This window comes from Phaseolus vulgaris, chromosome 4 (genome assembly GCF_051622355.1).
Source record: "Phaseolus vulgaris cultivar YP4 chromosome 4, ASM5162235v1, whole genome shotgun sequence".
Taxonomy (NCBI): Eukaryota; Viridiplantae; Streptophyta; class Magnoliopsida; order Fabales; family Fabaceae; genus Phaseolus; species Phaseolus vulgaris.
In genome coordinates, this window is record NC_143501.1 from 24,732,190 (window position 1) to 24,804,278 (window position 72,089).

The 72,089-nt window shown below is 39.7% G+C and overlaps 4 protein-coding genes and 1 long non-coding RNA gene across 14 annotated transcripts; 4 read left to right on the top strand and 1 right to left on the bottom strand.

Annotated features, from left to right (window-relative positions):
- The first annotated feature begins 10,104 nt into the window (after positions 1 to 10,104).
- On the top strand, positions 10,105 to 18,222 carry LOC137837447 (protein PIGMENT DEFECTIVE 338, chloroplastic). Of its 10 annotated transcripts, none has more exons than XR_011085460.1 (8): positions 10,105 to 11,117; positions 11,727 to 11,801; positions 11,882 to 11,953; positions 12,722 to 12,802; positions 12,926 to 13,023; positions 15,396 to 15,501; positions 16,619 to 16,667; positions 17,706 to 18,222. XR_011085460.1 is itself a non-coding variant. In XM_068646432.1 (8 exons), the coding sequence occupies exons 1-8, from the start codon at positions 10,266 to 10,268 to the stop codon at positions 17,862 to 17,864; spliced, it is 1,512 nt and encodes a 503-aa protein (XP_068502533.1). In that variant the 5' UTR covers positions 10,105 to 10,265; the 3' UTR covers positions 17,865 to 18,222. The 10 variants fall into 10 exon arrangements, 7 of the variants coding, with proteins under 7 accessions (XP_068502533.1, XP_090157794.1, XP_068502534.1 ...); XM_068646432.1 differs by having other exon boundaries at positions 15,376 to 15,501; XM_068646435.1 differs by lacking the exon at positions 12,722 to 12,802 and having other exon boundaries at positions 10,114 to 11,117; positions 15,376 to 15,501.
- A 21,971-nt stretch (positions 18,223 to 40,193) lies between these two features.
- LOC150027979 (uncharacterized) lies at positions 40,194 to 41,596 on the bottom strand. The gene is made up of 2 exons (XM_090300981.1): positions 41,522 to 41,596; positions 40,194 to 40,805 (listed from the first exon to the last, which is right to left on the bottom strand). The coding sequence occupies exons 1-2, from the start codon at positions 41,594 to 41,596 to the stop codon at positions 40,194 to 40,196; spliced, it is 687 nt and encodes a 228-aa protein (XP_090157107.1).
- Positions 41,597 to 42,213: 617 nt separating this feature from the next.
- LOC137837452 (uncharacterized) lies at positions 42,214 to 43,692 on the top strand. The gene is made up of 2 exons (XR_011085461.2): positions 42,214 to 42,432; positions 43,485 to 43,692. It is a non-coding gene; the product is annotated as an uncharacterized LOC137837452 (long non-coding RNA).
- A 699-nt stretch (positions 43,693 to 44,391) lies between these two features.
- LOC137838491 (uncharacterized) lies at positions 44,392 to 47,208 on the top strand. The gene is made up of 3 exons (XM_090300982.1): positions 44,392 to 46,637; positions 46,713 to 47,021; positions 47,115 to 47,208. The coding sequence occupies exons 1-3, from the start codon at positions 44,392 to 44,394 to the stop codon at positions 47,206 to 47,208; spliced, it is 2,649 nt and encodes an 882-aa protein (XP_090157108.1).
- Positions 47,209 to 47,942: 734 nt separating this feature from the next.
- LOC137837451 (uncharacterized) lies at positions 47,943 to 50,931 on the top strand. The gene is made up of 7 exons (XM_068646437.2): positions 47,943 to 48,043; positions 48,127 to 48,525; positions 48,603 to 48,844; positions 48,918 to 49,130; positions 49,212 to 49,304; positions 49,393 to 49,494; positions 50,503 to 50,931. Exons 1-7 carry the CDS (start codon positions 48,019 to 48,021, stop codon positions 50,929 to 50,931), a joined length of 1,503 nt encoding a protein of 500 aa, XP_068502538.2. The 5' UTR covers positions 47,943 to 48,018.
- Positions 50,932 to 72,089: the final 21,158 nt, after the last annotated feature.

Here is a 72,089-nt window from a genome sequence, read left to right on the forward strand (position 1 = left end):
TTGATCCTCTTGAGCTCTTCGTTCCTTGCTTGCGAGGCCACCAGCGCCTCGTGCATCCTTTCCTATTCAGAACGCGATGCAGCCATGTTCTCCCGCAGCGTCCTCATCATATCCATCACTTGCGTCATAGACACAGCATCTTCGTCTGTTGATGGCGCAACTGAACTGGAGCGTGTTGTCCTCATCCTTCCTCAGTAAACTCAACAACTCAAAGAACTCCAAACAAACGGTGAAAACTCCAGGAATCGACTGCGATAACGAGCAGTCGAACAGAAAACACCAAAAACACCACAAACACGAACTATGGTTGGGAATCACCTTTTATACGGCCCCACGGTGGGCGCCAGATGATCCTGCCGGTTGACTTAGCGCAAGAGCGTTGCCTCGTCACGGTCTTCCTCACTAGCTTGACACCACGTGTCCTCCAAGTCCACACCACAGATAGCCTCTCTGAGAACCTGAAAAAAAACACACGGTGGCGCCTCTACGGCTGGTGGCGCTCCGACGCTCAAGTCAGTGACAAGAACACCCAAAACTGAGAGAAAATATACTCTGAAGGACCGTACTGAAGAGCACACAACCCTAGCAAAATGAGCCGTCATGAAAAATGTACCTCTGCAAATTCTGTTAAGGTTACCTTTATAGCTAGGTTTTTTCTCTCTCCAAGCCGTTATGCTTTTGGACGCGTGGCTCGCATTCAGCCCTGCACGTGTCGCCATTTGGGCTGGGATGGCAGGTAGCACTCAGCCCTACACGTGTCATCATCTGAGCTAGGATAGCTCGAGCGTCACTTCTTTATTTCTCTCAGCCCTACACGTGTCATCACCTGGGTTGGAGTAACTGAGAGAATCAAACCCTACACGTGTCGTCATCTGGGCTGGGGCAACTTGAACGTCACTTCTGCGTAGTAGCCAGTCGCGCGGCTAAGTCCTCAACTCAAGGGGTAAACTAACACGCAACATGCTCTAGAGCACCACCCGACAAGGTGAGTATCGAGTGCAGCAAAGTGCACCATCTCTGTGATATCGCTTGTCTCTAATGGCACCCTCCTTACCGCTGCGCCATGCGTGTTCTGGCTAAGGAAACCTTGCCATCAACGCATGTCCACTCTGGGAATCCCGTCACTGATAGGCGAGCTATCCCCTCAACCCAAACACCCTTCACGCGCCATGCTGGCGCAACAATCGCCTCACTGGAGTTGTACACTCGAACTTACACCTCTGGGCCTTCACCAGCTTCGATCTGAGCTCGTCGGAAGATCTGGCGACGTGCTTCCTGCGGCGAGTCGAGCCGCATGATCGCCAATCGCCAAATACGTTGATGACGAGCCAACCCGGCGACAACCGGGCATGTTCATCGTAGAACGCCAGTTCCATGAACCGGCGACCACGCTCACCACTGAACCATCCTTCTTTTCTAGCCTACGTGTTCCACCGAGCACGCCCCACCCGGGCACACGCAAGACACGTCATCACACCCGATGACCTGGTCGGTACAATACATAATCATATCTAATATATTATTAAATAATAAATAAAAACAATAACCTCAAAAAGTGAAGTGGAGCACAAGTGACGACACAATGGAAGAACGATGGTAGTGGTTCAATGGAGGGGAGGGGCAACACTTAGGGTGCGGGTGCAGTTAAGGCGCAACCTATTGCGGAAAATGCTTGTCAAAAAGCATTTGTAACTAATTGTGTACGATATTTTGGATTATTATTGGTAATTTTATGTATTTATTGGATAATGGGTAGTTTGGAATTTCAGCATTTGTTTCAAATTATAAATAATTTGATTTCTAAAAATGAAATGAATCTTTTCTTTGTTAGTTTGTTTGCCCTCTTGCAACTTTGTGGCTTGGTTGCCAAATCGGCCCAATTTCCTCTTCATGTATGGCTACCTAATGCTGTGGAGGGGCTTACTCCAATTTTTGCCCTTATACATGCTGCTACTATGGTAGCCACGAGAATTTTTCTCGTGGTTCGACTTCTTCCTCTTTTCGTAGTTTTAACCAAAATAATGAACATAGTAGCTTTTACAGGTCTAATAACAGTAATATTAGGAGCTACTTTAGCTATTTCTCAAAAAGATATTAAGAAAATTTTGGCCTATTCTACAATGTCTCAATTGGGTTATATGATGTTAGCTCTGGGTATGGGATCTTATCAAATGGTAGTTTGGTGGGTTTCTTTCCTTGTAGTAGAGGTGTCAGACAAGGTGATCCATCATCTCCTTTACTTTTCTGTCTTGCAGAGGAAGTTCTAAGTAAAGGTATTTTTAAGCTTGTGAATGATAAGAAGATTCTACATATGACTAGTTTGCAAGGTTATATCACTCCCTCCCATATTTTATATGTTGATGACATATTTGTTTTCTATAGGGCGGATAATAAGTCTCTTAAAAATTTGAGTATTTTTCTTAAAACATATGGTGATTTTTAGGGGTGCCTATCTTTATTGGTGCTCCAAAGTGTCGATTCCTTCCACCTTTGGCTAATAAAGTCAAATTGAAGGTAACATCTTGGAAAGGTAAATCTCTTAGCATGATGAACCAGATTCAGCTGATTAATATGATGATTACTGGATTTTTAGCTTATAGCTTTAATATGTATAAATGACATGTTTCACTTCTTAAGCAGGAGTTGAGCAGTGGTGTAGAAATTTTATTTGGACTGACAATATTTTGAAAAAAGGCATAAGTTAATTGGGCTAAGGTTTGTCCTTTCATTAAATTGATTAAGCTTGTTGTGGTAACCTTTTCTATTTGGATGATATGGCGTATAAGGAATTATGATAGATTTCAGGATAAGATTGATGTTTCCAGAGCCATTTCGGTAATCAAAGATTTAACTTGTCTAGTGGGAAATTCGTCTAAAGCTTCAATGAAAAATGATATGTTGGATTTCAACGTGAATAAGTTTTTTGGTATTAATACTCGTACTAGTAAAGTTCTTTGTCCTCTTCCTATTAGATGGGAGTTTCCTTCACTAGTCTGGTTTAAAATTAACATTGATGGGGCTGCTAGGGGATATCCTGGTCTTGCTACTGGTGGATGTATTTTTCGTGGGAGTATGGGGGAGTTTATTGGTGCTTTCTCTGCGTTTCTTGAAGTTCAGACTGCTATGGTTGCTGAGTTTTATGGAGTTAGACATGCTATAGAGGAAGCTCAAAATATGAGGCTTACTAATGTATGGCTTGAATGTGATTCTACTTTGGTTTGTGTTGCGTTTACAGCTAGGACTAATGTTCGGTGGATGCTTCATAATTGATGGAGTACTTGTGTTAATTACTATGGGAAGATCAAGTTTAGGGTTACTCATATTTTTCGTGAAGGGAATGTGTGTGCTGATAAGTTGGCTAATTTAGGATTTATTCATAGAGAATCATTTCATTGGTATAATAGGCTCCCATCTAGTTTGTTCTTAGAGTTCTTTATTAATAGGTATACTCTACCTATGTATTGTTTATTAATATGTAACATATGGGTTTTGCTTTAGTCCCCCCATATTTTTTTTTGTATTTTCTTTCTTTTTTTCTTTTTTTAATAATACCTTTTCATGTGATGACAAATGATTGTTGTTACTTGAGGTGTCAGCCTAACTGAGATGTCAAGTTGTATAGTGATGCCTAACATGAAAACTTTTATAAAAAACATGGTAGATAATAGATATACCTATTGATAATTGATAATAGATAATAGATATTAAGATATTAACTTAAATATTAAGATATTATTATTATTGAAATTTGAAAATTAAAAAAAAAAGAAATATGATTTCTTAAGTTCATAACAAAGAGCATGCGGATTGACAAAAATAAAGATGTCAAAGACTTTTCTTAGACAATGCAAACAGTTAAGTGAAAGCATGGAAATGACAAATACAATAAATATTCAGTAGATATTGTATGGTAATAAATAATAGTACGAACACAGTTTAACATCATCGAAATTAGAATTTAACATCATCAAAATAAATAACATCTCACACTATTCATGGAGTATTCAAAAGACGCAGTCAGAAAGCGTGGAAAAATTGAAATGTCATTACAAATTACAAAAAAGGAAAAATCTAAGCAAACAATATTTGAAGTTAAAATTTTAATTAATGCAACAACTAGTAACAACTCTGATATGATAAAAATAATTAATTAATTATTTTGATTAAAGTAAATAACATAAAATAGATGGAAACAAAAAAAAAACTTTGAAAGTTGATCAAAAGACAAATGAGATGAAAGAAAAATATATCACAATGAACACGATACAAGTGTATTTCAGAACTAAACAGAAATGATAAAAAGAATTGGGAAAATGAAATGATACAGATAGAAACAAATATACACTTTCATTGGCGGATTAAATGAACAAATGAGATGAAGTTCAAATCAGAGTTCAACTATTGGTTCCGGTGCAAAAAAGAGGAAAAACACTTGACTTGAAGAGAAAAATGTAAAAATCATACAACTTATCATTTAAATGTCAATGAAAAACCCTAATAGAATAGAATAGAAATTTATAAAATAATTTTACTTTGAAATACAAATGTCGAAAAGACAATAACACTATTGAGAGATGAAGAGATAAAAATAAGAGTACAACGATTGCTTCTGGTGCAAAACACTTGACTTGAAGATTAAATGAAGAAATCATACATCTTTTTGTTAAATGTCAGTAACAAACCGTAATAGAATAGAAAAAAAAATTGACCATGAAAATGAAATATCACAAAGGCAATAAAAAATAACAAATATTAATCGATCAAGAGAAAAAATAATAGTACAACGATCCACAAATCGTGCAAAAAGATGAAGTATAAAAGAAAAAAAAAGGTTACAAAATAGAACCTGTTTCATTGCATGACATTGATTCTGAACGTAGACACGATTTGTGGAGGTGGTTTGCCATAAAATAAGAATGCAATAAAAGAACATAGGTAAAGATTAGAATGCAAAAGTGGGAAAGCAAAAAGTGTTTCAGATGCAAGAGTAATAATAATAATGAAAATGGGATACTTAAAATGAAAATGGGACACTTATCAATTTTTGTTGAAGTTTATTAAGCCTTCTCAAGTGGTAATGATCGAGTGCAATACAAATACCTAATTTAAAGTATGAAAAACTATAATTTTGTATAATTTGTGTTAATATTCAGATATAATTACAATTAATTAATTTCTCATTTTATTCTATTTTATTCATTAATTCTTAGGTCTTATAATTTATTCAATGTTCATAAAATGATATGGAATGAAAATCAATGTCATTATGTTTGTTATCATTTAAATCTAATGTTATTCCCATTTAATATGTAATATGTATTTTTTGTTTGATTTTATTAACAAAAAGTTAGTATGAATATACCTTTCAAAAAATTTATGGAAAAAACGAATTAAAATTATAAATAAATTCACAACAGTTTTAAAATTAAAATAAGAAATAACAAAATACAAATTAGATATTAAAAGGAAATTACATTAGTTTTAATTTAAATTTTCATTCTACAACATTTGAAATGTACATTTGAATAAATAAAGTCCTAAAAGAAACGAAGTTAATCCTAGTCCTATTAGCAATCGAAAGTGTATTTTTCATCAAACCAATACATTAACATGGGCTTTTGATTCTGCTTACCTACAATTTGAAATAATAATGTGCACTTCTGTATGCAAACAAACATATGGAGTTGGGCACAACAAATTATGGAAACTACTGGATAAAATAACAAATCAATAAATACATACAAAAATATGTAAAATTATTGAAAACATGATTTTCAGTGTTGGAAGTTTTTCAAGTAGTTTGAGTTAAGTTGTATAAAAATCATGCCAAGTAATCAATAAATAAAACATAAAACAACATTACAAATGGTACAAAAAATAGGTGAACTGTAAATATTTTATAAATTTTCTAATTATCAATATCAACATCAACATAATACACATTACATCTCAAATTGGACAATGAACACAACAAAAAAAGGGTATACAACATTTTTTTTTTTCAAAATTACTGTACTGGCACATATTTGTGTTATACATATGAAACTATGACAATACATTTACAAAAACGTATAAAACTATGTCAACACATTCAAGAATCAATAATAATAATAATCAATATGTATAATGCAAAGAAAAACCCAAATGTGGTAAAACCATAATTATATAAAACATTGTTTAACTAACAACGAAATATAACCGGAAAATCTTCCCATGTTCGGTTCACATTTACCCGAATGCTTCTTTCCTAACCAAAATGACCCGAATGTGGTTAGAAGGCTTCTCACTATCACATTCAAAAAAATAGTTTGTTACCTTGTCGAAGAACGTGTAATTAACAAAATTTCCTCCAACCACTACCAAATTGTACACATCCTATTTCCCATTCATCAATTGAAACATTACACGTGAACTCGTTTAAAAGACCATGGAGAACAACAGTAGTGAACATCCGTGAGCGAACAAATGTGCCAAACGGAGGAGGAAGTTCCTATACAGATTGTCAATTAAAAAAATTCAAAACTTATAAACAAATTGGAAATAAAAAATATCAAAAAAATTGAAAGCAAGAGAAATATCAACAAGTGATGTGAGTTGATTTTAGATTGACCAATTTTAGAGGTTCCTTTTTTGTTTATGATTTTTGAGACTAACAATTTAATGTGAGAACCCAAAGAAAATTCTCACTGCACACGAACTTAACCAAGTGGTTAAGGAAGTGTGAAAGTTCACTTCTAGAGGGCACAAAGAAAAACACAATATGATGATGAAAGTAAATTACAGAAATGGAAGGAACATAAGATGAAGAAAGACAAGTGATAACCAAAATTAAAAGACAAACATGATATCATAAAGAGGAATGGAATGGATGGTGCAAAAATAAAGATAAAAAGAGGAAGGGATTAAGAAATCTTATGGAAGAAGAAGGGTTGTCACGCCACTTGGAGAAAGGAGGCACTCTAAGATGAGTGGTGAAAGAGCCGCCACTTGAAGTGCTCACACACTCAAGATAAGACCCACTATGAGAACTTTCAAGTCTCACAAAAACACTCTTGTAGAGTTTCTTTACTATCCAAATTCAAGGTGTGAAATACATGAGGCAAAACACTCTATTTATAGGAGAGAGTGTCTTGTAAAACAAGAAAAAAGGGTATGGGTGTCATTTTTTTTTATCAGCAATGAATTAATGAAAATTAAATTGGGATACTTAAGGGGTACCCCAACCCTTATACAAACTCAGAATACAGATACAACTATCAGATTTACACAAACTCAACCATCTAGGCTCACACAAATACTGATATAACCTGATTAAAAATTGCTCCTGCAGAGCCATAATGCACCTAAAGCACTAAAGGTCAACCGTGCATAAGACCAACTACCACACCTCCAACCCATTCTGTTAGCTCATGTAACCACAGCTGCAACCCCTAGGTCACAGATGCATCTGCTCACCTTTAATATAATTGAGTCTGAATCTGTTGCTCCAGGTCCAATTCCTTTGGTAGTGAAGTTGATGGAAGCTCATCCCAATTAAACAGTTGGTCTAAAAGTCCCCTAAAACCAGTATAAACCAGTTAAATTGTCTGTTATAAGACTCCCTTTGACCGCGCCAAATCATGCCTACCAAGCAAACCATGTTCTTAGCACCATACCGCACTAAACTTTAAACCATTTGTTTCCTTGCACTTAACCGTGGTACCTTGGGATATAACTTACACCTCCTTAACTCCTTCCACATAACAGTCTTTCAGTTGCTCCAATGTCAGAACCTTTACCTTCCACTACTTTCACCAAAGACAAAACCTCACCCCTCCATAGAAAAAACTGGGATACTCCTTTGCTCAGGTTCGCCCACTGTAAGCCAACTATGAAAAGCAGAGCATCCACTTGCACATTCAGTAGAACCTCCACACTAGCCAATTCTCCTCCTCCCAATTGGCTTGGACACCTCACCTGCATTGCATCCTGCCATAAGTGAATTAAAAGCACCATCCAACAAGTATGGCTGTGACAACAGCTTCCAAATCCAATAAGCATGATAGGGGCAATTCACCACAGATCTGTCTGAGGAACTAAGCTGGCCAGTTTAGCCGGTACCTACAGAACAGAACAAAGCCGATAGAAAACTAAGAAACCCTTAATCAGCAACCTCAGAACCCTACAACCAGCACATTACCATTGCCTTATTCCCTCACTAGCAACATCTCCTTCCTTTTCCTCCACTGAGTATGTCTTCAAGATCTGGTTATTTGTAGCTTTTTATGCAGCACATTGGGTTCAGGACCCAATCCACTAAGGAGTAATTAAAGGAATCTGACTTATGTTTCAACCATTGCCAAGATTTAATTTGTGCTTGCTGAAATATTTCTTCTGCATCTACAACGCCTTGTTGGAACACTACCAAGTTCCTCTGATCCCAAATACACCTGACTACCGCTGCCCAAACCCCTTTCCAAACCAGGTTTTGATTATGATTAACCTGAAACAGGTTGAAGCTCTCGAAGTGCGTCATTATATCATTATGTTGAACACACAACATTCCAATCCACTTAAAGCACATGGACCAATCTTGAGAAGCATATTTACAATCCAAAAAGAGATGTTGACACGATTCATCCTTTGTCTGGCATAGTGCACATAAGGTTGTTTCCATCAACACCCCTCTCCTTCTCAGACATACTCTAGTAGGTAGTCTGTCCATCATAATCCTCCACGCTACAGTCACCGCACTTGGGAATGCCTTAGCCTTCCACAGCGACTTAAAGACATCATGTTGAGGGCCTCTTCCTTGTTTTGACAGACACTCGTAAGCATTATTGACTGAGAAGCACCCTTCCTCCTCGTTCCCCATACCTGGACGTCCTTCTCTTCTTTAAGTATGGTTGTCGTGGTTATGAGCACATCAAGTTCTTGTACTAGAGCGAATTCCCACTCAAATATTTCCCGTCTCCACCTTAACCGCCAGCACCAACCCGAATCTTCCCACACACCTACCTCTCCCACCTTGTGCCCCTGGTTTAAAGACAACGAGTATAATCTGGGGAACAAAGTTTTAAGATTACAATTACCAATCCACACATCCTCCCATAACCTAATTTTATCTCCACATCCTAATTTCCATCCAATTTCTTTATGAAACCACCCTTCACCTTCACCCTCCCTACATACTTTGAGTAAGTCTCTCCACCACCATGATTGAAGTTTGACCGGAATCTGCACTTCCGGGCCATACTTCGAGTCTAGCAGTTCCTTCCATCTCCCCTTCTCCTCCGAGATGTATCTCCACCTCCATTTGGCTAGGAGAGCTGCATTGAACTTTCGAATCTCTCTCACACCCAGACCACCCTCCTCAGGGCAGGGGTGTTATTTGCGAGAAACCTTTTAGAAGGTAGGTCAAATAAATCGTAAACCTAGAAGCACTTGTCATGAAAGGTGGGCTTGACACAAGCCCAATTTATTCTAAGTACACCCCAATTTATGCTAAGTGAACCCTACTTTAGCTTATTCTTCTATTTGGACCCTAAATTGAGCCCAATTTATTTACATAAACTTGTCTTTTGAAAAGACCAGAAGAGAGAACATTTGATGCTCTAACCTATATCCCCTTCTTCTTTTGCTGAGTTACTTCTGAAGTTTAGTGGGACCTTGTCTCTGGTGTTGAGATGATTGACTTAATTGTGAAGTGTCTGTTGTGTCATTGGTTATCTCATTGTCTAATTGGGTTGTATCACTAGGTAAGGTCAATAACATTGGTAGAAAGTAGTTCTTAATGTAAATGAAATAGGAGCGATAGTTAGAAGAAAATGTTACCTATGACAAAGAGAAATAATGAATCTTCAAAATTTAAAATTCAAAACTACTCTCTTTTAATTCAAAATCACCCCATGAATACCAAATGTTTTAGAAAAAATAGGAAATGACGCAATATTCATAATACTGAAATAAAACCAAATATTGATATAAGGATAAAATAAAAAAATAATTGAGAATATATATATATATATATATATATAAAGTATTATTATTACATTTTTCAAATAATTAAAGAAATAAAAAATATTACACCAAGAAATAAGAAATACGAGAACTGGTTGTCATTTTACTCTTATCCCATATCAATAATCTATGTGATAGGCATGTTGGTGACATTCTCGAACAAATTATGAACTGAAGGAAGAGAGACTGAAGGAAATGGTTGAAGTGGATACTTCAAAGTGGCACGAAACTTAGAACTGAACCAAATTTCAAATTGTGTCTCGAATATGACACTGGTTCTTTGTTCTTGTAAGCCCCTTTTACTTCCAAACTCTTCATTACCTCTTAATCATGTCAGAAACCCTTTGAGGAACAAGCAATATGCCAACCCCGTGAAACCCCAATCTCCTAAATTTTGCCCTTTTGCAAATAAATTTACAATTTTGGGTGCTACCCATGTTCCACTTTGTTCCAAGAACGAGGAATTTGTGATTGATGGTAGAATCCAAAAGTTTGAAACGCTAGAGTTGCTGGACAAGCCTTCACTGGTATCCATTAGAAATGGGTCATCTTCTGAAATTGATGTGCACAGAGAGAAGGTTCCTACTGAAGAGGAGGCTTTGGCATTGACATCCTTTGAGAAGTTTCTAAAGGGAGGTGATGATTCTGTGGTGCAGGAGAAGGAAGATGGTGGGGTGTTGGAAGGTTCTAAGGGAAGGGATGACGTGGGTGATGAGAGTGGAGAAAATAAGAAGGGTTGTGCTGAGTACTATGAGCCCAAACCTGGGGATTTTGTGGTTGGTGTTGTGGTTTCAGGTAATGAGAACAAGCTAAATGTGAATGTGGGGTCAGATTTACTGGGGACAATGTTGACAAAGGAGGTGCTTCCTTTGTATAGCAAAGAGATGGAGCAGTTGCTATGTGATGTGAACAAGGCTGAAGAGAATTTTATGGTTGAGGGGAGGATGGGGATTGTGAAGAATGATGATGCAATGAATGGGGGGCCACTGCCTAGGGGAACTGTTTTAGAGATTGGGACCATTTTGTTTGCTGAGGTTCTGGGTAGGACCCTTGCTGGTAGGCCACTGCTTTCTAGCAGAAGGCTCTTCCGCCGGATTGCCTGGCATCGGCTGAGGCAGGTTTTTGTCCTCCTTTCATTCTTTTTTTCCCTTACATATGGTTAGAATTTTAGGTATTGTAACTTTTTTGTGTGCTTTGTGAGTGAAATGCAAAATGCTAGGTTCTTAAGACTACCAAGTTGGACACTAGGAAGCACAAATACAACTAAAAATTGTAAGATTAAGCACAAATAAATGGTATCAAGACATCTATGTTTCAAAAACAAAAATCTTACATTAAAATAAAGACATCAGTGTTTCAAAATTTGACATTTTTCATTGTGAACACAAAAATATTATTATTTATCTAGATATGATGCCTCATCCATGTCAGGGAACAGATTCAATAAATAGGGTAAAAAAGTTGAAGGTTATAAACTAGATGTATCTGACATTGGTATGGAAAACATTTGAAGATGTCTTTGCTTCCTTGGTTTGAAAGTATTATCATATATTGATGAGTGAATGTTACATCACAATTAACTATAGTTATATGCGATGATAACAAACTTGAAAGCAATGATCTTATGCCAAATTGTTGCTTTAATCCAATTTTGAAACCTATAAAGTCCAATAATCTCTTCTCGTGTTGATGAGATTTAAATCCTCTACTTTTAATGTTTTGGACAGATAAAACAGCTTGGTGAACCTGTACAAGTTAGAATCACTGAGTGGAATACTAAGGGCCTACTGACAAGGATTGAGGTCTGTGCCATTGAACTGAATACTTATGTTCATGTATCATACCAGTACACAATTGTCTCTTCTTGAAATTGGATATGCAGGGTTTACGAGCTTTCCTTCCCAAAGCTGAGCTTATGAAAAGAGTAAATAGGTTTACTGAGTTGAAAGAAAATGTGAGTTCATGCCCTACAATTTTCCTCCCTGGAAAAAAATACAATACACTCTTATTTATTTTGAGACAGCTAATTTACATGCGAGCTTCTTTTTAATTCTTATACTCTATTATTGTATTATCTAGTATTGAGTGGATAGACATAATATTTTATAGCTTCACTGATGTGGATAGTGCTATTAGGCTCAATTAAAATCTTCTGTAACTTGCGTCTCCTTGAGTGTGATTGGTGGAAGCCTCTATATGCTACCCTGTTAATTTGTTATTGTTTCTTAACTGAGAAGCAATTATCTTTTCAAGCTTTAGGCATGTATCTGCCTTAAAAATGTAGCCAGCAATTCTAATAACTACTTACTAAATAATAGGAATATTCAACATTTTCAGACAATTTTGTTCTGACATGTATTCCAAATGATATAGTCCATAATTACTTTAGTAAGATCTCTATGCTTCTTCACAGGTTTATATTGGTTTATTTTATTTTGTATTGTTTAAACATACGTCAGTCTATTAAATTTTTATGTATCATGATATATTATGGAGTTCAAGTCATGATATCAAGTTGACTTTCAAAGTACTTTATGACCTCATCTAGGTAAATGAATTTAGTTTGTTTTTCAATTCTTGCGTGGGCATTTTTTCTCCTTATAACTGAAACCCCCCACCTGTTTGAACACATTAGATGTTTCTCCCATCATGCGTTGTTAATCTTTCAGTGTTTTCTTCTGTACTTCTTAGTTCTTACAACTATTTGATAATAATGACGTAGATTGGACGCTGTATGCATGTACAAATTATTCAAGTAGATGAAGCTAATAACAGTTTGATAATTAGTGAGAGGGAAGCTTGGGTCAGTATGCAAATCTGTCTATTTTCTTTCTTGTTTCCTAGTTTCAATAGTCAGTGGAGTTTTTGGTTCTGGTTGCTCTCTTTTGTCTTTTGAAATCCCTGCTGTGTAATTGATACGTTGCAGGAAAAGCTATATCTCCGAGAAGGAACAGTTCTTGAAGGGACTGTAAGAAAGATCCTTCCTTACGGAGCCCAAATAAGGATAGGAGAAACAAATAGAAGGTGAGTGATATCTTGGATATAGATTGTTAGCTCCTCCGCGCTTTCTTTTTGTCTGTTTGCTAAGTCAGCATTATTCAACAGATTCGCATAGATGCAGTCCTTATTTTCAAGGGAACAATTCCATCTTAGAGCATTGTTTAGATGCTTTCATGTTTCCGATTTCCCGCTTTGATCAACAATGTAAAGATAAGAAAAGATAATGCAAGTTTATTCTGCATAGGTGCCTTTGTGCATAGCGAGAACACTGGCTTAAAATCATCTCATGCTTTGGATTTATCTTTCTTTTTATCACATTTTACAATTTATACACCACTTGTGCTTAGATTTTCTTATACAATACAGAGATTAGAAGTCTATTCTGCTGCCAAATTCTAATCACGGTCATCCTTAATTATGAATTTGGTGGAATCTTGTAATCTTATCAATGAAAAACACAGGGGATAGCAGAAGAGTTGCAAGTAAGGAACCGGTAAAATGACAAAATTAATTGTTTTTTTAATGTGCAGTAATGTCTTTTGCACTAGCCTTTAGGAAAACATTGTTATGACAGGTTTGGCAACCAGATATTATATTTCACACTGATACAAAAAAAAATAAATTATCTTTAAGATTCAGTGATATCAATAATTATGTTACTGGAGACTGGAGTGTCTCATGAACCTTACCTTTTAACATAATCCCTTGGATGAGATCTTTAAAATGAGAATGAATGTAAAGGAAGTAATGAATGCCTTTTCCATTGAATTATGGGTTAAAAAAGGTTCCCCTCCCCATCAAATAATAAAATTGCACTCAATACAACGGGATTTGAACCTAGGTATCACTACACAGTATTAAATGCTAAGCCCCAGGGCATTTTTTTAGAGTAGTAAATAAGTTCTTTATTGTCTACTTTGATTTGGCATTTTATCTAGATTAATTCTTGCATTTGTTTCTAAACTTTAACCTAGAAGTTCACAAAACTTAACTCATTTATATACATCGGTGCATTTTACATTGAATTTTGTATTATCTTAGTGAGCACATGAATTTAACAAATATAAGGTGCGTCAATCTGTTTTAGATCACAATTTTTATTCTCATATGCACATACCTACCCCTTTTCTTTTTGTGGACAGAGTTGGACCATCTGAGATTCTAGTTTGACTGTTTTGTTGTTAAGATGATGTAGTTAATTCTAGGAGCTTAAGGTCACTCGAAGAATTTAGGAAACGAAGGGAATTTCAATGGAAGAATGGATTCCGATTTGTATTGATTTAAGAGGAAGAATTCAGGAATTACAATTTAAGTTTTTTCTTTGTTTTTTTCTTCTCATAACAGCCTTATATAGCTATTTATATTCTTCGGATAGGTGTAATCTAGAAACCACGGATTCAATTTTTTCTTCATATTCAGCAACCAATCCCGTCTGTTGCAGGCGTATTAGATCTGCCATTAGGTCATCGTAAATACCTTCGAATCGTTCTGTCAACACTGCCTTAAATTCTGTCCAAACAGGGAGGTTGTCCAGGGAAAAAGGTTTCACCATAGATGTGTGCCATTGTAAAGCTTTGCCTTCAAGATTAACAATGACAAGCTTTGTTTTGACCTCCTCAGGCGTACGGTCAATGGAAAAGTATGTTTCGCAACGGTAAATCCATTGCTTCACATCATCAGCGTTAAAGCAGGGAAATTCGCAGGCCAATCTTGTTCCACACGAATAAGTGGAAGAAATGCAATGTGGTTGCGCCGGTTGGAAATCTGGGCCAGCAAGATGAGTCTTGAAACATTCTTGAATGCGTTCTGCCACAGCGGAGTCCAGTGTCTGTCTCATGGAGGTCATTATCTCCATGAATCTTGCTTCGAGACAGTCTTCTTGTTCATGTAACGCGGCTTAACTACGTATTGCTTCTGCCATACTCTTGATAGGAAGGTGCCCAGCTGATACCACTGATGTAGTTAATTCTAGGAGATTAAGGTCACTCGAAGAATTTGGGAAACGAAGGGAATTCCAATGGAAGAATGGATTCTGATTTGTATTGAGTTAAGAGGAAGAATTCAGGAATTACAATTGAAGTTTTTTCTATGTTTTTTTCTTCTCATAACAGCCTTATATAGCTATCTATACATCCTACCAATCAGGAAAACAGAAAAAAAAAAAAAACAGAACAATGTAACTGCCAAACTAACTTTGTCCTGTAACATAAGAACATAATTCAGTCATCCTATTCTTTTTATTAACATCTTTAAGATCTGCATATCTTTGAATATATATAACCTGACATTTAATTTCTTATGAGTTAAAGTTGTTTGGATCACTAAATTGTATGTGCATAACCTGACATTTAAAATTAATCTGTTGGGTACTTTCAGTGGATTGCTACATGTTTCAGATATCACTCGAGCTCGAATTCCTTCCATCACAGACATGCTTTCTGTTGATGAGAAGGTTAAAGTTCTGGTCGTGAAGTCACGCTCTCCTGATAAAATTTCTTTAAGGTAATGGACTGCTGACTTTATGACTGATATCTCTTATTGTTGGGTACACCTAGTTTGTTACTGTTTATTTGGGGTTATTTAATGGATCAGAAGAAACCTTCTATGCTAATTAAAATTCCAATTCCTTCCCTTACTACTTACAACACATGAACTCCTTACAAAATTAGGCATTACCAGGCTGAGAAAAAGGTAATAATAGGGCAACCAATCAAAATAAATTAGAAAGATATCCACCAAAATAATAGTAATAATAATAATAAAAATAATAATGACTGCATTATAAGAATATCATCTCTTCAGAATTCAAATATATCATCTGGATTGAAATTTGAAACTCCATCATCATGTGACCTCTTTGGGTGCCCTTTGGTTCTAAAAGGCTCTTTCTTTTGAGTGTTTCTGTTCTTTTCTGTTTAAGCCATTGCTTATTTTTCCAATGAATTTGGTATTTTAGCAAGTTTTGTAAAGATTTGCTTTTAGGTCATTAGAGTAGGTGTAATATACGTTAATTGTGTATTATTTCATGCAAATTGATCACTCACCAAAAAGTATAGAAGCAAAAAAATCAATATTATTTCTAAGAATAGAGTGAAAGTAAGGATGGCTGGAGAATAAGATATATCCATGCTGAAATTTTGTGCAAAATAGTTAGATCCATTTTTAAAATGTAGCTTTCCAAATTTTAGATGTGGTTGTGCTGTCACTCTTTGGAGATTTTGTCTTTAAATGAATCCAATGACACTCTGGTCTAAGTAACCAACCTCACCACCAAGTGGGATTAAGATTTTGTTGTTGTGCACCATCACAAGAAAAGGACCAAAATATGTGAGCACTATTCCAGTACTTCATGAGTTTGAGTGAGAGAATCTAGCCCTATTACCTAATGAGTAATGATACGACCAGGAGAAAAGGATTATATTAGTCCTTTCATCCATTTCTTTAACAATGGTTTCTTGCAATTTGAGATTAATTAACTTTGCTTTGAGTTGAGTGTACGTGAACTCAATATACTCAAATTTACTTGTTACTTTCCATTACACATGTTTTGTTCAACCCTTTCTTTGTCACAAAGTCGTGTTGAAGAACATTAAGTTGTAATTCTCTTCATGGCATGCAGCATTGCAGACCTTGAAAGTGAACCTGGCCAATTTCTATCTAATAAAGAGGTATTTATTTTAGTGTTTAATTCCTACGCACCAGTATTATAAAACTTTTTACATTGTCAACTAATCTGATACCATGTTAGTATGACTTTTTGGCTATGAAGCCTCAATACTTAATAGAGAAGTATCGGCATGTCGAATACCAATACTCCTTAAATACTCCCATATACGCTTCTGAAAAGTATTCAATATTTTTTTTATTTAGATTTTTATAAGATACTTCGGTGGTACTTATTGGATACTTTGAGTGCTTGTGGACATGCATTTGAAAAGTATCCAATCCTATTTTTTAGGACATGACTCGGATACTTCCAAATAGTATCCAAAGAGCTTGCCTTGAAACTTTCTGAGCAGTCATATTCTTCCTCATGCTATGAAAGGATTTGGAGTCATACTCCATTCATTCTTTGAAGAGAAACAAAATGGATCTATAAAGGGGTGGATATGGTTTATGTGCATTACCTTCAACTTTTGACCAGAAAAGTTGAAAGTTATTATTATATTAAAAATGAGAGACAAAGTTGTGGGACATTAGTTAAGGATATATCCCTATGATGATGTTGAGCTTCTTGAATTGATAGAGGTTTCTCTTAATGAAAACCAAACTTGGAAATTATGTTTATTTTTGCATGATGGTAACGGAGGAGAGGAGAATGATACAGTTAGCATTTGTCAGTAATTTAACAATGATGCATGATACTTGTGAATACTATTATATATAGTTAATACTTGTTTGGAGTTGTACCAAAGGTGTTTTTATTGGTACAGTTACCCAGGAGTGGTTATGATATTGCAGTATCTATATTAGATTTTAAGCTAATTAAGTCCAAGTTTCAAAAGGTTAGTACTATGTATCTGGGCTTAATAGATTTTAAGCTAATTATTATAGAAGTCTAAGCTTACCATATATAATTTTTGATTGGATAACAACGTAGAAACCTTTTACATTGTTAGTGTATATACTAGTTTTATTTATTGTTTAAGTTCTTTGGTTTGAGTAAGATTGATCTTGAGATATGCTTGTTTCATTGGTGCCAAAAGAGAGTATTTCTGGAGGCTGATATGATGGCAAAGAAATACAGGGAAAAGCTACCTCCTGCTTTTATCTCTCAACAACCAGAAAGCCTCCGAAACAGTGTCCTTCCGTTTGAAAATGAAGCACTTTATGCTAACTGGAAGTGGTTCAAGTTTGAGAGATAATGATGACACAATTAACCTTGAAAGCATAACATTATTCATGGAAAAGCTTGATTTATAGAACCTGACATTGAATAGCACAGAATGTTCTATAACGGGGGCTTTCATTCTTTGAAGAAAACATTACGAGCTTATAGCATACGAGGTCTTGATTCAGTCAATTTATAAGTTGATTGCATCCATTGCAGAGCACACAAGGTATGAATGTGGTTTCAATAGATCATCCAAGTATTATATGCTTTAATTTGTTTTCCAATTCATTTTTAACCTGTTGATTAATAGGTAAATTCATGCAGCTTCTAAATTTTGATGTTAGTTATATTTACATCTATTCACTTCAATTTTGATGTCTTCCTTTTCATCTTGTTTCTTTCCTTAACTTTTCACCTCTTTTTTCTTCTCCTTTTTCAAAGGTTTATATCACATGTATATGTATTGCTAATTTGGAGATAACAATTGATGTTCCAAGATATTAAATCTTTTGATGTTCGAAAATGTTTGCAAGATATTAAATTTCATTACATTTTAAAAATCATCTGGACCAAAATTATCATTTTAAAATAACATTCCTGGGTTATTTAACCAAAATTTTATTTTTTTAGACATGTTTAATGATATATTTACTTGACTTTAGATATTCTTTATACTTCATAGATTTTAAGATAATGAAAATAAAAGTTAGAATTGAATTAAAAAGTGACATTTTATGGGAATATATTTTTTCTACATCCTAGCATGAGGATAAAAACTATGTAAATAAGAGAATATAACTTTTTTGAAAATAAAATATAACTATTTTCAGAAATATAAAAGGATTCAGTGAAAAAAGAAATCAATTTCATCGAACGTTAGAGGGGCTAAAAACATTTTACTCTTTGAAGATTTTCTATATTATTTTCTTCCAGCCTCACGAAATGAAAACAGAACAGTGTCTAATTGTGAATATTGGCTACACTTATATATTTTATTCTATCCCCGACCCTCCCAACACCAACCTCAAATGAATCAACCCTGACTGAACTTTTGCTCGTTGAAAAAGATCAAACACAGAAACTCTGCTCGATAGCATTGCTATGGCACAATGTGAAGACAATCAACTACCAAATATTGTCACGTTCCCTATTAGGAAATATTAAATAAATTATGATTATGTTGAAGTACCATGCTCTTCGACATTCAAATTTTTAAGGCGACGAGAGGTAGCAGAGGCATCCTTGTTCCCTTTGTCCTGCTCCAAATTGTTTTGATTTTCCTCATGGTTCTTCTTCTCTCCATTGTTTTGGTTATCCTCATGGTTCTGGTTTTCCTCATGATTATTGTTATCCCATTGTTTTGGTTTTCGTCATGGCTCTGTTTCTTCCCATTGTTGTTTTTTTCACCCTCCTGGTTCTCCCAACTGTTCTTGTTTTTTTCATTCTCCTGGTTCTCCCCATCATTCGAGTTTCCCTCTTGATTCTGGGATTTAACAATCTCTTGGAATGAATCCAAGAACATGCTGCAATCTAACATGAAATACAAACCAATAGTACACACTATAAAAATGTGCTCCACAGCAAGCAATTACAACAATAAGTTTAAATGTGTTCCAAACAATGATCTACTCGATGGGAACTTAATCTAATTGTCATATCAATGAAATTCAATTTCCATGATTACAGATAGCAAGTTAATTTCCATTCAAATCAAGTTTTTTATCTCTCCTGCATCACTTCTTTCCCACTGTTCCAATCCTGAAAAAAAAAAGTTTTTATCTCTAATGAGAAGTGTTGGTAATAAACTCTACCCATTCCTGTTTAAAACTGTTAATGAACCCATTACGTTTTACGTAACTCGCTTTGCCTCAGTCTAGAGCACTTTGGCTTTTCATTCTATAAATACACCAATGTATCCATTCTATAAATACACCAATGTATCCATGCACTCATTAATAAGAAATATATTGTTCTACATTTTATCTCTACACCTTATCTCTTTCTCTCCCATCTCTCATCACCTTTACATGGTATCAAGAACTGGTGAATTTTTTTTTTCATCATGGCAACGTCCCCTTCCTCTGCCTCAACCACGTCTTCCTCTTCTTCTTCTTCTTTTTCGTCATCTTCCCTTTCCTCCCCATTGCTTCATACCTTCTCTACTCCTCTCACACTAAAATTTAATGATGAAAACTTTCTTGTTTGGCGCCAACAGATTCTTGCGCAGGTTGAAGGGCTTGATCTTCTCCATTTCTTGACTTCTTCTTCTACACCGCCCAAACATCTCACCCCTGGTTCAGGTTTTGTTAATCCTGCCTATCTTATGCACAAACAGCAAGACCATCTCCTCGTTGCCCGGTTGCTTGCGTCTATGTCCATCTCCATGTTAACTCAGATGGTTGGTCTCTGCATTGCACATCTTATCTGGGATAAACTCACTGTCTATTATGCTTCGCATACACGTGCCAAGGTTTGTAAACTGAAACTTCAACTTAAAACTTAGAAACAACGTATTGTTTCCACGTATCTCCTTGCCCTTAAGCGTGTGGTTGATTCTCTTGCTGCTATTGGCTCTTCAATCTCTGCCGAAGACCATATAGATGCAATTCTTGATGGTCTCCTTGAAGAATATGATAGTTTCGTCATGTCTGTCACCTCATAGATAGATCCTTACATAGTTCAAGATATTGAATCTTTGCTTATGGCTCAAGAAGATCGCTTTGATAAACCCAAATTTCTTGATTCATCTCCTGCTAAAGTGCATTTCTCTTCCATCGGTTGGGTACCCTCGTCGTCTTCTAAGTCTTCTTCGCGAGGAGGCCGTTCTTCCTCTCGTGCGTCATTTCACCAAAAGCGTCAGAATTACTCTCGTCCAGAGATCTGCTGCTCCTTTTTTATCTTCTCAACCAAGGGTGCAGTGTCAGCTATGTTTCAAGTTTGGCCACACAACTTTAACATGCTGGACCTGATCTGACGCTGTTTCTTCTTCACCCATAATTTCCAATACATCTTCTTTTCAACAACCTCTTCATGATCCCGAACCATCTATTCTGGGTACTCCTTCGATAGTGAGTGATCTTCTCTGGTACCCAGATATAGGAGCTACTTATCATATCACCAATGATCCTGCTATTTTTAACAAGAAACAAATGTATAATGGTTCTGAGAATGTTCAACTTGGTAATGGTTCAGGTTTGTCTATTCATAGTATTGGCTCTGCTTCTCTACGTAATTCTTCTTCTAATAATCTCTTTACTCTTCATAATCTTCTACATGTACCAACTATTAACAAGAACCTTCTCGACGTTTCTCAATTTGCACGTGATAATGGTGTCTTTTTCGAATTTTTTCCTAACCATTGTTGTGTTAAAAATCAGGTTACCAAGCAGATTATTCTTCAAGGAAGGATTCATGAGAGTCTTTACGTGTTTCCCACTTTACACTAACCTATACGTTCCTCTATTAATGCTACTTCCTATAATTCTACTGTGCATAGTTATGATCTTTGGCATAAACGCCTTGCCCAGGCTTCATCTAAAATAGTGAAACTTGTTATGCGTTCCAACAATATTTCATGTAATACTGATGCTTCTTTTTGTGACTCTTGTGCTCGAGCCAAAGCTCATCAACTTCCTTTTCTTTCGTCTCATACTACTTATACTACTCCTTTACAACTTGCGTTTGTTGATATTTGGGGCCCCTCTTATGTTGCCTCCACTAATGGTTCCTTGAACTATGTCGCATTTGTTGATGCTTTTTCTAAATACACATGGCTTTATCTTATTTCACACAAATCTCAAGCTACTTTTGTTTTTCTACAATTTAAAGCTCTTGTTGAAAACCAAACTGATTTTTCTTTAAATACTCTTCAAACTGACAATGCTAAGGAATTTTTATTGCTAACCAAACTTTTAAACACATATGGCATCACTCATAGACTCACATGTCCTTACACCCATCAACAGAACGGTTTGGTTGAACGTAAACATCGTCACATAGTTGATACCGGCTTAGCTCTTTTTGCTGCTGCCTCTCTACCTCTACATTTCTGGGTGAAGCTTTTTCTTCTGCTGTTTTCACTATTAATATCTTACCCACTTCTGTTATACATAATCTTAGTCAATATGAAATGCTCTTTTCTCGCAAACCTGATTATACCATTCTGAAAGTTTTTGGATGTGCCTGTTATCCTTTGCTTCACCCATATAATCAACACAAGTTTGATTTTTGTTCGTCTTTACGCTTGTTTCTTGGGTATGCTTCTAACCGTAAAGGTTATATATGCTTCACACCATATGGTAAATTTATTTATTCTCGCAATGTGCTTTTTAATGAACTTATTTTTCCTTATTTTATGCCTAGTAGTTTGTTCATAGGTTCTGCCAATATCAACACTGATTCTCCTACCTTTTCACCTGTTATTACGGTTATTTCTACTCCTCCTACAACATCACCTTCCTCTCTCTCTCCTGAGTTTCCATCTTCGCTGTCTTCTACATCTTCACCTCCGATCTCCACTGCTTCATCATTGGTAGCTCCAAACCTCTGGTGCAGGATTTCATCCACAACCTCAACACTACTTTTGGGTTAAAGGACCTTGGTCCACTCCATTACTTTCTCGGGATTGAAGTTACATGGCTCCCTGATAACACTCTTCATCTTTCGCAGCAGAAGTATATTCACAATCTTTTTCGATGCGTCCACTTGACTCCAAACCTCAACCTACACCCATGCTCTCCTCCCTTCGTCTCTCGTTGCTGATGCTTCTGTCACGGTTGCAGATCCTACTCTCTACCGCTCGGTTGTTGGCGCTCTTCAATATATTACACTCACTTGCCCTGAACTCTCCTTCTCTGTCAACAGAGTTTACCAATTCATGGACAACCCACAACTCCCACACTGGACTGCGGTTAAACGTATTCTTCGGTATCTTGCAGGCTCTACAACTCAAGGTCTACGTCTGTATCCTTCTCCAAACTACTTGGATGTTTCCTTCAGTGACTCGGATTGAGCCATTGATCTTGATGATCGCAAATCTGTCTTAGGGTATTGCATCTATGTTGGTCGCAACCTTATTTCCAGGTCCTCGAAGAAACAAAAGGTTGTCTCCCACAGTAGCACTGAGGCTGAATACAAAAGTGTTGTTGCTGCTCTTGCAGATATTTTCTGGATCAACTTCGTCTTCCCACTTCTACACCGCGCCTTTATTCTGACAATATGGGAGTTGTTCAACTTGCTGCAAACCCTGTGATGCATTCTCGGTCTAAACACTTTGATTTGGATTTGCATTTTGTTAGGGACTATGTCCAAGACAAACGTCTCATCCTTCTTCACCTTCCAGTCCAGTTTCAAGTCGCGAATATCCTCACCAAACTAGTCTCTGGTGCTTCGTTTCACAACTTCAAACGTAAACTTAGGGTGCTTGATCTACCCACCCTAAGTTTAAGGGGGGGATGTTAATGAACCCATTACATAACTAACTACGTAACTCTCTTTGCCTCAGTCTAGAGCACTCTGGCTTTTCATTCTATAAATACACCAATGTATCCATGCACTCATTAATAAGAAATATATTGTTCTACATTTTATCTTTGCACCTTACCTTTTTCTCTCCCATCTCTCATCACCTTACATTATTGAAAACTATAAAATAAAGAGAAAGTATTTTCAAATAAGAAGACATGACATCCATACATTTTTTGATTTTCGATATATTATAACCATGCAGAGAATGTCATATTGCTAACCACACTAATATCATGCTTCTTTAAAAAAATTAAGACATCAAATGTATCCTACATTGTTTCCTTCAACTTTTTATTCGTTTCAAATTTCAAAATGTACTCTTACCCTCACTATCTCTCCGGTGTTTCCAACACACCATTTCGAAGAAGTTTTTCTAAACAGAGAAAAAGAAATAAATAAACAATCTTTTTTTTTTCTGACACAAGAAGGCATATTATTATTATTATGCACTTACTTTCAATCGACGTAAACCGAATGTAGAAAAGCCCGTCCTTCAACTCATTGCCAACGAAGTCCGTCGTTGTTATATCCTAAAGTTTTGGGATTTCATTAATATTATTGTTGGGTTGTTAAGATTTAATTAGTAGATATTGGGATTTAATTAGTTAGGATTTAATTAGCAGTTTCTATCATTTATCATTTATCTTTAGTTGAGATGTAATTAGCAGTTTCTATCACTTATCTCTATCATTTGTAATCTTTAGTACTCTATAAGTAGAGTATTGAATTATTATTTGAGATATGAATAAATATATGCACCTTGTTTCCTTCCTTAATTCTCTATCATTGTTTCTTGTTCTTGGTATAATCGGAAGCCCACCTAGGGGTTCCCTTTCCCAAAGCCTAATCGTTCTTTGAAATCTCTTACGAGAGGACCTAAATTCTTTTGTGCACAATCATTCATATCAATTGGTATTAGCTTGGACCTTCCAGTACTTTCAATGGCAGATTCAACACTCTTCGCTCAAGCTACTAAGGAGATGGAAGATCAAATCTCACGACTACATTGCAGGAAACCACGACTTTCTATGGAAGACACCATGCAGAAATTACTTACTCAATCTTGAGGAGAAGGCTCCCTTGGCCTCTCAAATGTCAACATGTTGCGTGGACTTCAAACAGGGTCTTCTTATGTTTGTGGCACAAGGTTAGCAAGCATTGACTTCCCCAATTCAATGTAGAAAATGTTAACCAATGGATTCATCAATGCAAAAATTATTTTCTCATTGACAACACCCCAGACGAATTCAAGGTGAAGTTGGAAATTGTGCATTTAGAAGGGAAGGCCTTGCAATGGCATACTGCACTTATGAAATCAGGTTTCGATATGGGTGCACCTTCGTGGACAACATTCACGAAAAGTCTAATAGATCAGTTTGGTGCAATTAGCGATAATCCCATGACTGAGTTGATGCGTCTACGACAAAAGACTTTAATGGATGCCTATCATGAAGAGTTTGATTCAATCATTACAAGATTGAAGTTATTTGATGATCATATTCTAAGCTACATCCTTGGTGGATTAAAGAAAGAAATCCAGATGATGGTAAGAATGTTCCAACCTACGTATCTACAACATATGTTTACTTTGGCCAGGACGTATGAAGCAACCAATTCAAGCAATTCGATGGCCAAATTCCACAGGGGAGTCTTGGGTCCAACACCACTGCCTATATCATCGTCTGCTCCAATCAATGTGGGCCCCAAACCAACACGCCACTTAACGTTGGAATTCATAGCAAAATGCAGAGCCAAAGGCCTTTATTCTTTTTGTGATGAACCCTACTCAATGGAGCACAATAGGGTACACAAGAAATTACAGCTTCACGTCATGGAGATGGAGGAGCCACAGATCTCAGTCAACGCATTAATCGAAGTGGCTGGGTTCAGAACTATGAGAATAACTGGATATCATAAAAATGACCTTTACATATTCTCATAGATAGTGGCAACACTCATAATTTCTTAGATACCCAAATGGCTAAAAAATATGGGTGCATAATTGATATGATTGCTCCTTTGAATGTCGTGGTAGTAGATGGGTCAAAGATAAAGGTATCTTCAGTGGTCAAAAATTTTAGTTGGACAATTCAGCACACAACTTTTATTGTTGATATGCTCCTCCATCCTTTGGGGTCTTGCGATTTAGTGTTGGGAATTGAGTGACTCATAACATTGGGAGATATTTTATGAAATTTTGACAAACTCACTATGGAGTTCAATGTACAAGGAAGGCGACGTGTTCTACGTGGCTTTATGGCCCCCAAGATCAAACCTGCACACAAGCAACAATTGAGTAAAGCTTTTATTGAAGGTGTGCATTTATCTTTGTTGTACATTCGTGTAGAGGAGGAGATGTTGTTGCATTCCTTGACTACACATGTCGCACAAAAGGAGATTCCAACTGAGATCACGAATTTATTACAAGAATTTTGTAGATGTTTTTCAAAAACCACAACAATTACCACCTTTTCCACCATGCCATGATCATCATATTCCATTGATTCAGGGAGTTAATCCCCTCAACAAAAGGCCTTACGGGTATGCAAAAAACCAAAAAGATATCATTGACCAACTTTACATGAATATTTGCAATCAGGAATTATTCAGGAAAGCTATAGCCCTTACGCCAGCCCCGTGGTTCTAGTGGGAAAAAAAGATGGCTCATGGCGACATTGTGTTGATTATAGAGATTTGAATAAGGCCTCAGTCAAGAACAAATGATCCATTCCCTTAGTCGATGATTTATTAGAAGAATTAGCAGGATCTATTGCTTTTTCAAAAATTGATTTACGTGCAGAATATAATCAAGCTCGGATGAATCTCGAAGATGTGTGGAAGACAAATTTTAGAACACACTCAGGACATTATGAATACCTTGTAATACCATTTGGACTCACCAACGCCCCAACTACATTCCAAGGATTAATGAACTCCAGTTTTCAAAAAATTTTAAGGAAATTTTTGCTGGTGTTTTTGGATGATATTCTAGTCTACAACAAACACATAATAGAGCACATACAACATCTAAGAGAAGTCTTGCAGACTCTACGTAGCCATTCTCTTTTTGTCAAGAGATATAAATGCTATTTTGTTGTTCCATTCTTGAGGGCAAGAATGTTGTTGTGGGGAGGGCATTGTTATATCCTATAAAGTTTTGGGATTAGATTAATATTATTGTTGGGTTGTTAAGATTTAATTAGTACATATTGAGATTTAACTAGTTAGGATTTAATTAGTTGGTATTTAACTAGTTAGGATTTAATTAGTAGTTTTTATCATTTATCATTTATCTTTAGTTGAGATTTAATTAGCAGTTTCTATCACTGATCTCTATCATTTGTAATCTTTAGTACTCTATAAATAGAGTATTGAACTATTATATGAGATATGAATAAATATATGTACCTTGTTTCCTTTCCTTAATTCTCTATCATTGTTTCTTATTCTTGGTATAATCAGAAGCTCACCTAGGAATTTCCTTTTCCAAAATCTAACCGTTTTTCGAAATATCTTACGAAAGAACCTAGATGCTTGTGCACACTATCATTCATATCAGTCGCATTTCAAATGCACGAGTTCTTGTTCTTGACATGCTGTCGAACACACATCCCACGCATTGCAAAATCCAAAAAGAAAATGAAAAAAATATAAAACAAAAAAATAAAAGGAAAAATAAAACTAATTTATGATTTTTTTCTTAAAATAAACCAAAATAACAAAAATTATTTAATCTGCAAACATAGAAATCGTATTTAATTTCCAAACTACAAAATGTGTACATTCAGACAATTTTTGGGTTGGAAATCCGCTTCTTGTGAGCATATTTCCATATAGAGGTTTTGGTTGTTTTTATATTTAATTAATCAATCAATAAAATAGTATAAATACAAATTATCAATTACCTATATTTAATTAATAAATTATTTATAATATAATGATATGTAAATTCTAATAAAATGATATATTTTTCGTAATTTAAAAGAACATGTAAATATTGTAAAACTGATAAAATTACTTTTAATATTCAATTTTTTTAAAATTTATAATAATATTAAAAGTATATATAAAAATTTAATTAATAATAATATTTTAAAAGTATGTTAAAACAAAATGAGTAAAAATATTTAAGTTATTAAAAGGTATAATAAATAATTATTAATATTTTTATAATTTTTTTAATGTATAATTAATAATTATATATTGCCGATAAAAAAAATAAAAAATAATAATTATAATAATTAAAATTTACTTAATTTTTTTAATATTAATATTAATAATAATATTTTATATTATTTATTAAAAATTATTATTTTAATAATTTATATAGACTATTAAATTTATTAGTAATAAATGCAATGTTAAAATTCATAATTAAATTTAGTTTTAATTCATATTCTCATATATTTGAATTACTAAAATTAATTATTAATATTAAAAATGTAAGTATAACTAAGTATGTGACCCATGCAATGCACGTGACTTGTTTTTATAGAAATACACTATGTTGACCATGAAAATATAGAGTCAACACCTTCTTAACATGACAACAACACTCACCATTGTAAAAGACTATAAACATATATGAAAAGTTGTAGCTATTACATTTCAACACACTACTCTTAAATAAATAGGTTTTGAAATAAGGCCTCAAAATATCACTTAAATATATAGAACAAAAGATTAAATATTTCACAAATAATTAACAGAAACTATTGGAACAATTACAATTTCTTAGTATGAAATATACACTTTGAAGTATATTATACTCATTATCGTTTTGCATTTCATGTCGTATTTGTTTTGAAAATGTTCCAATTACTCACAAAATAAAACATAATAAAAAAACTAAAATAATTAAATTCTAAGTTGTCACAATTTCAATGTTGACCACTACGAAATCCAATGTCACACAAATTTAAGTCTAAATAACATCAATGAGATGTGAAGTAGGAAAGAATGATTTGTACCTTTCATACATTTTTTATAATTACTTTAACCGATTTGTATAATTATTTTAACCGAGTTCTCGGTACTTCTATTTAGTCGGAAAAAAAATCATGTTTATACACAATCATACTAAATAGAACATGTTTGAAAAATATTATATTAATAACAATTTTCAAATGTAGTAACACTTGTACCATACCCCGCAAGTAATATAGTATTAAAATAAAAAATAGTAGAGTAAGAAAATCAAAATATATGTTAATGAATTTGTGACAATAACAGTAATAATATAACATTATTATACCAAATACAATAAAAAAATAGAACTGGAGTTAAGTGTTGCAAAAAAGCATAAATAAATAATTTATAATGAATGAATATATAAAAGGGAAGATGGCATATTTGTACCTCTGAAAATGCCCTCATGTATTCTTCATATATTATTTCAATACACATGCAATAAGCTAAGAATTTATCAGAAAAAACAACCGAGAATAAGAATTACTTTTGTTGCCAAAAAGCATCACTGTCATAGAAACAACATTGAACATGATTATTATATTCTTGTATGTAAGAATTTATAAATTATAGATTGGATGAACAGAAATATAAAAATGTCCAACATTAGTATCTCAGTCTATTATTAGTTTTTTTTATTTTAAAATCCTAAACCCTAAACCCTAAACTCCCCACAACAACAGTATTTTAAGATATTTTTACCTTCTTATATGTAATCATTCAAATATTATAAATTAAATAAATACAATTCAAATATGGTAATCTCCTTATCTCATATCTTTGATTTGATGTTATAAGGATGATTGAATAACATGTATATTGGGGTGTATATTTTTACTATAAACAAGGAAAATACAATGAAAATAGAATCACAGTATGAAGTATAGGTAGACATCTTACAGGTCACTGGAGTTGAAAATAGTATAGTTTGTAATTTGACTTCAGTAAGTTTTACAGTTATAGTTGTGTTTGTCTTTTTTAATTGTTTAACAATTAAGTTTGACCCCATTAAATCTAATTAAATAAAATAATATTAGTGGTTATTTCTTTCATTTTTAGTAGTAAGAAATGCTCCACCATTAATATATGTTAGTATTTTGACCAATCTCTCTAGCAACTACAACTAAGGATGCTATATGATCGTCAATCAGAACCTCATGCTTCTTTTTCGGACTTGGTTTTCGAAGAGGTTTCTACAAAATAAATAAAATTTGTATTAAATTAGATGTAATGTATAAATATAAATTCATATAATGAAAGGAAATTATTACCAAAGGTTCTGGTATAATTTGAATGAAGTGTTTGGGCCAGGCTATGAATGTTTGAAATGCATCGGCCACAGTTGTTACCTCATTTGAAGGTAGTCGAACACGAGCATCAACTACTTGTACTCTTTCAACCGTTACCTTCGCCACAGCATGAGAGAGAGGAACGTTATGTAAGGTGGTCGCCTCTTGATAGACTTTTCCAATGGCCAGCACCTGAAGAAACATGTCGCCCTCTACCAGTAGCTCACATTGCCTCTGTCCAATGATATCTTCCCCTGATGTTATAGGAGCCACACAACTCCCCTTTGTGCTCTTAGGAGCGGGACTAACAAGCGCCTTAGTTGGCTCAACATAAACTTGTTGCGATAGAAACTCCTGTCGCAACTCTAGCCGCATCTGATCAGCCTCCTTTCTCATCTCCTCCATTAATTCTTGACGTATCTTACTCGTCATTTCAGCTTTGGTCTTTGTGGTGGGGGATGAGGATGAGTGTCGTGGTGCAACTCCAAATTATAGTTTAATTTCAACCCATTTTCCAGCTGCACAAACACGACCACAATGCTCAGGTCGTCCAATTGCTTCAACCAGGATATTGCGATGACCTTCTGGTACAAAATTACCTGGGAGCTTTCCTCAACCAAGGAATCCTGCAAGAGACCAAAATCATATAAGTTTTTAATATAATTAATGCTTTAAAATAAATGCAAAAAGAGGACAAAAATAACTTACAATTTTTTCTTAGACTATCTTTGATTACTCAGAACTAAATGCACTCGACTTTTTAATTCAGACCATCTTCCATTTTACATGGCGCAAAGGTGGTGATGGAGGAGAAGTGGCCCCAATATCAATCTCAGACCCACTCCCTTGTTTGGATTGCTTTTTTTTTCAATCATTAGTGATTGCTCAAACTTTCGATACCCCGAATGAGACAATACGAGTGGGGTAACAATATTTAAAGCTATCTCTTGAGCTTTATTCCGACGATCCTGCCATAAATGAAATAAACAAAGTGAATTAAATAATATAGTTCAAAGTTATTAATGTTATATAAATAAAAATAGTTAAGTAACTTCACTTACCTTCCAAGCTTCACATTCACGGCTTTGAATAAAAAGACGCCATGTCTCTTCATCAATATGTTTGTACTTTAAACAAGGATTTTCGTCTTTAAACTTGCCAAAAATATATTTCGTCGTTAATGTTAACTTAAATTGATGAAATTTAAGTCCGATATTGGATATGATCTTTGATCGAAGCGGTTCCACATTAGGGATTTCAAAATTTTCCTGCAAAATAATATCATCATATTAAAATTGGTTAATGAATATTAAAAAGCATTATATGATAATGATAATAATGTAAAGTTTACCCAAACATCCTCCCAGAGCATGTTCCAATTGACCTCTGACACATCATCCCATGAATTAATCAAAATGGAGAGCCTCTCACGAGAAACAACTCCAATATAGCTATTAAACGTGATGTGAGTTGATTTCAGATTTGTCCATTTTAAGGGTGACACTTTGTTTATGATTTGAGTTTTAGCAAATATAGGGTAAGACTTATGAAAGATCCCCCACTAGACACGAACTTAACCAAGTGGTTAAGTAAGTGTAAAGGTTCACTTCCAAAGGCAAAAAGGAAAACACAAAATATGGTGAATGTGATGATGCTTTGTGGAAATGAAAGAGCATAAAAGGAAGCAATTAACATTTAGATGACCGAATAGAAAATGGAAGAAAGACAAGAACATAAACACAAAGAACATAGTGTATTGGAAATGAAATGAAAAGATGAAGGATAGAAACACTGAGGACTTTTCACTGGTGCCTCTACATTGCCCCAGGGGTTACATCTTCTCGCCCCCAGAAACACTGAGGACTTTAACTTTAACTTGTGCCTCCGATCGCCGAAAGACGATGAGGACTTAAAACTTTAACTGATGCCTCCGATCGCCGAAAAACGATGAGGACTTAAAACTTTTTAGAAAGCATGCAATATATCTTTAACTTGCCTTAAGTCACATATAAGTGACAAGGTCTTTCTTCAAAACTTTCTGAAAACAACAGGCACGCAATCTAAAACAACTTGTACTTTGAAAACTTCTCTTTATTGGGTGACCTCATTAAAAACCCTCCTTAGGGAAAAAAGAGTGCCCCCTTCAAACTGTTTTAACAGAGACATTGTAATGTAACTTCGTGTTTATCTTTACTTACAAAGTTCTCAACTGTAATATAACTTGAGGTGCGTAGCGTTCCAAGTGCGAGGAATCGCCCCTCCTTCCAATGTCTCTAAGCGGTAGGCGCCGTTCCCGAGCGCCTCAGTTATTCTGAACGGTCCAGTCCACTTGGGCGACAGTTTATTCTCCATCTCGTACTGGTGGGCTTTCCTCATCACCAGGTCGCCTTCTCTAAACTGTCTCGGCATCACCTTCGAGTTATATCTTCGTTCAATCCTTCTCTTCACCGCTTCAGCCTTCAATCTCGCCTCTTCCAGTAGATCCAGGTTCAGCCTTCTCTCTTCATTCGAGTCTTCCTCTACGAAGTTCTGGAATCTCGGCGAGCTCTCCTGGATCTCTACTGGAATCATTGCATCACACCCATAGACCAAGCTGAACGGGGTCTCATGGGTTCCTAACTGCTCGGTGGTGTGGTACGCCCAGACTATACGGGGTACCTCCTCAACCCAGCTTCCTTTGGCTTTCTCTAGCCTTCTCTTCAAACCTCTTAGCAACACCCGATTAACTGACTCCACCTGGCCATTTGTCTGAGGGTGCTCGACGGATGCAAACACTTGTTGAATTCCCACCCCTTCGCAAAGCTTCTTCAACAGGTGGCTTGCAAACTGAGTCCCATTGTCCGACACCAGGCGCTTAGGCACACCAAACCGGCACACAATGTTCTTCCACACGAAACCTTCGATCTTGTGTGCGGTGATCTGGGCCACTGGTTCTGCTTCGATCCACTTGGTGAAATACTCAATCGCACCACCAAGTACTTCATCTGCCTGATCGCCAGCGGGAATGGTCCCAGGATGTCGATTCCCCAAGTATGAAACGGCCAAGGGCTGTAGATCGACTTCAACTCCTCGGGAGGCGCCTTGTGCCAATCGGCGTGCTGTTGGCATTGTTTGCAACACTGCGCATACTTCTTGCAGTCTTCTCTCATCGACGGCCAGTAGTAACCTGCACGGAGAGTCCTCGCGGCCAGAGCTCGACCCCCGACGTGGTTTCCGCATATCCCTTCGTGGAGCTCTGCCATTGTACCGTCCCGTATCCGGGCGTTGACTAAGTCAAGGTCAAAGTCAACGACTGGAAAGTCAAAGTCAACGCAAGGCGTCGCCTAGGGGGAGAGATGCCAAATGCCAGCATCGCCAAGAGGAAGCGTCGCCAAGGCAAGGCGTCGCCTAGGTGAAGGCGTCGCCCAGGTGAGGGCGTCGCCAGATCAAACAGTGTAAAAACAAGGCAATCACGGTGTGGTTCCCCGATACCCATGGGTAGGAAAGACCATGGAAGGAGCGACGTCGTGGGAAAGCCTCAGGTCCCGATATCTCGGGAAAGTGATAAAGAGAAGGAAAAGGTGGCTTCAAGGCCATAGTGATAGTACCAGTGAAGGGCAGCCTGACTCGTGAAGTACCCCTGCCGCCCCAGAGACGCCTTCGGGACAGATACGACCCAAGAGGAAGGTCACGCCCAGGGCAACCGGGTGCAGGGTGCGAGAGGAAGGCAGATACGCTCTCAAAGTAAGTGGCTAGACACTTGGGGGCATGAGTTGGCACCCAAAAAGCCACCCCTAGCGCAGTAGCACTCCCAAGCAGGAGGACTCACACGTAGAAACGTCCCCAGATGGGCAGAAACGCCCCCAGATGGGGTCACGGCGTCGTGAGGCTCTCCACGTGTGCAACAGCCATGCCAGAATGGAAACACCCTTCAGTCAGGTGTCAAGTAATTAAGAGTCATTCAATACAGTTTCCCTTTCGAGCATTCAGGTACTATAATGGCTCCCAAGCGTTTCAACGTCTTAAATGCGCTACATTTTCTAATTAAATGCTTTAATGAACGCGTTACGTTTGTGATTAAAAGCACTTTAAGGCGCTTTAAATGCTTGGGTAGTTTAAATAGCGCAGGGAATGTTGGAAAAAGGGTTGGAACTTTCGGCAAATTTATCAGAGAACTTTCTAGTTGCTTGCTCGTGCTTCAAGGTTACGTACAAGTGACTAGGGAATATTTTTGCCTGAAAGAGACAACACACACACATATACACAGTACTTTTACCACCTTCAGAGTGCCATACGCGGTGCTCAGACACGCAGGTGGACAGTTTTTGGTGTTTCTTGCAGGCTGACTTGAGCGTCGGAGTGCACACGGCCGCTAGGGCGCCTCTTTGTTGCAGGAATCCACGGGCAACCAGTGGGAAGGAGTCCCTAGCTGACGGCTGAGGTCGAGCACGAAGACGTCCCGGTCAACCGGACGGAACAGCCATGATTCTCGTGCACTTCTCGCCATGTACGCATTCCAGGAGTGGGTGAGTGAACCAAAACCTGTACAGATCGCCATCAATCAATGTGTACTTGCTAGAATTTTTCTTTACCTTCCTAGCCTCTGTCGGATCCAGTGGGAGAAGGCCATCTGCCAGGCACCGCTTGTACTGTGTTATCCAGGTGTCTGGCTCATGGATAGCGCAGACCTGCGTCATGTTCACCTTCTCTCCTCGACATGCTCTAATTCTCGGCGATCTCAAAGTTTCTTGCGTCAGGGACTTATGACTTCTCGCTGCTTTCTCCGTCGACTTGCTTATCTGAAGAACCAGGTGATCTGCCACAAATGCTCTCGGCGTCTTCAGAGTTTCTTGAATCACCGTCCTCTGTCTACCCCCCTTGCCTGAACTGGCGAGCTTAGCTAGCAAGTCAGCTCGGACATTCTGTTCTCTGGGCACATGCACCACTTCAAAGGAGGCAAAGGAACTCTTCAATTCCTGCACATACTCCAGGTAAGCCGCCATTTGTGGATCTTTAGCCTGGAACTCGCCTGTTACTTGCCCTGTGACTAGCAGCGAGTCACTCTTAGCCATTAGCACCCTGGCTCCCATCTCTTTGGCCAGCAAAATCCCGGCGATCAGCGCCTCATACTCTGCTTGATTGTTACTGGCTTTGAAGGCAAATCTCAAAGATTGTTCGATCAGCACGCCGTTGGGTCCTTCCAAAATGACTCCAGCACCGCTACCCTGCTGGTTCGACGATCCATCCACCGAGAGTACCCAACGGAAGTCGTCCCCTTCAACTCGTGTCGCCTCAAATGAGAGCTCGACCACGAAATCCGCAAAGATTTGCCCCTTGATCGGGCCTCGGGGCTCATATTTAATATCAAACTCTAACAATTCTACTGCCCACTTCACCATCCTTCCCGCAACGTCAGGCTTCTTCAAGACCTTCTGGATGGGCAGGTCAGTCATCACCAGTATGGTGAAGTTATGGAAATAGTGGCGCAACCTCCTCGCCGAAAATACCACAGCCAGCGCAGCCTTTTCCAGGGCCTGATATCTCGTTTCGGGGCCCTGCAACACCTTACTAACAAAATAAATAGGCTTCTGAGCCTGATCTTGATCCTGGGCGAGCACCGCACTCACCGTCCTCTCAGTTACAGCAAAATACAACCTGAGAGGGGTTCCCACCAGCGGTTTGCACAAAACCGGCGGGCTCGCCAGATACTCCTTCAGCTTGACGAAGGCTTCCTCGCACTCCTTCGTCCAAGCAAACTTGTTATTGCGCCTCAAGCACTGAAAATAGGGATGGCCTTTTTCTCCGCTAGCTGACACGAAGCGAGACAGGGCTGCCATCCGACCTGTTAGCTGTTGAACTTCCTTCACCGTAGCTGGGCTCCTCATCGCCAAGATGGCGGCACACTTATCAGGGTTGGCCTCTATGCCTCTTTCAGTCAAGAGGAAACCCAAAAACTTTCCAGCCTCCACGCCGAAAATGCATTTCTCTGGATTCAGCTTCAACTTGAACTTGGCGATCGTCGTGAACAATTCCTCCAAGTCTGCAACGTGCTTGCTTTTTTCTGGCGAGGTCACGACCATGTCATCAACGTACGCTTGCACGTTCCTTCCTAGCATCGGTGCAAGTACCCGATCCATCAACCTCTGGTACGTGGCCCCCGCGTTCTTCAACCCAAACGGCATCACCTTGTAGCAGTAACACGATCTCTCCGTCTTGAAGGCTGTCTTCTCTTCATCCATGGGATGCATCTTGATCTGATTATACCCCGAGAAGGCATCCAGGAAGCTCAACAACTTACACCCTGCAGCACTATCTACCAGGGCGTCTATGCTTGGTAAAGGATATGAATCCTTTGGGCAAGCCTTGTTCAGGTCAGTGAAATCGACGCACATGCGCCATTTCCCATTACTCTTCTTCACCAGCACGACATTTGCCAGCCATTCAGGGTACTGGACCTCCCTGATGTGGCCTGCAGCGAGGAGTTTTTGTGTTTCGTCCCTGATCGCCTGCCTCCTCTCCTCGTTGAACTTCCTTCTTCTTTGTCGCACTGGTCTCACCAAGTTGTCCATCGCCAGATGATGGCACAAGAAGTCGGGATCGATCCCGGGCATGTCCGAAGCGGACCATGCAAACGCATCCAGATGCCGCTCTATCACCTTGGCGATCTGGTCCTGGAGCTCAACCTCCAGGGATCTTCCCAGCTTGAAGATCTTTCCCCCGATTTCTCTCTCGAGCCACTGCTCGACGGGTTTTGGTCTGGTTTCTCTGGCGATCACCGCCCTGGCGATTCCCAGTTCTCTTGCTTCCTCAGGGCGATTCCTTGCCTCTTCCTCCTCCAGACCGGCGTTCCCCTCCCCCAGCTCGGCGTCCACCATCTCCACGTCCCTTCCGGCGGTCTCTTCTGTTACCGTCGATCTGGGCTTCACACCAGGAGGCGGGGTGGTTGTTACGTAACTCACCGATCTCTTGTTTTTCAGGCTATTCTCATAGCACTTCTTCGCTTCCTTCTGATCGGATTTGATGGTGATAACCACCCCCTCCATAGACGGCAGCTTCACCTTCATGTGCCGGGTCGACGGTATGGCACCTATCCTGTTGAGCGTGGGTCTTCCCAACAGGATGTTGTATGCTGAAGGAGCGTTTACAACAAGGTACTTGATTTTCTCCGTTCTTGAACCCGCCACATCTGTAAACGTTGTCCTCAATTCTATGTACCCCCTGACCTCCACCTGGTCACCAGCGAAACCATACAAACACCCTCCATAGGGCCTCAGCTGGTCAAGGGGCAGCTCCAACTGCGTGAAAGTCGGCCAAAACATCACGTCTGCCGAGCTTCCTTGGTCCACCAGCACCCTGTGGACCTTTCTTCCTGCTGTTATCAGCGAAATTACTATGGGATCGTTGTCATGAGGCACAACATCCCGGAGATCTTGCTTGGTGAATGTAATATCCACTTCCGGCGAGTGGTCTTCAAACATATCCACCGTCATCACAGACCTCGCGTACCTCTTCCTCTGTGATGCGGTGCATCCACCTCCTGAGAAACCCCCTGCAATGGTGTGGATTTCTCCGTGCGTAGGCATCTCGTGCTGCTGAGCCTCAGCACCTGCTGGTTGGGAGCTCGACGCGCCCCCCGTCCTTCTATCCAGCAAATAGTCATTTAGGAACCCGCTCTTAACCAGATCGTCGAGCTGGTATCCTAATGCTAAGCACGAGTCCACTGTATGGCCAAAGCCCTGGTGAAACTCACACCAGGCGTCTGGCTTTGGTCCCAGCACCTTGTCGCCCACCTTTTCTGGCGCCTTCAACCTAGCGGATATATTGGGAATGGCGATCAGATCCGCCAATCCCATGACAAACTTGTGCTTAGGCGGGCGATTGTATTCCCGGCGTGCTGGTTGCTGGCGTCCTTGGCCCTTGCCCTTGTTCTTCCTTGGATCATAAGGATGGCGAGTCCTCTGATCCCTTCTGGCCGCCGCTGTCTCCAGCACCCTCTATGGCTGGATCCTGGTCTGGGCGCGTGGCCTAGTGGGGGCCACGCTTCCTCTCTTCTCGGCGACTTCGCTTTCGTCGGCGATGTGGGCCACCGCAAGTCGCCTAACCTCAGCAAACGTGGCGGGGTGTGCCCTGATCAATGCCTCGCAGAATGGTCTCGGCAGCACGCCCTTCTTAAATGCATAGACTAGCATTTCTTCATCTTTGGCCGGCGATCTGACCATCTGCGCCCCAAAGCGATTTAGGTAGTCCCTGAGGGACTCTCCCTGATACTGCCTTATATCAAACAAATCGTAAGACACCCTGGGCGGTGCCTTATTCACGATGTACTGCTCGACGAAAATCTTCGAGAACTGTTGAAAACTGGTTATGTGACCGTTAGGCAGGCTCACAAACCATTCCAGCGCCGTTCCCTGGAGCGTGCTCACGAACATCTTGCAATACACGGCGTCTGATCCCCCTGACAGCATCATTTGCGTATGGAACGTGGTGAGATGAGCTTCAGGATCCTCCACGCCGGTGAAAACAGCCTTAACAGGAACCACACTCGCAAGAATAGGCGTGTCAGTAATCGCCTGATCGAAAGGCATAGGAAAAACACGAGGTGGCGACGACGGCGCAACCTCTTCAGCAATAGCACTACAAAAAAATGTGTAAAAAGTGGCGGTTTTAATATGGCGGTTATTAATAACCGCCACAAATTTCAGTATAATACGTCATTTCATTAACCGCCACAATTATCTTTCAAATTATGTCATTTTTAACTGTCATAATTTTCCTTCAGAATTGAAATTGCTTTATTCCTTTATTCCTATATTCACATTTTTTATTTAAAAATCCTTCAGTTTTTCAATTGAAAATATTTTTTTTTTTGAAAACTTAAGAAAATAATTTTTTTTTGAATTTCAGGAAACCAGAGTGAACCTAACTCCTAACTCTTCACTCTCGTCTCTCTCTGCCTCACGAACCCTAACTCTTCACTCTCGTCTCTCTCTGCCTCACGAACCCTAACTCTTCACTCTCGTCTCTCTTTGCCTCACGAACCCTAACTCTTCACTCTCGCCTCTCTCTGCCTCACGAACCCTAGCGCTCTCTGCCTACTCACGAACCCTACCGCTCTCGGCCCCCACACGAACCCTAGCGCTTTCGGCCTCCACACGAACCCTAGCGCTTTCTACATGGAACCGATTTGAAGGTAATTAAATGCTCGCACGTTCTCTTATCAATGTCGACCATCAACTTCATTCAACTTTATCCTTTACATTTTAGGTTTTATGCAATGAACCCGCGCTCTCTGCCTCCACACGAATCCGCGCATCATTCTTCTTGTTGAGATGTTGCAGGTAACATGAATGTCAGCTCGTCCTGTGGTTTCTATGGTCATATAATTTTTAGTCTGTCTGTGTCTGATTGTGATTGTAATTCAAGTTAGGTTCCAATGAATGCAGTAGTCTAACAAACAGAGGAGCTACTGTTGGGTAGGTTTGGGTGAGTAGCTGCCAAATTTAGAGACAATGCAATTAAAGTTCTCACTTTCTGTTTGTAAAATATTATGTCATTAGATTCTAAAACCCACACAATTTGTTCTGACCACCTTTTGGTCTCATGTCCGACAGCAAACTCTGTCACCGACCATTTATGAATCTTCTAGTTGTATATTACATAATGGTAAACTAAGTGCTATTTCTTGGTTTGCTAACTGGACAAACTCTTCTAACAGAGAGGTATGGCTAATTACAAAATGAAAATAAACCAAATTATCAAGGGAAAATAGAACAGAAAGAAATCAAACTGTCTGAATAGTTTGCACTTAATTGGTGTTCACTAGCGCTTTAAAAAGAATGCTCACGATTCAGTGTGAATTGAATGGGCTCATTTCTCCAGAAATTTCCCAGATCTATTTGCCACACACTCACCCCGTACCTTTTTTAAAAAATATTTTGCTCCTTTTTGATTTTGGATTTGGCCCACATCATGTGGCTTTGCTAGATTTCCTTATCTTGTTACATACTATATGAAATGAAAAGAATAGTAGGTCAAAAATGATACATGAATGGTTATGTTTACAGATAATTGTTCCAGTGAGAAAGACATTCATTTAAGAGAAACTGTGTTCCTACACCATCTAATTTATCATTTTAAGCTAAAAATTTAAAATTGGACCTACCTTTTCCTTGGCTTTAACTCTTCAAGTTGCCAAAATTATGAAATAGTAATCTTCCGGACAGGGCCATTAACATTGTTACCCCATTTTCTGCTTCTAGTAAATGACATGTTGGCATTACAAAGACCTATCCTTCCCTTCAAATCGCATTCTTACAACTAAGTTCGGACAACAAACATTGATGGGTTTTAATGAAATGTTAGTTCGCATGCCCACTGTTCTCACAACTACTACTTCCATTAGGGTCCTTACTTGAGACACTAATGGGGTCATTTCTTCATGTCAGTCCATCTGGAAAGTACAAATTTTACAGTACAATTACATCATACATAGTCATGAACTAAAGAAACTCTATAGCCTAGAAATTCACCCCTTACAGCTCTGTATTTTTTTTGTAATGAAAATGGCATCTATGAACTCTAGTTTACAAAGATGAGAATCATAATCTTATTAAACCAAACTGGCTATCTGCTTCACCGATTTCTGAACTGTGTTTCATGCCTGAAGTATAGGCATGAGTAATACTATTTCCTGCATTAATTTCCTCATCAGCATCGTTCTTTGATGCTTCCAAATTCACTTCAACAGTGTTATCTTCTACGTATGTGACTTCATATATGTGTCCTCTGAGCCAACTTCCTTTACTAACACTTGACAGGTTTTCTTCATGCCGGATGTGTGCCCGACCAAATACTATTTCAGTTTCATTGACATCAGGTGGGACACCATTTTCATCATGAAAACTTTGGACCTCATCTATTTCTTCTGTCAATTCAGCATTTGTGGCACCCTCCACCACATTTTTCTGTATCCCAGTTTTCTTTTCTCTAATTATTGGCCACTCATCTCCATCATTCTCTTTTTCTGAGAAATCTAATGTAGCATTCTGTCTAGCAGGCACATCATTTAGCTGTTTCCTGAGTTGTACTTCTTTTTCTTTGCCATTACTTTTAGAATCATTTACTATTGATCCCTTTGGGTATTTCACATCACCATGCTCTTTGTGACCTGACTCACTTCTCCTTGATTCTATACCAACCTTTCCGCCATTCTATAAAAATTTAAAAAGTATTCTATAAAAATTTAAAAAGTATTCTATAAAAATTTAAAAAGTATTTAAAGTTAAAATAAGTTGAACTATGGATAAAGAATATTATTAAAAAACAAAGGGAGCTTGAACATTTTTATGTCATAAAAAAATGAATTAAATTAAATACAACATTTTAGTGTATTCCAACTGATTCCCAACAAAATCTGTTTTTCAAATTTACAATTGAAAACATGAATGCAATGTTAGGGGAGGAGTTTGAGTGAGTATGTATAAAGGAAAGGAAAATAGTTAGTTATTTGAGAAATGTAGGGGAAGGAGATTGCATAGAAGAAGTGGAGCAGTTTGGAGCTAACTAGAATATTTGGTTGTTAGTGATAGTATGAAAGTGAAGAGAGAGTGACAGGGAGAGAAAGGTGAAAACTGATGTGTCCCTAACAATGGAAGATTAGAGAGTATTGATGGGAGAAGTTAATGCAGGAAAGGAAAATGGTGGAAAGCATAAGGGTCTGAAGTCAGCGGATACAGCTTGGGTGGCAGATGAATCCATCATAAATATACTCATACAATTTTTGCAGTACTGGAAAGCAACAAAAGCGAGAAACAAAAGCCAAGATATGGTTACAATACATGAATAAATGAAACTACACCAACAACTCTCTACCATCTACTCCCCCTAATCTTCCTAGAGCCTACGCAATTCATGCTTCGAAAGCGACCTGACACCAACATAGCCCAACGGTTTTATCAGACCCTGTGTCACCCTGTGTCACCCTGTGTTCTTCTTCTTCCATAACCCAAGACTAATACACTACTACCCTCCAACTTCTTTTTATTTACTTTCACATGTTCACCTCTCTGTATTACAATTTGCATGTTTTTTTATTAGTTTTTGAGTTGTGTTGTGGTCCAAAAAAAAAAAAGATGAAGGGGGGGGGGGTTTGGTTTGCATGATCTGAAGGCTGAAAAATGGAAACTGTAATAACATATGCTTCAACAGCTACCTACCTAGCTGCAGGCTGAAGCTATACTATTTATATATTGTGTGCACTTGATGTGTCTCTTACATTTAGTTATACATGCTCTTCAAATGGAATTATTGGGTAAGCTCACCACCACTGAATAAAGTTCCTTTTTCCAGCAATCTGGTTGATTTGAATGTGTCCCCATTCCCTTACATATGGTCCCACCCTCTATTTCTGTGGTCTCCCTTTATCCCATGGTGGTGCCAGATTTTTTGGATCATTGAGTCTGTGATAGATCAATGATGTTTTGTCCTTTTGATAAACTCTCCCTCATCAGATCATTTTGTCCCATCTGTATGCATTGGCTAATGGCTATTTTGGTAGGGCTATCCTCTTTCATCAACTCCATCCCTCATCTCATCATTTTTTTTTCTCTCTCTCTCTCTCAATATAGCTATTTTTCATATATATAGATTTATGTTTGAAAATCTTATTTTGTGAATCAGGACATTTTTGGAAAACCGCCATTCTGAGTAGAAAATCCCAACACTTTCTGGAGGTGGTGTTAGCAGTGTTTTCAGCAATGGTTGAAGGGTGAAGAAAAGAAGAAGGTCGTGAAAAGAGAAAAGAGAAGTTTGGATAATTTGGAGTTATAGCAAAAAAGGGTACGTTTGAATATCAGATTTACTCTCCCTCCCTTGACAGTTGTAAAAATCAATCTACCTCTCTGTCTGTCTCTGACTAGCTAGCTCGTGATTATGTTAACTGTTTGACCTGTGCTAGGGACTTCTCACTTTTATGCTAATTATCACACGCACAATAATTATACGCTTTCTTTATTTGAAAATTTATTTTAAACCTCAGGTTTATGACAGAGAAAATAGAAAGGAAGAATGTGTTTTGTTTCTCTGTCCTTCTTCCTTAAAAAAATATAAAATATGAGTGATATATGAATAATATTACTGTCAGCTTAATTGAACATGCTAGCTATAACTCCATATTCTTAATATAGGTGCATGTATGTTGTGGACCCCATTTTTAATCCACCTTTTGTTTTCTTTCCAACTAAACTAAGACTTTTTTCTCTCACATTGTTGGTATAATTAATAAGCAAACAATAAAAATGGCTACTAGCTTGATGGTACCTCTTTACTGAATTTGTCTCTTGCAAATGTGAAGTTGTAGATTATAGTTTTCTATATATATATATATATGTATGGAATATATATGAGAAAAAGCAAAAGTTAATAGTTTGAATGTGATTGTACCATTTTAATAATATTAATATGGAAATTGAGTTTATGGAAATTGTTAAAGAAGTCAAGTCAAGGGATTTTATTAAGTCCTTAATCATGACTAAAAGATTATATAAAAGTGAGTTTATATTTTAATTTTTTTAGTTTTTTATTTAATTTTTAGTTTATAAAAGAATTGAGTTTTCACAACTCTTTTTAGAATTCAGTTTTCACTGTGATGCCCATAACTTGTCCCTCTTGATGCTTTGGTGATGGTGACTATGCTCTCCTGATTGAGTGACTATTCTGATTTGCTATATTATGTGTATTTGATTGACCAAACTTATCTAAGTTTATTTAAGTTGGATGTCACTTGTTTGGAATATTCTTACCCTGCTCTTTTAAGTTCATGTTGCTATCAATATAGTGTGTAAGGTGATTATTGTATTTTATGTACTAATCTGAATCATTTTGTGAATCAGGACTTCTTTGATAATTAGGAATCATAGGACAAGAATTGCTCTTAAGGCAGCACCCAAAAGGGTACGTTCAAAGACAAATTACTCACCAATTATATCAGATTTTATAAATTAATGTATTTTGAATATTGCTTAATACAATTCATATAGTTTATTATATGTTGTTTATATAGTTTATTATTTTATTTTAGATTGAGTGAGTTGTATTAAATTTTTTAGTTAACCTAATTCATAACATCTAATACTTTTACAATTGTTTTTATGTTTTATCATATTAATATTAATTATTTGTATATCATATTCTTAACATGTTGCCAATACTAAAGAACGTTAAATTTTATTTTGAATGGATAAATTTTTTATAATTAAAATTAATGAATTTGATAACTTGACCTAACTTAATTGAATTATAATCTGGTTGATTATTAAACAAAATATAAATGTCAATTTAATCTAATCAAATACTTTCAGGCCTGTGCAAAAGTTACTTTAGCTTATTTTTATATCCTTTCTGGGGAAAAGAGATACCCAATCTAATAGTTCCTAAGAAAGGCCAAATATAATTATCATAGTTATTGAGCTTTAGATGTGTCAAAAAATGTTTTCGATCTTAAAAAAATTACATTCCTTCTAAATTATATAATATTATTTTCATCCATTTTAAATTATGGATTTGCCAGAATAAAATGTAGTTTAGATTGTAAAGATTGATTATATTATGACTCAATTAATGGATAAAACCTACTATATTACAATTTCCAGTTTCACAATCATCTAGCAGTTTCACAACTTCACAACCATCACTCCAAGTAAGTTTGTTTTAGTTAACTTTTTTTACTTCAGTTTAATATATAATATATGTACACATTACTAGATAAGTAATGTTCTATTTTGCTGTTTTGGTGTAGTCATGCCAATTGATAAATCGTGGATTTGTAAACCACGAAACACCATTGAGTATGCAAATGGGTTGAATGTGTTTTTGGATATTGCATTTCAACATGCTAATGGTCCTGTAATTAAGTGTCCATGTGCAAAATGTGGTTTCAAAAAGTGGCAAACAAGGGATGTAGTTCAAGAACACTTAACATGTACAGCTTTCCCTCAGAACTACAAAACTTGGTATTTGCATGGTGAAGGATCAAGTGTAATTGAGTCAATGGTCGCCACAAGTGCGCATGTCATTGAAGATTTATTGGAATCTCAAAATCCGATGGAAGACATGTTGAATGATGCATTCGGGTTTGCGGGGCATGATGAGGATACTGAAGCTGATGATCTGCAAACTAATATGGTGGGTGATGAAGGAAAGACAAACTTTGATGAATTGATGAGGGACAATAATGAACCCTTATATGAAGGTTGTACAAAGTATTCAAAATTATCATTCATGTTGAAGTTGTACCATATCAAATGCATGAGTAGAATGAGTGACAAAGCAATGACCATGATTCTAGAGTTGCTAAAGGACGCATTTGAACATGCTAAGTTTCCTAACTCGTTCTATGAGGCGAAAACTGTGATTACCAAACTTGGACTTAACTATGTCAAAATACCAGCTTGCCCAAAAGACTGTATGCTATATTGGGGTGAAGACAATGAAGGCTTAGAAGAATGTAAACGATGCAAAACATCTAAGTGGAAAAATAAAGATAAGAAGCAATACGCAAAAATCTTGCGTTACTTTCCATTAAAACCGCGTTTGCAAAGATTGTTTATGAGTTCTAAGACGATTGAGTCTATGACATGGCATGCATCAAAGGATAATCAAGATGGGTTGATGAGGCATCCTAGAGATTCCGAGGCTTGGAAATCATTTGATTTATTGCATCCAGAATTTGCAAATGATCCTCGAAATGTACGATTAGGCTTAGCTGCTGATGGCTTCAATCCTTATGGAAACATGAGTACAAACCATAGTATATGGCCAGTGGTTCTCATCCCATACAATCGCCCCCCTTGGCAGTGTATGAAGCAAACATCTTTTATCCTCTCCATGATAATTCCTGGAAAACAAATGGTAGGAAATGACATTGATGTTTACTTAGAACCACTCATAAGCGAATTGAAGGATTTATGGTTTGATGGAGTGCAAACATTTGACTATTCAAAAAAAGAAATGTTTACTTTGCGAGCAGCTTTGTTGTGGACAATTAGTGACTTCCCTGGGCTAGGTAATTTGTCTGGATGGAACACGCACACTGGTCTTGCTTGCCCTACCTGTAACTTTGAAACCGACTCTTCTTGGTTGTACAGGGGCAAATTCTGCTTTATGGGACATCGTAGATTTTTAAATAAAGAGCACAGATTCAGATTCAATAATCATCTTTTTGATGGAACAAATGAACTAAGGGATGCACCAAAACCTTTGTTAGGGTCAGACATATGGAATCAAATTGAGGGTATGAATGTTACATTTGGAAAACCATTAGACCCTATAGATACAAGTAAGAGGGCTCGTGGAAAGAATGTTGTTCAAGTTGGAGCAGAGCAATGGAGAAAGAGAAGTATATTTTTTGAACTTCCTTATTGGCGGACCAACTTGTTACGCCATTGTCTAGATGTGATGCATATTGAGAAAAATGTTTGTGACAATGTTTTGTACACATTACTTAATGATCCTAAGAAGTCCAAAGATAATCTCAAAGCCCGAAAGGTTCTTAAAGAAATGGGTATAAGGAAAGAGCTTTGGCCAAATGATAAAGGAAGATTTCGGCCAAGTGTATTTTCATTATCAAAAACAAAGAAAAAAACGTTTTTGCGGACGTTGAAAAAGGCTAAAATGCCAGATGGATACTCAAGTAATATTGCAAGGTGTGTAGATTTGAAAGGTGGAAAGATTTTTGGACTCAAGAGTCATGATTGTCATATTCTTATGGAACAATTACTACCTATTGCCATACGTAATGTTCTACCAAACAATGTGACTGCCGTGATAGTAGAAATGTGTTCATTTTTTCGACAATTATGTGGGAAAAGTTTAAGTCAATTTGATCTTAATAAACTTGAGTCTCGCATGATTCAAACTCTTTGCCACTTGGAAATGTTATTTCCTCCTACCTTCTTTACAATCATGGTTCATTTAACATGTCATCTAGCTGGTGAGGCAAAACTTGGAGGACCGGTACATTACCGTTGGATTTATCCCATAGAAAGGTAAATTTCCTACGAACCTTTGTACTTTTTTTAAGTTCAAAGTTTGATTATTCTAATTGCGAAAGAATTTTATAGGTATTTGGGACACTTAAAATCGTATGTTCGAAACAAGGCACAACCTGAAGGTTCTATTGCTGAAGGATACCTAGCTGAAGTGGTTTTGACCTTTTGTTCTCAATATATGGAAGGGATGAAAACAAGAACTAATAGACCTTCACGTGTAGATGACTCTTTCAACACAAATATTTCAGAATTGAATACCCTATTTCCACCAATTGGTAGAGTTGTAAGTGCTGCTTCAACTTTTGAGATGTCAACTATTGAGAGAACACAAGCACATCGATATGTGTTATTTAATTGCCCTCAAGTTCAACCTTACATTGAGTGAGTATTAACACTCAATATAAATCTAATTATGTTGAAAAGTTGTCCTTTATGGAATTATTAGTAATATATTGGTTTCAAATTTTTTCTTAGGGAATTTAGACAACATTTACGAAGAAGGTCTAGAGGGAGAAGAATTCCAAATACAGAGCTAGAAAAGATTATCAATAAGGATTTCATGAATTGATTTCCTCAAAGGGTAGGTACAATATGTTTTTACAAGTTTAAAATGTCAATTTCAAAGATATACTGACAACAAACATTATTTTTGTAGATTAATAACACAGACATTTCAAGTACAGTTGCAAATGATCTTAAGTATCTAGCTCAAGGTCCAACAACACATGCTAGAAGAATTTCTGCCTTTAATGTAAATGGTTTCAAATTTAGAACTGAAAGTCGAGAACATGACCTAAAAACCCAAAACTGTGGAGTGTTCTTAACTTCTTCAACATCATGTGTTATAAGTGGTGTGGATCAAAATATTAGACAAGCAGATTTGGCATATTATGGAAAATTAGAAGATATAATTGAGCTTAATTACTATGGTCATTTTAAGGTTATCTTGTTCAAATGTAAATGGGCTGACACCACAAGGGACTGTGGGTTGAGGAAGGATCCTTGGGGTTTCACTTGTATTAATTTTTCAAGGTTAATTCACACGGGAGATCGTGAGGAGCATGATCCATACATTGAAGCTTCACAAGCTGGAATGGTATATTATATAGATGATGAGGTGAATAAGGAATGGTCAATTGTTGTCCATTTGAAACCACGAGACTTGTATGATATGGGAGAAGGAGATGGTGAAGTTTGTGAAGTAGAACCGTGTCCACAACAAGACTTACATGAATTTTTCAGCAACTCTGACCAATTGGCATTATTTAGGGAGGATGAAGATGATGAATTACTAAATGAGGACAACAATGATGATGAACTTCATGAAAATGACTCAATGTCAGAGTAATAATAACCTTGGTTCAGCTGCACTATTAATATGTTCATTCATCTACTATGTGCATGTATGAAGCTTTTAATATATCTCCACTTTTAATATATCTTCAAATTTAAATTATGTTGTTGATTACTTCAATTTTATGTGCAGATATGCCTAAACCTAAAAGGATCAAGAACTTGCTTAAGTCAGTTGTTGGTTCAGACAAATCTGTGGCCAACTATGTAAACATTAATGCTACGCCTTCTACTACACAGGACCAGACAAGAACTACTTCTGCAAGTCCATTTGGATCTCCACTACCACAAGCTTCTCAATCTATTCATCAACAAACCTCACAACCTACACAATCACAAACTTCACAAGTTCCACAATCACAAGCTTCACAAGTTCCACAACCACAGACTGAATCTGAAAATCTTGAATCATCTGAATCTGTACCTCCAGCAACTTCTGAATCTGCACCTGCACAACCAACTTCTGAGTCTGAAAGAGTGCAACCAAGAAAATCAAGGCAATCAAACCACTATTGGTTTGTTGATGCTATAGGTAAAATCTTTTGTTTTTTTTTCTTTACATGTAATAAGTTTCACTGCACATGAAATAATGTATTTGGATTTTTATAGATGGCGAAGGAGTTAGTCAAAAACTAAAGGTGAAGGTTAGGGATGCTCATAACTTACCTACCGGATTACGTGTGGTGGTGAACTATGATGACAATTTTCAACCAATTGGAGAAGCATCTGGTTTACTTGCTGGAGTTTGTGGACAACTAGCAGCAAATCATGTATTGTTCCCTATTAGTTTTGAAAAGTGGTCAACTTTGCCAGATACTTACAAGGATACAGTGTGGGAGAGTGTACTAAAGGTAATATAACTTACATTGAAATAACTTTAATTTATTCAATACATTTGGACTAACTTCTTTTCTTTTTTTGAAGTCTCGATTTTGTTTCAAAGTAAATGAAGATTTGGCTAAAAGAGATGTTATGTTTAAAATTGGGAAACTGTGGAGGGAATACAGATGCAAGCTTTGGAATGAATTTTATGACCCTCTTATGAGCAGAAGTGACCTCATCAAGAATGTTCCAGCTGGATTAAACATGGAACAATGGGCTGTTTTTGTTGATTATCGTTTGAGGCCTTCTACAGTGGTATAGTAAACTCTGTTTTTTATTATTATTAATAAGCTTACTTTAAGTTTACACAAAAATGATTTCATTTTCACTTTGTAGAACATGTGTAATAAAAATAGAGATATAAGGAAGAGACAAATTATTCCTCACACTGGTGGTGCTATGTCTTTGTCAAGAAGAAGAAATAATTTGGTATTTGTTTACTTATATTGTGCTCTTTATTTTAATATATTACAATTTCCACCACATTATACTTATATTATTATTGTTGAACATATAGAAAATTGAGACTGGTAAAAATATTGGACGAGCTGAAATGTGGAAGATCACACATAAGAGGAAAAATGGCATATATGTGAATGAAGAGGCGCTGGAAATTGGGGTAAGTGTTTGGACTACTTTGATGATGATGTATTGATCATAGAAATATATTGGACTGCTTTGATGATGATGTATTGATCATGGAAATATACTGGACTACTTTGATGATGATGTATTGATCATGGAAATATACTGGACTGCTTTGATGATGTATTGATCATGATGATATATTGATCTGCTTTGATGATGTATTGATCATGATGATATATTGAACTGCTTTGATGATGATGTATTGATATGGGAAGTGGTGGATAGGAAAAAGAAAAAGCAGGAAATCTAGAAATAGTAATAATAATAAGAATTATAATGATAAAAATGAATGGTAGTTTATGTGATGGTGACCGGCACAGAGAGGTATGATAGCATGAACTTAAGTGGAATCAGGGGTGGGTAATTGTTATTTATAGATGAATAGGTGCATCTATATTTAGGGGTATGATTTTACAGATTTTGTCTCTAAGGTTCCAACCACATGGTCTTAATTTGGATAGTGATTGATGAGTGAGAATGCTATCATATAGATTTTAGCACTAGATTGATTGATGACCAAACACATGGTCTGTTCTTAATCGCACTAGATTTTAGCATGCTATGGGAAATTAATAATGGAGTGCAGGTATAAAGAACCTTTTACCACAAGGGAATTTTAAAATTAATCAATATTTTCTTTTATAGCATGCTTTAATTATTACGTACCATTATTCCAAACACAATCACATTATTATGTATAAATAATTAATAACCAAATGATAAAGTCACTAATCAATATCTGCATGCATGCTCCCCTTTTTCTTTAGTCAGTATATTCAGGCCTTTAATTTCTCAGTTTTTTTTCTTACCTTTTTACCTTCTTTGGGTTTTAAGTCACTGTCATCAAAATTGTAGAGAATTGGGATGAACTTTGGATGGTTTCTTTTATACCTTACTCTCATTCTATGTTGTAGTTGAGAGTTCAACCATTTCATTATGTTTACTGCTGCTGCCATGATATATTTTCAATTTTATCGAGGAAAAAATTGATGAACTAATATTGACAAATCCAAAAGGTGGTTCAAATATATCTCCAGAAGATCCAATTGGTGTCATATTTGGTAAGGAGCATCCGGGTCGAGTTAGAGGGCTATCATATGGAGCTTGTCCCAGCCTTGCTTTCAAAGGATCCACAACAAGGCTAAGTGGTATGAACCATGCTTCCTCTAGTTCAACTTCATCAAATGTGGAGGACAAGATAACTCAAATGGAAAATGAGCTTGCAACTGTGAAAAATCAAATGAACACTTTGCTTGCTTATATTGCTTCAAGAAAAGACGTTCCAGAACATTTTGCTGCAATAGCAGCTAATTTGGTTCATGCATCCACCAATGAGGTATTAATATATTTAAATATTTATTGGTGTCTTTTATTTTATAATTATAAACATACAAATTCATTAACTTAAAATTATTTATTTCAGGCATCAAATTATGGAAGTGGTGCTCCATCACCTAATCAAGTAATAGGATCAAGTGCCGGAAGCAAAACAGATTAGAGATGTGTGTTTTAATTTTAAACTTGACTAGGAATGTATGAACTTTTGAACAACTATGTGTTGGAATTTTAAACTTAATTAGGGATGTATGAACTTTTTATGTGTTTTAAACTTTTGAACATTATTATGTGTGTTTTAACTTTCAATTACATATAAACATTTGAACATTATTATGTGTGCTTTAATTTTTAATGAAATGAATGGATGATTATAACTTTATACATTATTTTATTTTATTTTGAAAAAGTGGTGGTTAAATTTTATAATTGTATAAAACAGATTATAAAAAAGATTATAGAAAAGTGGTGGTTAAATTTTATAATTGTATAAAACAGATTATAAAAAAAATTATAAAAAAGATTATAAAAAAGTGGTTAAATTTTCCTTATTCAGTAATAAAATTACGTCAGTTAAAAACGCCACTACTTACGAATATTATGGTGTCAGAATCTTCTTCAATGATTGTAAATTGCGACAGTTATAACTGACACTACTTACAGATAAAAACCGCCACTACTTACACTATGTTTAAAGTGGCGGGTGTTGCGGCGGGTAACATAAAACCGCCACATTAAACTTTGTGGCGGCCAGTTCTATGGCGGTTTGGGAAACCGCCACAAGCGTATATTGTGGCGGTTATAAACGCCACTTTATACGAAAAAAACCGCCACAATATACACTTTTTTTTGTAGTGTAGAACGCCCTTGCTGCTCCTAAAGAGCTTGACGTAGCTCCTCAGTCACCTTGCTAAGCTCATCATTCCTGGCGCGAGAGGCGGCCAGGTCCTCATGCATTCTCGCCTGCTCTATGCGCGAGGCTTCCACAGTTGCCTGCAACGAGCGCATAATCTCTACCATCTGCGCCATGGTCATGGCGGCAGCGCCTTCAGCAGCGACGGGCGCAACTGGACTTGAACGATTGCTTCTCATTTTTCTCATGAAACTTGGCGAATCACAGAATGCAGCGAACAACACTTAATTCAGCTACGATCGATTCAGCGATCAATCGGAAAAAACTACGCGAAACTCCGCAAGAAAACTCAAGAACACCGCGAACCTCCAAAGAAACCTGCAACTCCACCAGAAACCACCGCTTCTCCCACGGATAACCAAACGAGCGAAAGAACTCAAACTCCGCCGAACAAATCACGCGTAAACAGCGGAAAACTTCACTTCACCGATCAAAAATCCAAACGAACGGTGGAAAACGCGAAATCACCAAACAAATCTCAAACGAACAGCGAACGATGGTTGCACCAGCACACAACCACGCAGAAAACTACGAAAACCCCCAAGAACTCACGCTGTGGATGGGAACAGGTTTTACACGGCCCCACGGTGGGCGCCTAATGATCCTGCCTGTTGACCAGAACGTTGGAACTTGCCTCGTCAAACCTGGATCGACGTATGCACCGCTTCTACCTCCGTCCTTCGCCGCGATCCACCTCAAGAACCTGCAAAAGAACAGTGCGGCGCCGCTGCGGCCGATCGCACTCCAACGCCCAAGTCAGTGACCGAACCACCAAATACTAAGAGCAAGAACACTCAAGAACTCTCAAGGAACCGTGCAATGTTCTCTCTCACAGTATGCTCAAGAACTCGCAAGCGTAAAGAGTATAATCTGAACGTGCGTACCTCAGAAGTTCGTTGAGAACTCTTATATACCTGGTCACTTTCTCTCTCCTGGCAGTTACAGACCTGGACACGTGGTTCGCATCCAGTCGTACACGTGCCATCATCCGGAGCCTCCTTGACTTGGGCGCTACTTCTGACTCTCTTTTTGGCTAAGTTACTTATGCATGGTACTGCCTAGTGCATAGCTAACTTGGGAGCGCGATCTCTACTAGAATTGGCGAGTTAGGGTGCCTCCGTACACCTTCCCTGTGGTCTCGCCGGCCGCCTTCATAATCTGCACCACCTTCATCTTCGGCGATGTGCTTGCTCTGGCGATCTCCAATCACTTGGTCGCCTGAGTTTACATCTGGCGACTTCATCTTCAACTGGGCGATCGCCGGTCCTGGTATGCTGGAGATCGGAGCACGCCAACTTAATATCTGGCGCCTTGTCAACACGCCTACACTGTAGCTTGATGCCACGTCATCACTTCCGACTACCAGGGCGGTACACAAGCCCCCCAGTCTTAAGCGAAGACTTGTCCAGCGAAAAGACTGAAAGAGTCACGTCAACACCGATCTACGTGGCACTGACGCAGAATTCCAAGCGGTTGTACTCTCTGTTTCTCTGACACTCCACCAAACCCCTCACCCATCGCTCGACACGTGGCTTCATCAACGGTTACCTTCAGTTACCGTTTGCGCTTCCCAAACCCATTTCGAAAAACCCTTAAACCCATTTTCGCTCCACTGTGATCTAGTGAACCCTAAAAAGACACATTTGTGTGACTTAGGAGATAATTTATCAAGACCAGGACTAAAATTATGAACAAAACATGTGGACCCAAAAACTTTGGGAGGTAAAGAGTGGAGAGGGTCATGTAGAAATAAAATAGAATGAGGAATTTTGTTATCTAAAACTGAAGATGGCATGCGATTAATGAGATAACATGCACTAAGAACAACATCACCCCAAAAACGCTGAGGAACATCACCATGGATTAAAATAGTACGAGTTGTTTCAACAAGATGTCTATTCTTGCGCTCAGGTACCCCATTTTGTTGAGGTGTAGAAGCACATGAAGTTTGATGAAGAATACCATGAGAAGCCATAAAATTTTTAAAAGAATGAGAAAGATACTCACGTCCATTATCACTGCGCAAAATTCGGATGGAAATTCCAAATTGATTTTTAATTTCATTGTAAAATATTTGAAATATAGAAAACAACTCAGAACGGTTTTTCATTAAAAATACCCAAGTACATCTTGAATAATCATCAATAAAAGTAACAAAATACTGAAATCCTAAATTAGACTTAATACGACTTGGTCCCCAAATGTCAGAGTGAACTAAGGCAAAAGGAGATGAAGCACGTTGTGAGACACTACGAGGAAAAAAACTACGAATGTGTTTCCCTAACTGACACGACTCACACGATAAAGTAGACACATTAGACAAACTTGGAACAAGTTGTTGCATCTTGGCAAGACTAGGATGACCCAACCGAGCATGAACGAGAGATGGAGAATCCATAATTGCGCCAACATGTGCAGAGATCTGAAGTTGATAAAGTCCATGAGACTCACATCCGGTGCCAATCATCCGTCCCGAACTCCGGTCCTGTAAAGTAACAGAATCTTTGGTAAAACAAATAACACAGTCAAGGGAACGAGTGAGACGACTAATGGATAATAAATTAAATGGAGACCCGGGGACATAAAGAACATTATCAATAGATAAAGATGAAAAAAGATTAATAGTACCAACACCATGTGATGGTACCCTATATCCATTGGCCATGGTAACTGAAGCTAAATAACCCGTAATAGATAGGGAAGAGAAAAAAGATTTATTACCAGTAATGTGATAAGTGGCACCAGAATCTAGAACCCAAGGGTCATGGGAAGTGGAGTGAGTGAGGCCAACAAAAGATGTACCTGAATGTGCAACAAAAGCCGTGGAACTAGGGTTCTGACGATCCTCATACCATTTAAGAAATTCATTGAAAATAGCAGGCTGGCCTGGGGTATCAATTGAAGTATGGTCCATGGTAGAAGGTTGCACAGGGGCAATTTGAGCAACCGCAACAGATCTAGGAGGACGACTATGTAAGGCATAACATCTGTCAATTTTGTGGCCAAGTTTGCCACAATGGTCACACTTGTGACGCCCTTTGCCAGACTTGTGAGGGCGAGTACGATCATTATGCTGAGAGACTAAAGCAGAAGAGTCATCAACATGAGATGTTATATCAGCGGTGTGTTTACCTGGAACGCGCAAAAGGGTAGAACAAGTGGAAGTAAAATTGGGCACAATAGGAGATCCCAAAATTTGATCACGAACGTGAGAATAATCATTAGGAAGACCATGTAAACCCAATAACATGAAGAACTTGGATCTTTGTTCTAGTTCTTGAGAAGGAGTAGAGGCAGGAGGTAATAACTCATTAAAATCATGAAGAAGAGCATGAAGTTTACCTAGATATTCTGCCATTGTACCATCAAGACCTTTGGGAGCAACAATTGTGAGAAGATTTTGACACACACCATAAAGACGTTGAGTATCATTGGTGTATAATAATTTTGCTTGTTCCCAAACTTCTGAACATGTCTCATAGGTACGAAAAATTTGTTTTAAAGATGAGTGAATGGTCGATTTGATAATAATGCATAATTGAGCATCAATTTTTGACCAACAGACAACCTCATTTTCAGCAAGAGTAGGATGAGTAAGATGATCAACATAACCTTGACTCTTAAGAGTAGGATGAGTAAGATGATCAACATAACCTTGACTCTTAAGCCATAATTTAATATCTGATGCCCAAGTGTCATAATTAGTTCCATCCAATTTGTCAATGGAAAGATGAACATTGACGTAATTAGTATAAATAGATGAATCCGGCATAATGACTGCAGAAGAAGCCACAGTGGTAGCGGCAGCGAAAGAAGCCATAGTGACAGAGGAAGCGGAAGAAGCCATAGAAGATAAGGACAAATCCAGTCACCGGTTAATTGGTGGGAGCAACAAAGATGAAGGCTCCGACAGCGATTCCGGCAATGTCTCCAGCGAGATTCCGGCGGCGGCACCGGCGGGGTCCGGCGACGGCTCCGGCGAAGGTCTGGCGAGGGTCCGACGAAGGTCCGGCGGCGGGTCCGGCGAGACAGTGGGGTGGTGGCTGGAAAAATCCAGTGAATAGTGGGTTCACCAATAAAAATTGAACCCTAAACCCTAACCTTATGCTCTAGATACCATATTAAAGGAAAAGAAAGAATAGGGTAAATCCCTTGTGTATATTTAGCACATAGGGTTATGTTTATATAAGAAAAAGAAACATATGGGCTAAGCCCATTACATAAATATGAGATATCTTACAATATCTATAATATCTCATAATATCAAATAATATCTAACAGTATAAAAAGTAGAATGTTTAAATATATAGTTTTTAGGAAGGTGCTTAGAGGGAAACCTTAGATACCTCTTTTGTAAAGCATCTTTAACCTTTAGTTTAGAATTTTCTAGAAGGTGACTCTTCATGCCTCACTTTAGGCGCTAAAAGTGGGTAGCATGCAATGGACTTTTGATTAGCTTGCTTTGTAAGTTTCATGCAATGGCCAAATTACAAAACTATTAAAATCACACAAAATTTTTAAAAAAATCTTCAAAGTTCTCTTCTCTTCTCTCACAAGTGTTTCTCTCCAAGCCTTTACTTGTTTGTCCTCCAAAGGTGAGTACCCCTTGCAAAGTCCTTTGCCTTCTCTTAGGATGCTACCTAGAAGTTAGCTCAATTCTCACAAAGAACAAATTCAAGGTATATTTCACTTCAAGAGGTCAATAATAAAAGCAATAAAAGCTCAATTTGAAGAGTGAAACTCAAAGGAGATTAGAGATGACAAACACAAAGATTATCCATAAAATCAAGACAAGCAAGAAATTAAAAGTTTTCAAGAAAGTAGGCAGTCAAAAGATAACACCTAAAGATAGGCACTAGAATGGATTACAAAATTAAAATAAAGAATGACCAAATTCTTTTTAATAGAGTATGGAATCCAAAATATGGCTAGCCAATGTAGCTTGGCCCAAATTAAAAATTGTAATCCTGATTTTCGTACCTCCAAAATTACTGCAACAAAATTCTTCAATTAGAAATGAACACCCCACCAATTTTACTTGCTTGCTGGACTCCGCACCATAATTTTCAATTGCAACCCACTAGAATATGCTTTAAAAATTTGAAACAAATCAGGCACATTGCTCACCAATTCATAATGTTACGTGCCACAATTTCATCCAATCATACCAATTATTCAATCACCGCATGGATCCCACAATCAAATGCATATTCAAGCCAATTCACGTTTTCATCAAATTGGCCCTGCAACGTGACAACTCCAAATTCAAATTTGAAACTGCACCAACACAATTTTGGACAGTTAAACCAATTTACCTCCAATTCTTGCGAGCCCCGGTGTTTTCTTTTTTAAAACAAAATAGTGAACTCTCGCACTGTTCTTCTCACGCAAATTTCAGATTTCCAAATCAATGGACAATTCAATTGGATCACTGAACCAATGCATCAACCAATTATATGCAGATTTTTTTCTAAAGAAAATTGCTTAGCACCGTTTGGGAAAATCTGCACAAACCGCTTGGACTAATAGTTTCTGGAGTGCCCAACGCTTCTACTGGACCGACAGCACACCACCAATCAAGAAATGTTTAAGTTGTTAAAACACTGTTTCAATTTTAATCCTTCCCCTTTCAATCAGCCAGGGAATGCCATCAACGAAAACAAATTGTGCATAAATTTTGCACTAAAACAGGTTACAGTTCCAACAATCACCAAACCAAAAAGAGTAAAAAGAATTCAGCAACACAGCCAAAGCAACACTTCATGGACTTGAATACTTTTATTAAACAGTATTCTGCAACAAATTATTTTATCACTGAATCATTTTATCAAACACGTGAACTGCAGTTTTCAACCAAACTCAATTGCTTCAACTCCACACATGACCGCTTCCAGCAGTCACAGAAACAACTCCAGACATAAAGCACAAATTCAACTCAAATAAAATTCGTTTTCGTATTCACAAATTCCACCGTCAATTTCAACGAGTGCCTATTCCAATTCGAACTAGCACAATTCTCCGATAAAACTTGCGAACTGGAAATTAAGAGAAGAGATGAGGATACAGTGGCTAGATTAAACAGTACCTTAGGTCACGAACAACACCAAACAACTTTAACAAATTTCTAGAAACAAATTCAAAATAGCAATGCGCATAGATAAACTGCTCAAATCACCTCCAACTAAAATTCAAACCACATACCACCTCCGTACCAGAAATTGAACCAGAATTCTTCAACAGTTTGATTCTCGTGTAGTTTCGTTTTCAAGAACACACCAAAACAGATAAAGAACGCAGATGGAAATGCAGAAACTCACTGTTTTTATTTTCGTTTGAGAAGACGAAACTAACCAGTCGGTTCACCTAACTCGCCGGAAAACGCCACTTCCGTTCGCCGATCAACACCGTAAAACTGCCGTTTGCAAATCAACAACGCATCGTTTCTATTGGATTTTGGCGGAAAACGCACAACCTCCGTTCGCGATTCTGAACCACTTAAAGTCGTCGTCTCCGATTAAGGTCGTCGTCTCCGATTATGGTCGTCGTCTCCGATTAAGTTTGTCTTCTTCGATTAAGTTTCTCCAAGAGATGAACACAAGAAGAAACGAATCCAAATGCACGAAAATTTTGTTGTGCGTACCTTCAAAAATCCTTTGCGCACCACATATTTCATTCAGACCAGAGTTCTTCCGATTCCAACTTCATGAATGCTTAGAAGATGAAGAACAACAACACAAATCGCAGAGAAAATTTGAGGAAAATCTGAAAATCTAAACCAAATCTGCTATTCGTACCTCTGGCTTCATTGTCCGCACCAAATATCCAATGAGATCTCCAAACAGGTTCAGATTAAGATGCACACCACTGGAAACGCTTTTTGAACCACGAGAAACTTTCGGAAAATTTTCGAGAATTTTCGAAAATGAATTTTGAGAGAAAAACCTAAGTCAAAGAAAATTGCTAATGATTCTAGTAGCAATTTATGAACTCAAAAATGAAAATCAAATGCACTCAAGAGCTCTAATATATGAAGAAATTTGAAAAAAATATCAAAAAGTTCAACTAATGGAGTTTATGATAAATTTGGACTAAACATGACTCTAGACAAAACATATATGATTATAAAATCAAAATGACTCAATTATATGAAAATTTCATCGAACAAATTTGAAGAAAACTCAAAAAATTCAAAAGCACACATGAACATGAACACAAGAACACCTAAAAGCACATACATGAAGGTTCAAGTAAGAACAATTAATTTGAACCGAACAAAAAGACAAAAAAACACAAAATCAATCGGTAAACATTCAAGACAATCAAGAACATTATGAACAACACGAAATTTAGAAAAAAATAGAAGAAGATCTTACAACCATAGCTCTGAATACCAAATGATGGAAAAACGCTCTTCTTCTATTAGTGATCTTTGTAATTTCTTCTTTGGATGAATGATGAAGGCGATATGATGAGCGGAAGCGTTAAAGAAACTTAAGAGGAGTTTCCATGGATTGAAGTGGAGTTAGGAATTTGTGAGAGTGAGAGGTGAGGCCAACTCACTAGGAAAGAGTCTAGGCTAAGTCTTGAAGGAGACTAACCTAGGGAGAACTTAAGAACATGTAGAATGCCCAAAATTAGGCAGTATTTCATTACTAATTCCAAGTTAAAGAAATACATGTATAAGAGACTCCTATTTATAGGATAAAGTCTCTCAAAAACTCTCAAATGAGAGTGTGACAAGTGTCACCACCTTATTGGTGCAAATCCTCTCCATTAAGGAGAAGACATGTGGAGACTCATGCCTTCCTTGCCTACATTTCTATTTGCACCCCTCTTTTACTATTTTTACACATTACTTTGTTTTCTATTTACATCTTTCTCTACTTTGGCCCAAAATACAAGGCCCAAAACTTCCTAACTACTCTATACAATTTTTACAAGGCTAAGAAGAAGCAAAAGACTTTACAAACTGTACCGTCCCATCATCGGGCGTTGACCGAAGGTCAGAGTCAACACATAATGGGGGCCCCTCGAGGGACCCAAGGAAGAGAGGTCAGCAGGTCGACCACTCGAGTCATCGCCAATAGAAGGCGTCGCCCAAAGTGAGGCGTCGCCCAAGGAGAAGCATCGCCCGAGGGAGAGAGGCGTCGCCGGAGAGGCTTCGGGCCTCGACAGTCCAGAACAGTAGTAAGGAGAAGAGAAAGGCGGCTTCAAGGCCGCAAGTCTAGCACCAGAAGGGGATGCCCTAACTCATGAAGTATCCACGCCACTACTGGGAGACCCTGGAACAGATACGACCCGTGAGAGGGCCATAACCAGGGGAGAACCACGGGCATGGTACGAGAGAAAGGTAGATATACCCTAGGGCAAGTAACCAGTGATTGGAGGCACATGAGTTGGCACCCAGAACATCAACCCACGAGCCAGAAGCACTTTGCAAGAAAGAGGGCTCACACGATAGAATAACCCTAAGTTGGGTGACGGCGCTGTGGGACCCTCTACACAGAATAAACGATCAAGTCAAAGGGATACGTGGCAAGGCACACGTGCTCATTAAAGGTTTCAGTGAATGTTTGCCAAGGTACGCGTTAATTCAGTTAAAGATTCGAATGTTCCAAGGAATGTTTTTTTACGCTTTCAATGCGTTTTAACGCGCTTTAAAGATTAGAGGTGTATAAAAAGTGAACTTGGGGATTTGAAAAAAGGGGAGGAAGTTTTAAACTAAATTCACACAGATACACAGAGCAGTAAAACCCTAGTTGTCTTCGCGGCACACTCACAGTGAGCACAAGGCAATTAGGGCAACACTGTTCTAGTTACACAGTTTCAGTCATTCAGTGTAGTTTTTTTGATGTTTCTCGCTAGCTGACTTGATCGTTGGAGTGCAAACGGCCGCGAGGGCGCCCCTTTGTTCACTTCTTTCAGGTACTCACAGACGGATCAAGACGAAGGTGCCCTAGCTCGCGAGGACAGGCCACGCGCAAAGACGATCCCGGTCAGCCGGAAGGAACATTTGGCGCCCACCGTGGGGCCGATATAAAACGTCAGCCCCACCAGACACGTTTCATAGTTCCAAAACCCGGATAAGTTGAGTAAGTTTCCGGAAAGCCATGACCACCAGACCTCCGCGCTTCAGGAGCGAAGAGATGACCATGCAACAACTTGTGGGCATGGTGCAAGGGCTGCAAGAAGCAATGGCAGCCTCAAGAGCAGATCAGGAACGCATGCAGGCGGATCTCAGAGCCTCTCTGGCAAGAAACGAGGAACTCCACCAAACAAACGAGGAGCTATGTCGCGATCGGCGCGATGTAGACGAGCCTGAGACCGCCTCCCCTCTCAGGGAATTCACCACACCATTCTCACAAGCGATCTTAGGAACAACAATCCCCAACACGTTCACAGGACCCAAGGTAACCTTTACAGGAAAGGAGGATCCTGAGGCGCACCTCGCGGCGTTCCACACAGATGATGTTGGTCGGAGGCTCTGACGCCGTAAAATGCAAGCTCTTTTTAAGCACTTTAACCGGAATGGCCCTGGATTGGTTCGTCAGCCTTCCAGAGGGTCACGTCACGTCCTTTGCTCAACTCTCACGACCATTTAGAGAGCAGTACTTAGCCAACAAGGCCCCAGCCCCGGTCTCATACGACCTTTAAGACGTAAAACAATTCCAAGGGGAGACCCTGAAGGAATACATAAGTCGCTTTGGGGCGCAAGTGGTGAAGGTGGGTACCACCGATGAACCCATGATTGTATACGCATTCAGGAAGGGGGTGCGACCTAGGTCCTTTGGTAAGTCACTTAACTGCAAGCTTCCCAAGACCTTTGCTAAAGTGAGGCGACGAGCGTTGGAGCACATTGCCTCAGAGGGCGAGGCATATGAGAAGTGCATACCTGCTGCACCTGCACGACCAAGGGCGCAGATACGCACACAACCCGCTAGGGTCCACGAAGCTGCCACAGAGAGACGGAACCCAGACAGAAAGTGCACCTACGAGGCGAGGAGGGCCCCGTCAAGGGCCCGAACTGAAGGAAAGAGAGAGGGGAGTAGACCGCTGAGGCACAACTTTGTGGTGGAGCTCAAAGACCTCATCGTTGTGCCCAACATAGCAGACCGGTTGAGGCCACCAGCGAAGTCTGACAAAATTCTAGGGCCCCACAAGGAGTCGTGGTGCGAATTCCACGAAGCATTTGGACATCATATTAACAACTGTGTGGCGCTGGGCTATCAGTTGGATGAACTTGTGAAGTGTGGCTTCCTAAAGGACTACCTCATAGGATCCCCTACAACGGCAGCCACGACAGTACAAGAGGAGGGGCCAGGCACACGAGATGCCAGTCCATGGAGAGGTTCACACCATTTCTGGTGGATTTTCTGAAGGGGGGCCCATTGCCTCTCAACGTAAAAAGTATGTGAGGTCAGTGAGTTCAGTTGCAGAAGAATTTCCGGACGATCCCTGGGAATCAGACCTCGTGTTCACAAGGGCTGACCTACGGGATGTCGTCCCGCACGACAATGACCCCGTGGTCATCTCAGTAGTTACAGCAGGAAGGAGGGTACATAGGGTTCTCGTCGACCAGGGTAGTTCCGCTGATGTAATGTTCTGGACGACCTTTAACAAGTTACAGTTGTCCCCGGACCTTTTGAGACCCTACACTGGATGCTTATACGGATTCACAGATAACCCAGTGGAGGTACGTGGGTACTTGGAGTTGAGGACGACGTTCACTGATGGAACGACGTCGCGTACCGAAAGCATCCGATACCTGGTGGTTAACGCCAACTCAACCTATAACATTCTGTTGGGCAGACCCGCCCTAAACAGGTTGAGGGCAGTACCTTCCACTCGTCACATGAAGATAAAGCTGCCAGACCTTAGCGGCAAAGTGATAGTCATCAAGTCAGACCAGGAAGACCCCCGAAAGTGCTATGAGAATAGCTTAAAAACAAAGAGAGGCGTGGTCATGGTGATTGAACGACCACCCGCCTCATGTTCATTAACAGAGCCAGAATCCATAGAAGAAGCGATGCCTGGGATGACGCATGCACAAATGAAAGACGCCTTGATGCCTCGCCTATTGAAGAAGAGTCAGAGGAGGCGACGCCCGATGACGCGACGCCTATGGAAGAGGACCCCACGAACGAGTCTCGCCCGGTAAACGCGTAGCGTGAACAGCCACAACCAGAGGACAACGTGGTGGAAAAGCAAATAGGAGGAAAGGCGTTCAAATTAGGACGCCACTTGAGCCAGGAAGAACGAAGAGAGGTGATGACAGTGATCTCACGACACCTAGACGCGCTTGCATGGACCGCGGCAGACATGCCAGGCATCGACCCAGATTTCTTGTGCCATCGCCTTACCATGGACACCAAGGTCCGCCCTGTGCGACAGAGACGGAGGAAGTTCAATGAGGAGCGATGCCTCGTCGTGAAGCAAGAAACTCAGAAGCTACTAAACGCGGGGCACATGAGGGAGATACAATACCCTGAGTGGCTAGCCAACATAGTCCTAGTCAAGAAAGCAAATGGGAAGTGGAGAATGTGCGTAGACTTCACAGATCTAAACAAGGCATGCCCGAAGGATTCGTACCCACTCCCCAACATTGACACGTTAGTAGACAGTGCCTCGAGCTGCAAGATGATGAGTTTCCTGGATGCGTTCTCAGGTTACAATCAGATCAAGATGCATCCCCGGGACGAGAGCAAAACGGCGTTTATGACAGACACATGTAGCTACTGTTACAAGGTAATGCCGTTTGGTTTAAAAAATGCATGCGCCACCTACCAGAGACTGATGGACAAGATCCTTGCACCGATGCTAGGAAGAAACGTGCAGGCCTACGTAGACGACATGGTGGTAACCTCGAGCGAGAGAGGGCGACACGCGGCTGATCTGGAAGAATTGTTCGCCACCATATCAAAATACCACCTGAAGTTAAACCTAGAGAACTGCGTCTTCGGAGTAGAGGCGGGAAAGTTCCTAGGATTCATGCTCACAGAAAGAGGGATAGAAGCGAATCCTGACAAATGTGCAGCCATCATCGCCATGAGGAGCCCAACCTCAGTGAAGGAAGTTCAACAACTGACAGGGCGAATGGCGGCATTATCGAGATTCGTATCAGCTGGTGGGGAAAAGGGCCACCACTATTTCCAATGCCTCAAGAGGAATAGTCGTTTTACGTGGACAGACGAGTGCGAGACAGCGTTTATCAAGCTGAAGGAGTACTTGGCGACGCCACCCGTGCTTTGTAAGCCACGGGTGGGCATCCCCCTCCGCCTATACTTTGCAGTAACGGAGTGGGCCCTTAGTTCTGTACTTGTCCAGGAACAAGACCAGGTGCAGAAACCCATCTACTTCGTGAGCAAGGCCTTACAAGGCCCAGAATTGAGGTACCAGTCACTGGAGAAGGCAACACTAGCAGTGGTGTTCTCAGCACGAAGGCTTCGCCACTATTTCCACAGTTTTACGGTGGTAGTAATGACGAACCTTCCCATCCAGAAGGTACTCCAAAAGCCAGACGTGGCCGGAAGGATGGTACGCTGGGCAGTGGAATTGTCAGAATTTGACATTCAGTACGAGCCCCGGGGATCCATCAAAGGCCAGGTCTATGCTGACTTTGTAGCTGAACTTTCACCAGGAGGAGATCCTCCAGAGTTGGAATTAGGGGCACAGTGGGTGCTCTCAGTGGATGGATCCTCCAACCAGCAAGGGAGTGGCGCTGGAGTAATCCTCGAGGGGCCTAACGGCGTCTTAATTGAGCAGGCTTTACGCTTCGCCTTCAAGGCAAGCAACAATCAGGCGGAGTACGAGGCGTTGATTGCGGGGATGCTTTTGGCTAAAGAGATGGGTGCTCAGAGCCTCTTGGCAAAGAGTGACTCATAATTGGTCACAGGACAAGTAACAGGGGGATACCAAGCAAAGGACCCCCAGATGGCAGCATATCTGAGGTACGTCGAGGTGTTGAAAAGAGCCTTCGCTGCGTTTGAGCTGGTACATGTCCCCAGGGAGCAAAATGCCAGAGCTGACCTGCTCGCCAAGCTGGCCAGCTCAGGCAAGGGGGGAAGGCAGAGGACCTTAATACAGGAGACCCTAAAAAATGCCGCGAAAATTCGTTGCAGATAATAGGGTGGACGTCCTTCATGTTAGTACAACAAGAGGAAAACTAAGGAGTCATCGCTTGTTGATTCAAGATACGACGAGGGCACCCTGCATCAATACTTACACAGCCTCACCAGATGAAGGAAGGGGTATACAGGTATGTACTATGGAAGAAGGCGACACTTGGATGACCCCTTACAGGCGATACCTAGCGGATGGAATCCTCCCAGCAGAGCCAGAGGAAGGCAAGAAGGTTAAGAGGAACGCCGCCAGGTACACCTTGGTAGATGGGATATTGTTCAGACATGGGTTCACGCACCCTATCTTGACGTGTGTAAGTGGCGATGAGTGCACCAGGATAATGGCTAAACTCCACGAAGGCATTTGTAGGAGCCACGTGGGAGGAAGATCCTTGGCGTCCAATGTGATACGCGCAGGGTTTTTCTGGCCAATAGTAAGAGAGGATTGCGTGCGATACACCCAACATTGCAAGCAGTGTCAGATGCACGCTGATTGGCACAAGGCCCCGCCTGAGGAGCTGAGATCCATATACAGCCCGTGGCCTTTCCATACGTGGGGGATTGACATCCTAGGACCATTCCCATTAGCGATAAGGCAGATGAAGTATTTGATCGTTGCCATCGAGTACTTCACCAAGTGGATAGAGGCCGAGCCAGTAGCACAAATCACCACGCACAAGGTACAACACTTTGTTTGGAAGAACATTGTGTGTCGGTTTGGGGTGCCAAGACGTCTCATTTCAGACAATGGCACCCAGTTCGCGAGCCAGCAGTTGGGAAAGTTGTGCACAGAAGTAGGAATGAAGCAGGTGTTCGCGTTAGTCGAACACCCCCAGACGAACGGGCAGGTCGAATCAGCAAACAAAGTTTTGTTGAGAGGATTGAAGTGTAGACTAGAGAAGGCTAAAGGGGCATGGGCAGAAGAAGTGCCAAGGATTGTATGGGCTTACCACACCACGCCTCAATCCTCCACTATGGAGACACCTTTCAGCCTAGTGTACGGATCGGACGCTATGATCCCTGTGGAGATACACGAGAGCTCGCCCCGTTTCCTAGGTTTCGTGGCGGAAGAATCCAACAAAGAAAGGAGGGTGAACTTGGACTTGATAGACGAAGCTAGGGAAGAAGCGAAAATCAAGGCCGAGGCCGTAAAGAGAAGAGTGGAGCGTCCGTACAGCTCCAAAGTGAAGTTGCGACAATTCCAGATTGGTGATCTGGTCATGAGAAAGGCTCACTCCTACGAATTAGAAAACAAGCTGTCTCCCAAGTGGACTGAACCATTCAGAATAACCAAAGCCAAAGGCAATGGTTCGTATAAGTTAGAGACTTTAGAAGGGAGTCCCATCCCACGTAGCTGGAATGCGGCAAATTTAAAGTTTTATTTTAGTTGAAATTTTGTAAAGGGGACACTTTTTTACCCTCCTGGGGGTGTTTTAACGAGGTCACCCAAATAAAGAAAAGAAAAGTTTAAAGATATTCCTACTTTAGTTTTTTTTCCCTTTCATATGATCTAAGATCAAAGATCAAAGAAACAAAGATAAAAATTAGGCGTCGCCAAGGTAAGGCGTCACCAAGACAAGATGTCGCCAAGGTAAGGCGTCGCCAAGATAAGGTGTCGCCAAGATAGAGCGTCGCCAAGGCGAGGCGTCGCCAGAAACGGGCGTTGCCACCAAACAGTCAAGCAAAAGTCAAGTCCAGGGTAAGATAACAGGTATGCCAGTATAAGGTAAAATTCGGGCGCTTAGTCCTTGAGTAGGGGTTAAGGGATTCCTTCGGGTTGCCCCCTCCTCAAGTAGGAATAGCTAGCCCCGATACCAGATGAGTTGAAATCCGGGCACCTATTCCTTGAGTTCGCCCCCTCCTCAAGTAGGAATAGCTAGCCCCAGTACCAGATGAGTTGAAATCCGGGCACCTAGTCCTTGAGTAGGGGTTAAGGGATTCCTTCGGGACGCCCCCTCCTCAAGTAGGAATAGCTAGCCCCGGTACCAGATGAGTTGAAATTCGGGCGCCTAGTTTTTGAATAGGGGTTAAGGGATTCCTTCGGGACGCCCCCTCCTCAAGTAGGAATAGCTAGCCCCGATACCAGAGGAATAGCTAGCCCCGGTACCAGATGAGTTGAAATCCGGGCGCCTAGTCCTTGAGTAGGGGTTAAGGGATTCCTTTGGGACGCCCCCTCCTCGAGTAGGAATAGCTAGCCCCGGTACCAGATGAGTTGAAATCCGGGCGCCTAGTTTTTGAATAGGGGTTAAGGGATTCCTTCGGGACGCCCCCTCCTCAAGTAGGAATAGCTAGCCCCGGCACCAGATGAGTTAAAATCCGGGCGCTTAGTCCTTGAGCAGGGGTTAAGGGTTTCCTTCGGGACGCCCCCTCCTCAAGTAGGAATAGCTAGCCCCAGTATCAGATGATAAAGAAAAGTTAAATTTGGGTGCCTAGTCCTTGATCAGGGGGAAGGGATTCCTTCGGGACGCCCCCTCCTCAAGTAGGAACAGCTAGCTCCACCGTCTGATGTTCAGAACAATCTGAAGTCCTCAGTGCATCCGGGGATAGGAGAGTACCCTTGGGCAATGTGGAGGCGCCAGATAAAGCCCTCCTCACCCTCGAGTGAGTTCAGGCGATAACAGATTAGAAAACCTATTTGCTTAAGCAAATGGAGGCAAGATTGAAAATCCTCAGTGCAGAACCACGCCAGGTTTTAGGCGTCAACATCGAAATGTGCATGACACTTAGCAGTTCAGGCGGACGACATTTTAGATATTAAGATTGACCCGAGCCACAACCCACATCAATGGGTGCTAAGTAGATTTCTTTAAGGCAAGAGTTAGTCAGTTATAACAGATGATTACACAACAGATAAAGACGGAACCATGTGCACATTTAGATGTATCGAAGCAGTTTGGACAAAGGAAAGGTGGGTAGTCAAGAAGTCAACATAGTCGCCGTTTTGTGGAAGTGGTGTTCGGTAGTGGACATAATCGGTTATCGCCAGGTTGGTGTCATCGCTGTGTTAGATAACGGAAGATCAGGTGATCCGACATCTCTGCAAGAAGCACATAGCCGGATTCTCCAGTAAACTTAGTTGAAGCTGTTGGGGGTCAGGCGAGGAAGTTCAAGCACGTGAGGATCCCTCACAGATACGAAGGCCGAGCGAAGTTCTAAGTGAAAAGGCCAGGAGAAGGGTACGCACCGCGACTCAGAAGGGAAGAATGAAGAGAGAAGGTCGCGTGCTACCTAAAGGGTTGAAGCGAAGCGATGAAGAGACTTGCCAAAGGCAAGTATCAACTATGCCTTTGATGTAGGAAGGAAAGCAGATAAAAATGCAAGAGAAGTGGGAAGCATGTGAAGAAAAAGTTTAAAATAAGCAAAGATCAAGAGTAATGATTACAGACAAAGTTCGCAAGAGTTGTAAATTAAGCAAAAATCAATCATATGCACGCCAGACATTAAGTCGAAACGCAAGATGAGGCTATTCTTCAGGGGCCTCCAAAGGCACGAGCTTGCCATCGACCACTTCGTTTAGAGGGTTGTACCCAGTGACGTCGATGCCTAGGTTCACACAGGCCGCTTGGACGAGAGCCTCAGCAAACCCATCAGCAAAACTACTAACGGACTCCCTAAGCAGTTTTTCCTCCTCAGCCTTGAAATTGGCAGCTTGGGTAGTCATTTCCTGGTCCTTGGAGGCCAAGGCAGCCGACAACTCTTGAACTTTGAATTGGAGGGTGGCGTTTGCAGTGGTTAATCGGGCGCATTCGTCAGTTTTGGACTCGAGCACAGCCTCAGTTTTCCCCAGTTTTTGCTCCCGATCCACGCACTGGTCCTCGAGTTTCTTCTGGTAGGCTTTCGAAGTTTCTGCAACCGCTTCAAGATCAGCAATTTTTGTGCGAAGAGGGACCACTTCAGTAAGAAGCTATGCTTGGGCTTGGGCCACCTCGTGTAGCCGTTTGTTGGCCTCCTCCCTGGCCTTTTGTGCCATCCTCAGGGACTCTTTGTAGGCACCCTCTTGACGCCCCCAGTGGGCGGCCAACCTCTCTTTCTCCTCTTTGAGCTTCTCCTGCCCTTTTTCAGAGAAGCAACTTCCTTCTCCAGAGCTTGGAAGGTAGAAGCTCTGGCTGTCCTGGCCCTGGACTGTTTGTGCCAAGTGTAGGCACAAGACATGAAGAGGCCCATGTAATAGTACATGCTCTCCCTCTGAGGCTCTTCAGCTTGGCTACTAGCAGATCCCAAGCTCAGAAATCCCCTTAATGACTCCTGCATGGGAAGAGGGAGTTCTGGGGCAGGGGGGAGAACGTCCACGGGTTCAGCTTCAAGCCCCCTCTCCTGATGCACCGAATGGGGAGGGGAAGTGGCGCTCGGTGGATCCTTCCTCAAGGACTCCGCCTCACGAGAAGAGGAAGTAGCAGAGGCGACCATCTGAGGGGCATGCTGGGTTCTTTGTCGTTTGAAGACTTGCCCCTCAGCAGAGTCCTCATCATAAAAAACAACCACCACCCGCTTACCCTTATCAAGGGGGGCTGAGGAAGCACCCGCCTCAACCTGCGCGAGGGGCACGACTGCGATGGGAGGTGGAGAACTTGGAAGTGGACGGGGAGAAGCTGGGGTCGTTGGATTCGTTGGTATTGTTGCAAGTGGAGGTTGGGGGTCAGCAGAAGATGGAGGTGCGGAAGAGGCCGAGGGAGGAGACGCCAAAGCTCGTTGCCTATCCATTCTAGAATCTACACCAAAAAAGACAAGTATAGCAAAAGTTAGGCACAGGTAAAGTTATAACACAGAGGAGCAGACCAATCAGGCATCAAGCAGGAATTTAACAGAAATAAGGGCCAGAAAGTTACAGAGAAGTACATTCATACTTATGTATTTTTCTAAAGCATCGGTGTTGAACTCCAGGCTTATCAGGGTGGCGCTGTCGAAGCCTCCCACACTGGTCAAGATCTTACAAGCCTCTCGATCGCTCGACGGCAATTCGTCCAGCGACTTGGACTTCATGGTCTGGACCTCATTCACCCAGTACAGGGGAAAACCGGCAAGGGCAGAAGAGTTGTAATCAGAGCAGCAAATTTTGAAAAACTTGCCCTTCCACCCCTTGAAGGATTGTTGGAAGAGAGAGAGGGGGACCCTCCCAGGGATGTTGCTGAGGCTCACCCAGAGACTCTTACCCTGTTTCTTCACTTCAAAGAAGTGTAGGAAGATGTCGACGGAAGGTGTGCACCAGAAGAAGCCGCACAAAATGCCAAAGGCCTTGACGAAAGCCCAACCATTTGGGTGCAGTTGGGTTGGGGCGATGTTAATCTCGGTCAACAGCTCCCTCTCGAATCGGGAGAGGGGCAGACGCATCCCGATACGCTTAAAGACAACTTGGTAGAAATAAAAGAAAGGGACCCCGTTATTGTCCCGCTCATCCCCACAAACAGGCTCCCCTAGAGTGCATGGGAGCACTGCAATGTCATCATCATGCCTCTTCCCGAAGGCACGATGGTCGTAGGTACATGGTTCCCCTACGTGGTCCCTCCAGGCTTTTGTGGACACTAAGCTTGAGCACTTGTCGAGCAGTTCGATTGGAGCCCACGAGTAAAGGTCTCTATAGTTAATGTTGAGGGGTGGAGGATTAGCTGTTGTTTTGGTACGAGCCATTGGCGAAGAGACTGAAGAATAAAGATGAGAAAAAGTCTTAGCAAAAAGGGATAGGGAAGGGGGAAGAAACAAAAACCTTACAAGAATCCCTACCCGCACGAAGAAGCTCAGAAAAGGGGAAGAGGGAACAGGGACAGAGAAATGCGAAAGAGAATACAAGAGATACGAGAAAAATAAACGGTCCCAGGCAGTTGTATCAGTACGAAAGTTAAAGGGAGGGCCAGTGATGGAGAAAGATCATACCTTTTTGAGTATCTGGAGATTCGAGGATCGAAAACGCGAGAGAGAAAGCGAAGATTGCTGAGAGAGTTTGGGGAAGATGAACAGTAGAGAAAATGCAAGAGGTGGATGAAACAGTGGATTGGAGCGCGCGCTTTCGAAAGATGTAACGTTAACTTGGAAGCGCAAGCGACGCTCGTCCTCAGTCGTTGGATCGCACCACGTGTCAAGGGATTAAAACATAACTTAAACGTCGAACACGGAGAACGTCGCGTCAGATGTCCCGAGAGTGTCAAATCAAACTGAACAAAGGAATGTCACGTCAGCAGGGAATGTCACGTAGATAGTAGGGGCGAGGCATTTCTCCTTTCGTTGACCAAAAATCAGAGTCAACAGGTTGACGGTTCGAGTCATCGCCTCGTACGGGCATCGCCTAAGTAAGGCGTCGCCCAAGAAGAGAGTTCGAGTCATCGCCTCGTACAGGCATCGCCTAGGTAAGGCGTCGCCCAAGAAGACAGCTTGGGTCGTCACCTCGTACAGGCATCTCCTATGTAAGGCATCGCCCAAAAGATGCACACCGCTTACTTTCCCAATAAACCCAGATTAAAACCGTCAGGAGATCAGGTGCAAAAGCTCGAAGATATGAGCGTTTCTCACAGGTACTAAGGGCGAACGAGGCTGTGAGAAAGGGAATCAGGAGGAGAATATGTGTCACGACTCGAGGGAAAAGAACGGAGAATAGAGGAGAAGGGCACGTGCTACTTAAAGAGTTAAGGTCGAACACGAGAGAGGCGAGTGCAAAGGGCGACGCACGCGGTATAACAAAGAAAACAGAAGCGGACGCGACCAAGCAAAAATAAATCGGATAGCGTTTAACATAAAGAAAAGCATAAATCCAGAGTTATGGTTACAGATAAGAGTTCATAACAGTTGCAAGCAAGGTGAAAATATAATCCTGTACACGTTCTAATGTTTGCACGGGAAGCAAAAACAGGTCACTCATCAGTGGCCCCCGGAGTTGAGCAATGCGACGGAGAAGCTCCGTCCCCGAATCTCAAAGCCTGGGCCAGCAGTGACCTTTGTTGATCGTTTATCTTCGAACCTATGCAAAAAAGGGACAAGCATGGTAAGAAACGGGCACAAAACAAAGCACTTCAAAAAAAAATCATACAAGAATCCAATGAGAGCAAGGAATATGAAGGTCATAAGGGAAGTCTCCCGCACATATGTATTGTGCCAGTAACTCGGCATTATATTCTAGACTTATCAAGGCAGCTGCGTCAAAGCCTCCAGCACCCGCCAGGATCTTGCAAGCCTCCTGATCCCTCAGAGACAACTTCTTGAGAGGCTTAGATT

Coding starts and splice junctions, on each gene's coding strand:
- LOC137837447 (XM_068646432.1), top strand. CDS start 10,266: ATGACACTGGTTCTTTGTTCTTGTAAGCCCCTTTTACTTCCAAACTCT. Junction 12,803..12,925: donor TTAGTGAGAGGGAAGCTTGG/GTCAGTATGCAA, acceptor GATACGTTGCAG/GAAAAGCTATATCTCCGAGA. Junction 16,668..17,705: donor AATTTCTATCTAATAAAGAG/GTATTTATTTTA, acceptor TGGTGCCAAAAG/AGAGTATTTCTGGAGGCTGA.
- LOC150027979 (XM_090300981.1), bottom strand. CDS start 41,596: ATGGAAGAAGAAGAACACAGGGTGACACAGGGTGACACAGGGTCTGAT. Junction 40,806..41,521: donor TTGGGCTATGTTGGTGTCAG/GTCGCTTTCGAA, acceptor AAATTTTTATAG/AATGGCGGAAAGGTTGGTAT.
- LOC137838491 (XM_090300982.1), top strand. CDS start 44,392: ATGCCAATTGATAAATCGTGGATTTGTAAACCACGAAACACCATTGAG. Junction 46,638..46,712: donor TGGATTTATCCCATAGAAAG/GTAAATTTCCTA, acceptor AGAATTTTATAG/GTATTTGGGACACTTAAAAT. Junction 47,022..47,114: donor CAAGTTCAACCTTACATTGA/GTGAGTATTAAC, acceptor ATTTTTTCTTAG/GGAATTTAGACAACATTTAC.
- LOC137837451 (XM_068646437.2), top strand. CDS start 48,019: ATGTTCATTCATCTACTATGTGCAT. Junction 48,845..48,917: donor TGTGGGAGAGTGTACTAAAG/GTAATATAACTT, acceptor CTTTTTTTGAAG/TCTCGATTTTGTTTCAAAGT. Junction 49,305..49,392: donor CAAGAAGAAGAAATAATTTG/GTATTTGTTTAC, acceptor TTGAACATATAG/AAAATTGAGACTGGTAAAAA.